The sequence below is a fragment of the Numenius arquata genome, chromosome 26 (genome assembly GCF_964106895.1).
Source record: "Numenius arquata chromosome 26, bNumArq3.hap1.1, whole genome shotgun sequence".
Taxonomy (NCBI): Eukaryota; Metazoa; Chordata; class Aves; order Charadriiformes; family Scolopacidae; genus Numenius; species Numenius arquata.
Window position 1 is genome coordinate 99,902 of NC_133601.1, and position 69,219 is coordinate 169,120.

A 69,219-nucleotide genomic window follows, 5' to 3' on the forward strand; every position below is an offset into this window, starting at 1 on the left:
GTGCTCTGCTACGTCGCCCCGCACAGCTTGTCCCTCTGCATCTGAAACAACAATATCAATCAAATCCCATGGATACAGAGTAATAGCTTCATCATTCCAAAGATCTTGTTCCCATTTACAAGCATCACCTAGAGTCCAACTGCAGCCTGCCATTCAGAAAGCCTGCATGAATCAGAGCCCCACATAAAGCAGCCACAACATCTTGGAGATGCAGTCTGCTTCACTACTGCTGAACAGCCCCTCGTGCATAGCTCTGATCTTCCCCATCACACATTACTGGAAGAGCTGCCCCCACAACCCCCTCACAGCTACTCCATCTGAGATGACGGTACCACCTTTGCCTCCACAGTCTGGGCAGATCCACGTATTAACCGCAGACTCTTACCGCTGTTCCACCGACCCCTGACTCTGCACCCCTGGTCAGGGCAGCTCCAAGCCAAACACACACAAGGACAGACCGACACTACACACCACACAACAAACAACACGCCTCAAAGGTGAGAGAAAACTCTTGGCAAGAATAATGACACCTGGTTGGAAGATGCCATCGGGCAAGAAGACCTGCTGGACCACAATGATGACATGAGGATGTTCTAGTGAGACCCGAGAAACTGAGTAAAACATCATGGCCCATGACAAGAGGTGACTCTCGGATCTGAGATCATGTACACGCAGGAAGTGTACCTTCAAGACTTAAGAATGTAGGGATGCGGGAAGAAGTTCCATTCCCTAGAAATGGATGGCTGGAGAGCAGAGCTGCTCAGGCAGACAGGAACAATGCTGCAAAAGAGGACCATCCAGAAGCTTCTGTGACTCAAGATTGATCCATGCTTTAAGCTTGTAACCCAAGAAAGGCAGCATCCGACTGGCATTATGCCGATGAGAACAGCCTTTCAAGACTCTAGAGATGGTGCCCAAGGTGCATGCTGTGGTCCTCAAGCGTAAAGAAGACACCAAGACCTGAGAAAGGTCTAAGACACAGAAGACAGACCACACAAACAACACTACAGATGCAGGCTGGAACTGCCCTGCCCGACACATGCTAGCATTGTACTGAAGAGTAACCCACTTCCTTTACCTGCCTAAAGGGGGCTGCGCCTGAACAGCCCTCTGCCTTTCTTTAACTTAACCCACCCCCAAAAACTGTCAACCTCGGCCCCTCGACTTAGCTTTCAGAGAGCCAGGGGTCTGAATACATCCTTGACAAAAACAGCAACAAACAGCTAACTCATGTTCCTGCAGTCACTTCGTTCATCTTCATCTGCAAAACAAAGATTAAATCACAGCCCCAGCAGTGAGCATCCCGACCACCAAGTAAATGCCAACTTATTCCACGACACCCTCATCCGCAGAAGCGCCATGGCGTTCCGCTCACCTGCTCCATGCCAATCCCAGAATCGGAGGCTGCAGCGACAACTAATTATGGCACCTAAGACGCCAAGAAAAACAAAGTTACCCTTGTGCTTGTGCAAAATCACCAATCCTGTGCTCCTCGATACTACCCGGCTCACCTCAAAGGCAAGAGGCTAGAACACACCAGACCTCATTGACACCAAACTGAAATGCAAAACCGACATGAGAAAGACTGACGAACCTGCCTCCCTTTCCTAGCCATCCCCCAGTCTCAAAGCTTTAGAAACCTATTCTCTTCTCCTGAACTCTCAGGGAAGGAACCCCACTTCTTCCTGACAGCTCCCATTCTCTATTTGAACCCTGAACCCCCTGCATCAGGTGCTCCTTGGGAGCTGCTCTTCCAAGCCGTGTCCTGTGTTCTGCTGGCATTTCCTGTTTTCTGTCTTCCCACAGACTCTGGGCTCCGGTACAGACCCACAAAATAAGAGATGCCCTGACACAATCCATGAGAGGCCCGCCACAAGCTGCAAAAGCTCTAGAGACACTATGGTACTTTGTGGGCAACGGGGGAAGGTGATGCCTTGCATCTCTGCTGCTTTATGGAGAAATGCTAGAACTCCATATACAGATGCATATGAGATGCTCACAATGACCCCTGCTAGATAATCTCACTATCAGCCTTTTTAAGAGAAATGATATCAGCAACTTACACAGGATACAGCAAAACCAGGAAAAAAGCCACCCACAATTCCATCCTCAATAAAGTCAGGAATTCCAAGAAAGCACAGTGCCCCCAGAATAAATAAAAGCATCCTATTAAACTATCTTGTCACCCCTGAATGCTCATTAGATAATTACTAACATACCCCACCCCAAAAACCCCCACAACACTACAGCATAGAAGTCTACTTTCTCCTATACATACTGTTGAACTTTGACTAATCCAGAAGGTCTAACCTCAGGCTTCTCACCTCTGCTCCTCTAAACGCCCAAACAGCTGAGCCAGCCCCAAAGCCACAGTTACCTGAAGGCACAGCAGACCTCTGACCCCAGTGAATCCCCAAGGCACAATGAGCTCCTGGAGCAGGGACCCCGCTCATATACCCTGGGCCCCGACCACCGCCCTTCCCACAATCCCCTGGGGAAGGGGCAAGGCCAACCCCAGAACCCATAAAGGCGGCCGGAGGAGCGGCAGCTCCTTCTCGTCTGCTTTAGCTTTATAGCCTGTAAAGCATCACACGAGGAAGGCGGCCCTTACTGTAGATGACGATACAGGCTCTGTGACTGCAGCTACATCTATTGCATCAGCAATGTGACCGGGTAGGTAATTAACCGTCATTTTTCTGGGGTGTAGATAGAAAGAGATAGATACCATAGTAAGCTATGTATAGTAGTTTATTAAATGCAATAACTGTTATTATCAAATAATCATCTCAGTCTACCTTTAACTGATTTTCTTAACAGAACTAGATCAGTCCCAAAAAACAGAAAACACCAAAAACCATAGAAATACAAGAAACTCATCAGAAACTGTCGTGGTTTTGGCTGAATTTACCAAAACCGGACCGGCAGATGGCCCTTCTGTGGTAGGATTGCTGAAGGTTGAAGAACAGCAGGTACCACTTGCTACTTCCACGGTGCATCGACGACAGTATCGCACTAACTGTGATTCTTTGATTCCCATTCAGAACCTGATTCGTCGGCTGGAGACTCAAGGAGTGATCAGCAAGACTCGCTCACCCTTTAACAGCCCGATATGGCCAGTGCGCAAGTCTGATGGTGACTGACGTCTAACAGTAGACTATCGTAGCCTGAATGAAGTCACACCACCACTGAGTGCTGCTGTGCCAGACATGCTAGAACTGCAATATGAACTAGAGTCGAAGGCAGCCAAGTGGTATGCTACAATTGACATTGCTAATGCCTTTTTCTCTATTCCTTTAGCAGCAGAGTGCAGGCCACAGTTTGCTTTCACCTGGAGGGGTGTCCAGTACACCTGGAATCGACTGCCCCAGGGGTGGAAACACAGCCCTACTATTTGCCATGGACTGATCCAGACTGCACTGGAGAAGGGTGGAGCTCCAGAACACCTGCAATACATTGATGACATCATTGTGTGGGGTAATACAGCAAGAGAAGTTTTCAAGAAAGGTAAGAAAGTAATTGAGATTCTTCTGAAAGAAGGTTTTGCTGTGAAAAGAGGTAAGGTCAAGGGACCTGCACGAAACATCCAATTCTTGGGAATTAAATGGCAAGATGGTCGTCGCCAGATCCCAATGGAGGTGATTAACAAAATAACAGCTATGTCCTTACCTACTAACAAAAAGGAAACACAAGCCTTCTTAGGCGTTGTGGGATTCTGGAGAATGCATATTCCAGGTTATAGTCAGATTTTGAAACCTCTCTATGAAGTGACTCGAAAGAAAAATGAGTTTGTGTGGGGTCCTGAGCAACGACAAGCCTTTGAACAAATTAAACAGGAGATTGTGCGTGCAGTAGCACTTGGACCAGTCCGAAGAGGACAGGACATTAAAAATGTGCTGTATACTGCAGCTGGAGATAATGGCCCTACCTGGAGCCTATGGCAGAAAGGACCAGGGGAGACTCGAGGTCGACCCCTGGGATTTTGGAGTCGAGGCTATAAAGGCTCCGAGGCCAACTATACTCCGACTGAGAAAGAAATCTTGGCAGCGTATGAAGGAGTTAGAGCTGCTTCAGAAGTAATTGGTACTGAAGTACAGCTCCTCCTGGCGCCCCGATTGCCAGTGTTAGGTTGGATGTTCAAAGGTAAAGTTCCTTCTACTCATCATGCCACCGATGCTACCTGGAGTAAGTGGATTGCCTTAATCACAGAGCGAGCTCGAATAGGAAATCCAAATCGTCCAGGAATTGTAGAAGTGATCACAAACTGGCCCGAAGGCGGAGATTTCACAATGCCACCAAAGGAGGTGGTAACACGTGCTGAGGAAGCCCCGCCATATAATGAACTCTCAGATAATGAGAAACAGTATGTTTTGTTCACTGATGGATCTTGTCGTATTGTAGGAAAGCATCGAAGATGGAAAGCTGCTGTATGGAGTCCTACAAGACGAGTTGCAGAAGCTACTGAAGGAGAAGGTGAATCAAGTCAATTTGCAGAGGTAAAAGCTATCCAGTTGGCCCTAGATATTGCTGAACGAGAAAAGTGGCCAATACTCTATCTCTATACTGACTCATGGATGGTGGCAAATGCTCTGTGGGGATGGTTAAAACAATGGAAGCAGAGCAACTGGCAGCGCAAGGGTAAACCCGTTTGGGCTGCTGAATTATGGCAAGATATTGCTGATCGGCTAGAGAAACTAGTCGTGAAAGTACGCCATGTAGATGCCCACGTACCTATGAGTCGAGCCACTGAGGAACATCGAAACAATCAGCAAGTGGACCGAGCAGCTAAGATTTTCCAGACAGATTTAGACTGGGAACATAAAGGTGAATTGTTCTTAGCTCGATGGGCCCATGACACTTCAGGTCATCAAGGAAGAGATGCAACGTACAAATGGGCTCGTGACCGAGGGGTGGATTTAACCATGGACGCTATTGCGCAGGTTATCCACGATTGTGAAACATGCGCCGAAATCAAGCAAGCTAAAAGGTTAAAACCTTTGTGGCATGGAGGTCGGTGGTTGAAATACAAGTATGGGGAGGCTTGGCAAATCGACTATATCACACTCCCTCAAACCCGCCAGGGTAAGCGTTACGTGCTTACAATGGTGGAAGGAAGCACCGGATGGTTGGAAACCTATGCTGTGCCCCATGCCACGGCCCGGAATACCATCCTGGGCCTTGAAAAGCAAGTCTTGTGGCAACATGGTACTCCAGAAAGAATTGAGTCTGACAATGGAACTCATTTCAAAAACAATCTTATAAGTAGCTGGGCAAAATAACATGGTATTGAGTGGATATATCATATTCCCTATCATGCACCAGCTTCTGGAAAAATTGAACGATACAATGGATTGTTAAAAACTACCCTAAAAGCGATGGGTGGTGGATCCTTTAAAAATTGGGACAAGCATTTAGCTCATGCTACTTGGTTAGTTAATACCAGGGGATCCATCAATCGAGGTGGTCCTGCTCAATCAGACCTTTTACATATTGTAGAAGGGGATAAAGTCCCTGTGGTGCATGAAAGGAATATACTAGGGAAAACTGTATGGGTTTTTCCTGCCTCGGGCAAAGGCAAACCCATTCGTGGGACTGTTTTTGCTCAAGGACCTGGATGTACTTGGTGGGTGATGCTGAAGAATGGAGAAGTTCAATGTGTACCTCAAGGGAATTTGACCCTGGGTGAGAATACTTAATTCCGAGTATGATGTTAATTGTTTACAATACTAACAGTGTTCTATAAGTGTTTTTCAGGATGAAACCTAGCCGGATTGATCAAGTGGCGTCTAGTAAAACTTCTCTGAGATGGACATGTTACCCATGGGCACGAACCACAATGAATTTCACACTGTCTTTCCTACCCTGAGAACCTGATCTGCTGTGAAATGGACTTAAGCTTTTGTATATAGAGATAAATTATAACTGAGTGATTTACATATATCTATCTATATATGTATGTATGTATAGATTTTAGAGATGATAGTAGTTGTAATCTAAGCATGATGCAAATGGTATGGAATAAGGGGTGGAATGTCCCGGTTTGAAGTAAAACCGAACCAATTTTCTGTTCTGTAACTTTACATCCTAGCTAGGCCTCCTCTAACTCTCTGAAATTAACGGCATATTGTGGAGAAAACTGCTCGTTCTCAGAATGATAAGCCCAATGTTTGTGCTCCATGCCAAGGAATGGTATGCAGGGAGGCCCTTGCTTATACTTATTGCTATAACAACCAAGGTCAGCCAATTTTGTTATTTGCCCCCTTAGAGGGTCAGAAACGGAAAAAACGTAGAGGGGTAGAGGACCACATCGGTGGGGAGGAGTGGACAGGACAGGTGACCCAAACCTGACCAACTGGGGTATTCCATCCCATCTGCCCCATGCTCAGTATAAAGGCTGAGGGATCAAAGGGTCAGCCCCTTCCTGCGATGGCCAACGTCCAGAGAGGACTCTGTCTGTTCATCTGCCTTTGATCCCGATCCGTGTGTTCCTGACTCCAGAGCTGGAATCCAGTTCCCCTTCGTCACTGAGTCCAGTTTGGGACTTCCCCAGTGCCTGCCGGTGATGTGACTCTCATCCTGGGAACTTGATACGGTTTTGTATATATTGTATCTATTTCATTATTTTTCTTCTTTATTTTTATTTTAATATTAATTTTTCATTAAAGTAGTTTAGTTCATTCTAAACTTCTGAATCTCCTTATCTCTTTCTCCTCCTCTCTCCTCTTTTAGGGGGGGGAAGGGGGGGGGGGGGGAAGGGCCATCTGCCGGTCCGGTTTTGGTAAATTCAGCCAAAACCACGACAATGAAGCAGTCTAAGTAACACCTAAGTAGCTAAAATAAAAGTAAATGGTAATAGAGAACAAAAATCCCTGTGGGAGATGCGTCAATACCAATAGAGGAAAGCTATCTGAGAGGAAGTCTGAGCTGACGATAGACATCTTCGGGGTACCCCATTTGAAATAAAGAAATGCCATGAGACAGAATGGAAACAGAGCACTCTGGAGCGCACAGGTAGCTCTGAGAAAAAACTCCGACAAAATAAGAGGCTTCGTCAGAGAGGGCCCAAAGGGGCTAGAGGGACCAAAGGAGTCTCGGGGGTGCAATGACCTCAAAAGAGAATTGAGCAAAGTACTGGTGTGTCACAGGGTGGAGTGATTAACTTCACTAGTTAGAGTGAAGTATTTATTAAGGTGAAACAGTGATTTAACAAAATCAGTAGTAAGTGCGATAAAACAAGTAGTAAATGCGATAGTGTTTTACGAGATTCGATGTCCAGGTACACTCTCTTATTTCCTGCCTAGAGGACAGGCTCAGACAAGCTGTCAGGGAGGCCCTCCCATTGAATCACAAGGTTCAGAAAGGACCCCCTTGCTTTCTAAACTCCATCTCAGAGAGGAGTCTAGGTGCGGCTGGATCCAATCCTAGTCCCAGTCTCGGTCAATGGTTTATGTCTAAAGGATTATATATGCGCAATCAACCCTTTATATTACTTAGCTAAGATTTCAAAGTTTAGCATGCTATTAGTCACTTACCGAGAATCTGTTGCGGCAAGGAGTCTCTCAACCTCGAGGAGTAGATGCTTAAGCGAGCGTCCTCACAAAAGGGAAGATCCTGGCTTGCAGCCTGCTGCCATGTGGGAGAGCTCAAAGGGCTCTTGGGCTGTCCACTATTTACAGAGTGAGATAATTGACCTATGGTCATATTCTCATGGGAACAAAATATCTAGGTCCCCACTCCAGACAGTGTTTTGACTATGTTACCAGCCATCCCCTGAAGTCCAGGTGCGAGTTATCACAACTGGTGTTGTGATGGCCGTGGTGGTCATGGCCCGAGCAGAAGCCAGGGAGGCAAAACAGGGAGAGTACACAGCCACACTCCACCCTGTGACTATAGTCAATTCATCTTACCTTCACAGAGTGGTGGTGAGGTCACCTCTTGCCTCTGTGCCATAAATAGTATATCGATGGTTGTTTGCGCTGAGAGAGTCACAGTAAGTAGACAGTAAAGCACTGCTATTTGTTATTTGCTAATTTGTATGTTTTGGGTGGTTGAAGTTGGGTTATTTGTTTGGGCAAGTACCGGATCTTTATATACAGCATAACTATAAGTAACAAACATTAAAATTAGAATCAACAAAATTACAACTGGGTGAAGCATACGATTAAACAGTCCCGTCCCTGTCGGTGACCATCCAAGAAGAATTTCCGACCAATAGTGTTCTCCATCCTTCCTCATTCTTTCGAAGACACGGTGTATCTCTTCTGTATCATGCTGAACAGTGATTAGAGTTTCGTGTCCATTGTTTCGGATTCGTTCTAGCGGCTGGCAGGTCATCGTGTTGTAGAAGTTTCTTCACCAACGTAGGATTCATTCCAATGGGGGCAGGCAACAAATCTCAAATCAACGTATAATTAGGTTGTAGCCATTGATAAGACATAGCAGGAGCTGAGTAATTAAAGTCACATCCTATAATTTTAGTAAAGTTACAAACACAAACATTTGAATGATTACTTCTATCTATAGTAACATTATCTACGAATATAGTACTACAAAGGGTTCTCATACAAACATCCTTTTCCAACATATACAAGTACAGTTTCAGGATTTTCATCGAGATGTATTTCAAAATGACAAACATTCTGTTCAGTATCAAGACAAACGTCTTGGGCTTTGATGGTGTTACTCTCACAAATAAATCCTTGTTTTTCCCGTACAACACGTGCATTAACATCAACGTTCTGCCATTTGTTCCCATTCCATTGGGTCCACACTCTATGTTCTAATGGATATAGTTCCATTGTGATTTAATCCTACTGCAATGATTGGGTATATGGTGCGTACCGAAGCATCGTGTATTGTTAGGACAAAAGCTGTAGCTTTACGGTTGATGGAGGCATAAGTAAAATGGACTAAATGCCACCAGGATTGGTATTTCCTTTCAAATTCAGATGCGTTATCCCAGATTACCTTTTGAATTTCAGCGAGTAAGGTACCTTCCGCACCCTCTCGTATAATTGCTGCTACCGTAGATTGCATCCACAGCTGAGCTTGGATACAACTAAGAGCTAGAGAAACATTGGTTTGGGCTGCGACAAGTGCGTCCACAATCGATTGGTGATCCCTCTTATTAATTCTTTCCCACTGAGGCAATACATCAGATCAGAGACATTGGTTAGTTCCCAGTGCTAATAGACTAGATCACAATGGGTATTCCAATCCGTTTAAATCATTTGTTATTGTGCTCCATTTATTTGCAAGTACTTCGTCATCTATACTATTTAAGACTCCTAGTCCTGTCCCTATAAGACCGGTCGCATCCCTCTTTGTTTGTCTTGGAGACGTGAGTGTTCGCCCATGTAACCATGCTAACCGTCCTGCATAGGATGTACTCAAGAATGATGAACAGGCTGGTTTCATGGTAGAGATGTTAATTTGCATTAGTAACTCTACTCGTTTCAGAGACCATGACTGATTGAATAACACTCGTTGTTGGCCTGTATTTTTGATCACGTATGGTCCAATTTTGGAAATTTGTGGTGATAGAGTTTTCTCATTCTTTACAATTGGTGTGGGTGTTTTTGTATGAGGCTTGGTAATGTCAATTTTGAATTCAAATGATAGTCCCACGCTATGGTTAGCCCAGAGACAGACTACAAAAACAGGTTGTACTAAGGTAAAATTGTATCAAGGGTCCAATTTTTCAGAGACGCAATGTTTCGTACCTTTGATTGTTGTGTTTGATCTTGTGTTGTACACTGAAATCTGAGATGCTTTCTCATGGGTAGACCCATTGATCATCCGGCACCCTATTTGAATTCTTTTCCCGGTCATTCCCTGAAGTCGGAGAATTCTTATCATCTCTGTATCCCAGCTCCATTCATTTTCTGAGTATACTTTGCCTCCACGCATGACTACAGTGGAAAGATTGAAATCTCCCTTACTAGAGTGTATTTCCATACTCCCGGTGTACTTAACGTGAGCTAGAGACCGTGGCCATTCTGGAGTTCGCTGACCACAGGTTAGGAGCAACATTGTTGAGGTTTGGAGTATTAACACGAACACAGCATTTCTATTTGGCATCCTGTAGTGCTGTAAGGAAAAAAACAAAGGCTTGTTTCAGTGGGGAGAGTCCAAACAGGTTACCCCGTTAAAAAGAAGGAAAAATCCATCACGTGCTAATTCTGTGTTTTGTACCACTGCTATCGGTAGCTTCCCAGGCACGTGGGCCACGAGGTTTAAAGTCATAGGCACAATACCTATGGCTGATAAATTGGCCATCACAGGCTGTCCTGGCTCTAATGTTGTCAGATATTCTCTTTCAGCAGTGGATGGAACACTGAGCTCAGTTTTTACAAAGAATGCTCAGCTTATAGGGCTTCCAGTGGGCTCGTATCGATTATTTAGTTGATGGACTACTTTAGGAAGTCTTCTATCCCATTGAGCCTCATATGGTTTGAGATTCTTTTTTGATAAGCCATTAGCTCTTTCTACCATCCCATTTGATTGTGGTTAGTATCAGGTTTGGAATACCCATTTAATTCCCTGTTGTTTTGCCCAATTTTGTACTTCCTTACATGAAAAATGTGAGCCGTTATCGCTTTGGGTAACATCCGGAGTAGGTAGATTTGAGAACCACGATGATAGTCCCTGCACTGTATTTTTTCCATCGTCTCTCTGACGTTTATTGACCACAAGCAAGCTGGAAACTACCTCCGCTCCCATGAGGATATATCGGTATCTTGCAGAGGATTTGAATGGTCCAATATAATCAATTTGCCATGTAGACCGTAAAGTTTTCCCTTTGTTGATACGTAGAGGTGGTGCTTTAGCAGGATGATCTGTCTGCAATCTCAGTCTACGCTGAGGACACACCGTAAGAATAGTTTCACAAGTTTTCCTGTTTATAGGCCAGCCTTTACTCTCTGCAGCAAAGTGCTTCTTTACCTGTGTGGCCTAAGTTTTGATGTAGCCATTCTCCCAATTGATACCATTCTGAATCTAAGGTGACTTTCCTAATTCTAGTTAGCTCATCTACCTTCCGATTCCACTTTGTGGCTGGCTGACTATCCTTAGCATGAGCTTTAACCCATCCAGTCTTAGAAGGTGTCTTCCTGGCTATAGTAATAATTGCCAGTCTTTGCTTCTCCAAACTGGGGATCCGTTTACTTCCCAGTTTAAGGTTTCCCACTGACAGAGCCACTATGTGGCACCGGTCCATACAGTTTAAGAGTCTACATATATAATTTTTGCTCCATTCTGTGCTGCAAAAATGACCGCTCTTACTTCTCCTACTTGTGCACTGCCTTCACCTTCCTCTATTACTTGTTTGCCAGAGGTAGTATCTAACGCAACAGCATTATATTGCCATTTACCATTTACTCTTTTTGCAGAAGCATCTGGAAACGAAATGTTTTCTGTTGGGGTATTCTCAGTAAGGGGTGGTGCATCCAGAATGGGTGAAGGTTTAAAAGGTTGCTGTAATACTAAAGGGTCTGTGTTTGTGGGCATCTGCAATTTGGAAACCTTAGTGTCCCCTTCAGTTAACTGCATATTTTCTGCAACTCCTGTTAGATAAGCATGCCATTTTCTGGTAGGTAGGTTTCTCTGCGACTCCTTCTGGGGGAGCAGTTCCCTTTAGGATTGCTTCTAGTAAATTAAAGGGTCCTCTAGTTTGCAGAGGTTGTCCCTGATTATTTTCTCAACTCATCTGACTGCTCGGACTAAAGACAAAAGTCCTTTTTCCCATTCAGAGTACCGGTGTTCTGTCTCTTTAAGTGCAGTTGAGCTAAACAATAGAGGTCTTTTCGGCCCCTTGGGGCCAGCTCAGAACAGATTACATTAAGTAGGTGTTCCGAAAAACCCCATTTGGCTATGATAGGGTTGCGGGGGTGTACCAGTCCCAGTGACTGGTATGTTTTTAATTCCTCAGAGTTTTTACTGCCTCGTTATGTTCTGATCTCCACTTCCAAGATTTACCTTTCCGTAAAAGGGAACATAATGGACAAGAAATTACAGAAAATCCAGGCACAGGCTTCCTCCAATATCCTAAAGTTCCCATTAATTGTTGTAATTCCTTCTTTGACTGGGGCACTTGCAGTTCTTCAATTTTCCTTAAAGTATCTGGAGGAATCGCAGCACTGCCAGATATCCAGCAGGTACCTAAAAATTTCACTTCTTTACTCGGTCCCTGGCATTTTCCAGGTGGAACCTCAATTTCTGCTTTATTAGTGCTTGCTGCAGTGCCGCTGCCGCTTCCCCCAGTGTCTCAGGAGAAGTTCCTCCAATCAGAATATCGTCTATATATTGGTACAGTTTCATATCTTGGGGGAGTGAGACTGACTGTAAAAGTTCAGCAAGTGCAGCGTGAGCAATTGTGGGTGAATGTTTATACCCCTGTGGGAGCCCTGTTAAAGGTATATTGTATTCCCTCCCAAGTGAAAGCAAACTTTTCTTTATCCTCCTCCCTCAAGGAAACCATAAAGAACATATCTTTTACATCTAGTGCTGCCATCCACAGATGTGCAGCTGCATGCAGAGTAGCTGTTAAGGTTGCAATGTTTGCTATAGTGGCCATTAGAGGGGCTGTATTAGCATTCAGACAGCGGTAATCGACTGTTAAACGCCACCTCCCATCTGGTTTCCGAACTGGCCAGACAGGTGAGTTATATGGGGAGTGGGTTCTGGAGATAATTTGTCTTTTGTCTAAATCAGCTATGACTTCAGAAACGCCCTCTTGTTCCACAGCAGAGATCAGATACTGTGGTACGTTAGTGATCTTTGACTCGGGGAGTGCAGGGGCTGCGTGGAGCACCCGCACTGCCGCTTCCCGGTTTCTGCATGGGGTAAGGTCTGTGTTTGAGCCAAAGGACCACACGCTGCCATCCGACAGGCACCAGGTTCGGTCATTTAAAATATCAAAACCTAAAATATTTTCATGATGAACTTGAATTGCAAAGTGAGTGGATGACATCCTTTTCTCACTCGGGAGCCATAAACTAACCTTAGCAGTTTGACATAGATCAGTTCCCCCGTTCACACCTGTGATTCTAACTCTTTGCCGTCTGGATCGCACACCCAGCTTCTCGGCATCTTGTTGTGTTAATATCGAAATTTGTGCTCCCGTATCTATTGAAAACTTTACTAATTGTCTTCGAGGACCAACTGGAATTAATATGTATGGGCCATCATCATTTGTCCACTGATAAGCCTCTACTTTCTGGACAGGCAGGCCCAACCGCCTTCCGGACATCACTCATTTTTTGACTTTGTGTCCCCCAAGTCCTCCTTAAGAGGAAGAAAGAGATTATTCCCCTTCAACCAAGTTGAAATACGGTCTCTGGTTTCACCATTTTCTCGTTTCTGGAATGCTTCAATTAGCCACAAGATATTGCCAGGAGGCTGACCTTGATTCACGGCTCTGGGAATGCCTAGTGCTAATGCTTTCCTCCACGCTTCGTTCCTTGTCTGTGTTTGCAAGTTTTTATTTCCCTTTGATTTAATCTCTGTTCCCTGTTTTGTGGGCCTTACTTTCTGATCTCCTCCCTGGAATTTCTGTCTTTGTTTATCAAGTGCTGCAGCATCCCAGCCTGTTTCACAGCTGTAGTTAATGTCATGCATTAATTCTGCCCAAGTGGGAAGTCATCTGGGGGGTTGATTGCCCTGTGCATTAAATTCGGTATCTCTCCTAATCTCATCCCATTTTCCAACTAGTCAGGATTTAAGAACTGCTGGGGCTCCTCTGATTAATAGTTTTAACATTTCAAAATTTACTTTAGCAGAGAGTGGAATATCATATTGTCCTTTTTCATGCATGGCTTGTATGCAAGCAGCTTTTGTGATAGCTGTGGGTAACTCACTTAGAGATTCAAGGGGGATTAGGGAGGGCTCACCCCATTCCAGAATGTCAACTCCTCCAGCCCAATAAGCTACTTGGCTCGTGATAGAATGGGGTGTATCTGCCAGGTTGGGTCCTAGATTTAAGATAACTCCTGGACCCCAGTAACTGCTGGCTTCATCCTGGTTTAACATCATTTGGTTGCCGCCAGTTAAGCATACTCGCCACAAATACTGAGTTTCAGTTTCACCAGCATTTCTACTATATTTCTCTTGCAAATTTGACAGTTGCAACGGATTCCAGGGGCTGGTTTGCATAGTATTCCGTGGATTACCACCCTGAGGTCCCGTAGTTATTTATGTTTTGATAACAGGTCTGGCTTCATATTCGGAAGGAGCTGTGGGGAATGAAGGAACGTCGTCTTCTAACTCACTATCATCAGGACCACCCCAAATGTCTCCATCCCAATCTTCAGGGGATACTATTAGTTTCCTAATCTGTAGGATGTCAGGGGGGTGGGGAGCCTGTATAAGCATCATTTCAACCTTTTGTTCCAATTTTTGCATTTTCTCCTTTTGTTCCTGCAGTTATTCTCGCAGCTGTTTATTTTCAACATACAGCAGTGACTTGTTTGCCTTCCTGCTCTCTATTTCTCTCTTTAGGTCCTCCCTGTCTCTATACGCAGCTTCAAAACAAGTGCCTAACATTTTGCAGATAACTCCCTTATCTTTTCCATCCTTTGTGTGGCACCTAATTTCTTTTAAGTGTTCTTCAACAGCTTTCCAATTGTACCAATTATTACAAGCCCATTCCTCTGAGAATTTGGGACTCAGGTTCACTCCATGCCTCCGTAAATAGTCAGTGATAACGCCTGACATGCTGCCAACTATGCCAAGTGCCACCATCCAGTGATTAACTTCACTAGTTAGAGTGAAGTAGTGAAGTATTTATTAAGGTGAAACAGTGATTTAACAAAATCAGTAGTAAGTGCGATAAAACAAGTAGTAAATGCGATAGTGTTTTACGAGATTCGATGTCCAGGTACACTCTCTTATTTCCTGCCTAGAGGACAGGCTCAGACAAGCTGTCAGGGAGGCCCTCCCATTGAATCACAAGGTTCAGAAAGGACCCCCTTGCTTTCTAAACTCCATCTCAGAGAGGAGTCTAGGTGCGGCTGGATCCAATCCTAGTCCCAGTCTCGGTCAATGGTTTATGTCTAAAGGATTATATATGCGCAATCAACCCTTTATATTACTTAGCTAAGATTTCAAAGTTTAGCATGCTATTAGTCACTTACCGAGAATCTGTTGCGGCAAGGAGTCTCTCAACCTCGAGGAGTAGATGCTTAAGCGAGCGTCCTCACAAAAGGGAAGATCCTGGCTTGCAGCCTGCTGCCATGTGGGAGAGCTCAAAGGGCTCTTGGGCTGTCCACTATTTACAGAGTGAGATAATTGACCTATGGTCATATTCTCATGGGAACAAAATATCTAGGTCCCCACTCCAGACAGTGTTTTGACTATGTTACCAGCCATCCCCTGAAGTCCAGGTGCGAGTTATCACAACTGATGTTGTGATGGCCGTGGTGGCCAGGGCCCAAGAAGGAGCCGGGGGGGTGTGTGCATATGTGGAAGCAAAACAGGGAGAACACACCACAACAACTGCTTAAAACCAAAACTCTACACTAAAACAACAACTCATGGAAACTAAAAAGAAAATACTACTTAAAACCAAAGATTTGGGTCACCTGTCCTGTCTGTTCCTCCCCACAGGTGCGACCCCTTTATGCTTTTCTGCTTCTGACCCTCCAGTGGGGCAACTAACAAGTTGACCTGACCTTGGTTGTTATAGCAATAAGTATAAGCAAGGGCCTCTCTGCATATCATTCCTTGGTATAATCAGGTCTTATCACTGTGAGAGTGAACAGTTACTGAACAATATGCTGTGAGGTTCAGAGTTTAGTTAGAAGAGGCCCGGCTAAAAAAGTAAAATTGCTGAACAAAAAATTAGTTGTTTTACCTCAAACCAGGACAAAAAGTCACAGAAGCAAAACATAAAAGTGCTACTTAAAACCAAAACTCTACCCTAAAACAAGAAGTCACAGAAACAAAAACAAAAAGAGTACTTAAAACCAAAACTCTACCCCAAAACAAGTCACAGAAACAAAAATAAAAACACTACTTAAAACCAAAACTCTGCCCTAAAACAACAAGTCACAGAAACAAAAATGAAAGTACTGCTTAAAACCAAAAGTCTACCCCAAAACATTAAGTCACAGAAACAAGGTGTTAACGTTCCCAGAATCAGAGAATCTTCTTGGTTCGAAGGGACCTTTGAGATCATCGAGGCTAACCACAAAAAAAAAAAGGGGCTCGTAGCGGGCGTAGGGGTCTGTAGGGGCCTGTATGGAGCATAGGGGTCCGTAGGGCCCCGTATGGGTCTGTAGGGGCTTGTAGGGGCCCATAGGGGCCGGTAGGCGCCCATCAAGGCTCATAGGGGCACGTAGGGGCCTGTAGGGGCCTGTGAAGGCTTGTATGGGCCTGTAGCAGCCCCTAGGGGTCTGTAGCGGTCCGTAGGGCATCGTAGGGGCTCATAGGGGCCTGTAAGGGTCCGTAGGGGCACATATGGGCCTGTAGAGGCTTGTAGGGGCTCGTAGGGGCCAGTAGTAGCCTGTACATGCTCGTAGGGGCCCATAGAGGCTCATAGAGAACCATAGGGTTCTGTAGGGGCTCGTAGGGCCTCGTAGGGGTCCGTAAGGGCCCCTAGGGCCTAGTAGTAACTCGTAGGGACCCATAGGGGCCTGTAGGTGCCCATAGGGGCTCGTAGGTGTCCGTCGAGGCTCTGAGGGGCTTGCAGGAGCTCGTAAAGGTCTGTAAGGGCCCATAGGTGCCCGTAGGGGCTCGCAAGGGTCTGTAGGGGTCAGTAGGTGCCTGTAGAGGCTCATAGGGTCTCATAGAGGCTGATAGGGACCTGTAGGAGCTCCTAGGGGCACACAGGGGCTCGTAAAGGGTCCTAGGGGCCTTTAGGGGGCCATAAGGCTCTGTAGCGCCTCATAGGGGCTCGTAAGGGCCTGTAGGGGACAGTAGGGGCCCGTAGGGGCTAGTAGAGCCTCGTAGGGGTCCGTAGGGGCTAGTAGGGAGTCGTAGGGAGTGTAGGGGCCCATAGGGCCTAGTAGTAGCTTGTAGGGGCCAGTAGGGGCTCGTAGGGACCTGTAGAGGCCTGTCGAGGCTCGTAGGGGCCTGTATTGGTCTGTAGTGGCCCGTAGGGGCCCGTAAGGGTCCGCAGGGGGCCGTACAGACCCACAGAGGCTCGTAGGGGCTCATAGGGGCCTGTAGGGGCTCGTAGGGGCCTCGTACGGGCTCATAAGGGCCTGTAGGGGCTCGTAGGAGCCCATCAGGGCTCGTAGGGGCTCTTAGGGGGCTGTAGGGGCCCATCAGGGCTCATCGGGGTTCGTAGGGGCCCGCAGAGGACCCTAGGGGATAGTAGGGGCTCGAAAGGGTCCGTAGGGGCCCTTAGAGGCTCATAGGGGCTCATAGGGGCCTGTATGGGTCTGTAGGGGCCCATAGTAGCCTGTAGGGGCACATAAGGGCTTGTAGGGGTCTGTAGGGGCTCATAGGGCCTCGTAGGGGTCTGTAGGGGCTCATAGGGCCTCGTAGGGGTCTGTAGGGGCCCATATGGGCCTCGTAGGGGTCTGTAGGGACTTGTAGGGGCCCGTAGGGCCTAGTATTAACTCATAGGGGCCCGTATGGTGCTCGTAGGGACCTGTAGGGGCCCGTCGAAGCTCATAGGGGCCTATATGGGTCTGTAGTGGCCCGTAGGGGCCCCTAAGGGTCCGTAAGGGCCCGTATGGACCCGTAGAGGCTTGTAGGGGCTCGTAAAGGCTCATAGGGGTCTGTAGGGGCTCGTAGGGGGTCATAGGGGTTTGTAGAGTCTTGTAGGGGCCCGTAGGGGCTCGTAGGGCCTTGTAGGGGTCCATAGGGGCCCGTAGGGGCTCCTAGGGCCTCGTAGTGGCTCATGGGTACCCATTGGGGACCGTAGGGGCCTTCTAGGGGCCCATAGGTTCTAGTAGGGGCTTGTAGGGGCCTGTAGGGGCTCGTAGGGGCCTGTAGGGGTCCGCAAGGCCTTGTAGTGGCTTGTAGGGGGCCATATAGGCCTGTAGGGGCTCATAGGGGCCCGCAGGGGCTCGTAGGTGCCCGTAGCAGCTTTTAGGGTCTTGTAGAGGCACGTAGGGGTCCGTAGGGGCACATAGAGGCTCGTAGGGGACCGTAGGGGCTCGTAAGGGCTCGTAGGGTCCCATAGGTGCCCATCGTGGCTCGTAGGGGCCTGTAGGGGGCTGTAGGGGCCCGTCAAGGTTCATAGGGACTCCTAGGGGCCAGTAGGGGGCCCGTCATGGCTCACAGGGGGCTTTGGGGGCCCATTGGGGCTCATAGGGGTTCACAGGGGCCCGCAGGGGACCCTAGGGGATCATAGGGGCTCAAAGGGGTCTGCAGGGGCCCGTAGGGGCACGTAGGGGCTCGTAGATCGCCGTAGGGGCCCGTAGGGCCTTGCAGGGGCTTGTTGGAGCCTGTAGGAGTCTGTAGGGGCCCGTAGGGGCCAGTAAGGGCTCGTAGGGGCCTGTCGTGGCTTGTATAGGCTCATAGGGGCCTATAGGTGCCTGTAGAGGCTCGCAGGGTCTCGTAGAGGCCGGTAGGGACCTGTAGGAGCTTGTAGGTGTATGCAGGGGCTCGTAAAGGGTCTTAGGGGCCCATAGGAGCCCATAAGGGTTCGTAGGGGCCCGTAGAGGCTCATAGGGTCTCGCAGGGCATTGTAGGGGCTTGTAGGGGACGGTAGGGGCCCGTCGTGGCTCGTAGGGGCCCATAGGGGCTTGTAGGGGCCTGTCGCGGATTGTAGGGGCTTGTATGTGGGTTCAGTTAAAGTTCACTCACACAGCTAAGACTTACGTGCATCTGGAGCAACAGTGTGTGCCAGTAGCGACCTTGAGAGCAGGGGAGGATGAGAAACCTAAGTTACACATCCTGAAGCTCATTCTGACAAAAACAGAACACAGTCTGGGAACTGAAACTTGTCCTGGTAGCAGAGTACCTGTTATTGTGATAAGCTCAGTAGAAGGTAGAAAATATTTTTGTAAGTCCATGATTGGGCATTACGAGGGGAGTGGGTTTGTGTCTTAGTGTATATAAGTTTCTCTGTGTAGCAATAAAGGATGGGATTTTGGATTCGCTTACTGCATGACCTACGAGTCCATGATTTCTTCATATGCCACACTTGTAGGGGCTCGTCGGGGCTTGTAGGGGTCTGTAGGGGCCCATCGGGGCTCGTAGGAGTATGTAGGAGCCCGCAGGGGACCCTGGGGGATCGTAGGGGCCCGTAGGAGCCTGTAGGGCCTTGTAGGGGCTCATAGGGGCCCATAGGGGCTTGTAGATGGTCGTAGAGGCCTGTAGGAGCCCGTATGAATCTGTAGGGGCCCGTAGAGGCTCGTAGGGGCTCATAGGGGCCAGTAGGGGCCCATCGTGGCTTGCAGGATCTCATAGGGGCCCATAGGGGCCCATCGGAGTCTGCAGGGGCTCGTAGAGGGTGGTAGGGACCCGTAGAGGATCGTAGGGGCACGTAAGGGCTCGCAAAGTGTCGTAGGGACGTATAGGGGTCTGTAGAGGCCGGTAAGGGCTCGTAGGGGACTGTAGGGGACTGCAGTAGCCCGCAGGGGCCCATAGGGGCTCGTAAGGGCCTGTAGGGGTCTGTAGAGGCTCGCAGGGGTCCGTAGAGAGTCACAGGGGCTTGTAGGGGCTCATAGGGTAGCCCCCTGCTGCAACTTTACACCATTTCCTCTGGTCCTGTCATTATTCACTTAGAAGAGGCCAACACCCACCTCTCTACAACCTCCTTTCAGGTAGTTGTAAGAGGGCAATGAGGTCCCCCCTCAGCCTCCTCTTCTGCAAACTAAACATGCCTAGTTCCCTCAGCCTCTCCTCATATGACTTGTTCTCTAGACCCCTCACCAGCTTGGTGGCTCTCCTCTGGACACGCTCCAGCAGCTCAATGTTCTTCCTGTAGTGAGGGGCCCAGAACTGAACAAAGTACTCGAGGTGAGGCCTCACCAGTGACAAGTACAGAGGCACGATCATCACAGAACCAGCTAACAGCCTTCACAACAGGGCTTGGGGGTGCCTGGGGCTACAGGACAGGCTTCAGGGGAGGTGCTGGAGCTGGGGACAGCCACACAGGGCAAGCGAGGCTGGGGGAGACTCCAGGGGAGCTCTGGCGACTTAGCGAGGCACCCAGCGTCTGCGCCTGGGCAGTGTCTGCCTTATATTTTTTGTATTTCCTTGGTATTTTCAGTGCTTTCTGTCCTTGAGGACTTGTCTAGTAATGCTAAGGAAAAAAGTTGGAGAGATCATCAGTGTGACTCTAAATTGTCAGTAGCTTACAGTAAATAATTTACTTTGCAAATGGGGCTATTTTTGAGCAGGTTTTCTCATGGGATCTGATCATGCTTTGTCGCACAGTCCTATCCAGAACGCAGTTCTGGCAGAAGGTCGGTAGTGTGCACGGTCTTGCTAGAAATGAAGTACGACCCCCATGGCATCGTGTTTGGGTTTTTTTAAAGGAAACTAAAACACATACATTTTGATAATAATATTGTTATTGCATTTAATGAAGTACTTTCCTACATAGCTTACTGTGACATCTATCTCTGTCTATGACCCTGAAAAATTAAGTTTAATTCCCTACCCGGTCACGTTGCTAACGCAATCGATGTAGTTGCAATAAAAGAACAGGTATCACCGTTTCCAGGAAGCGCCGCTTTCTCTGCTCGGTGCTTTGCAGACCGTGAACTCGGGGCAGGTGAGAAAAGGAGCGCCGCACCTCCGGCCGCCTTCCGGTAGTTGGCCCCGCCCCTTTCCCAGGGGATTGTGGGAAGGGACGGGCGGTGGGCGCGGCCAGGGTAGATGAGCCACGCGTGCGTGTAGTCGGCTACGCTCTGTGACATCATCGCCGGAAGCGGCTGCTTGCGATCTCGGGCCTGTGTCGCCGCCGCCGCCCGGTGCTGGCCATGAGCAAGCGGAAGGCTCCCCAGGAGAGTCCCAACGAGGGCATCACCGACTTCCTCACGGGTAGGCGGGAGGGGGGAGGGGGTGAGGGTGAGAGCCAGGGCCAGGGCAAGCGCCGCGAGCCGGCTGCTCTCACCGTGCTTCTCCCCGCAGAGCTGGCCAATTACGAGCGCAATGTGAACCGGGCCGTTCACAAGTACAACGCGTACAGGTACAGTCTCCCCCTTCCCCGCCCCGGGGCCCAGCCCGTCGCTGCGGGAGCCGGGCCGGCATCGCCTTCGGGTGCTGACCGGCCCCGATCTGCAGGAAAGCAGCCTCAGTTATTTCCCGGTACCCCAGCAAGATACGGAGCGGGGCTGAAGCCAAGAAGCTGGTAGGTGCGCCCGCCCGGGTGCCGGTGGGGTCCTTGGGGCAACTGAAGTGGGGCTGGGGCTCCCGGGGGCTCGGGGCAGCGTGGGGCCTGGTGTAGCTGCCGAGGGGTGCCGTGGCCAGAGCAGGGGACCCCGGCTGAGTCTCTGCCTGCGAGGGTTCTGCTGTGGCAGGCTTCCCCTTCGCTCTGTCGATGTTTCATGGAATTCAGGGAAGTTGAGCAGTGGTAAACAGAGCCTTGTTCAAAATTATTGCTTTGGGGGAACTTTTAATATAGCCCTTGTTTGTGCTGCTTGTGTTGTACCCGTGAATTCTTGTGCTCCCTGACAGTCCCGCATTTTATTGAGGTCTCCGTGGCATCATAGTTCTTTCTGGACTCTAAATTCTGGGGAGCTTTCCTTTTTTTCTAGATATAATGGCTTTAAGTGATCTTGAAGTTAATTGGTCTCTTGCCTATGTCCCCAATATTTAGGATGGAGTAGGTGCTAAAATAGCTGAGAAGATAGACGAGTTCTTATCCACTGGAAAACTACGCAAATTGGAAAAGGTGGGTTTCTTTCCCTTGTGCTCTATCTCTCAATAGTTGTTTTTCTTTGTAACTTGCAAAGTAGCCTGCTTGCTTTCTGCAATTTCTGTTGTCCTTGGAGAGACTGGTGGTGGGCATGGAGGAGTCTATGGCGAGTAGAAAGCAGGGAATGAGAAGCTCAGCCAAAGCCTCAAAACAGTCTATTTATGAAAATATTTTAGGTTATATAATCAGCATGTGAATATCTTCTGTGGGAAGTAGAGTTTTGATTCTGGAAGGCTATGGAGTTTTGTGGTTTAACCATGCTGTTCACCTTAGCGTGGGTAGTTAGGCAGTTTTCAGGCTCGGTACATATGGCGTTATTGTGATACAGAGTATTACCCCGGTACTGTTTTGCACTGATTTATAGTGACCCTCTAAAGCAGAGTCTGACTAAGCTGTTTCATCTTCTCAAGTTTTCTTTGTTTATTGCAAGTGGAGTAAAGAAGAGTTTGTTGTTTTGTTTTTGCAGATTCGACAAGATGATACAAGTGCATCTATCAATCTACTGACACGAGTTACTGGCATTGGGTAAAGTTGGTTGGTTGGTTTTGGTTTTGGTCCCTCTCCTGTTTATTTAGTGGACTTATGAACAGAATTTGAGTGATTGCAAATAATGAAGAGAATGAGTTTGAGCTGATGCTGCTGTGCCTACAGTGAGACACCATAGTTGCAATGACATGATTGGCTGAGAAGAAAGGCATAGAATTGTCGGTTACAGACTTTGAGGTAGAGGAGTAGAAGTGGGAAGCTTCTTTGTGCAAGCTGAGGGGGGAAGGAGAGAGGAACCGGTGAAGAACACAACTATGAAAGACTGAGAAGAGTGGAAGTGAGAAGTCCCTTTACGACTGTTGTTGGGAAACTGGGTCCGGGGACAATGGTGCTCTGTTGTGTGTTTGTAAAAGGAGTAGTAAAGCCCTGAAATAGGCAACGAACTGCAAAAAAACCATCGGGGCAGTTGTGCAACATTTGAAACCCTTGAGGTTGAGGGTAGGGAATATGATCATTCTCAAGTAATTCTGAGGGAAAACACGCTCGGAGTTTGAGGATATACTGGGATTTCAGAATGCCTTTGACAAATTGGGATGGGATGCAGAAGGAGAAGCTTGGGTGCTGTCTTGTCTCAGAACAGTGGAAGTTGCCCCTCTTGGTCTGGAATCCGGCAAGACATGCAGGCAAAGGTAAGAAAGGAAGTAAATGGCAGGTCAAGATCTGACATTTCTATTGTAATGTAAGAGTTTTATTGAGGAAATGAATTCAAAACCTTCAAAGGGGGGTGGAGCTGTAACCGTGGGATTCCAGAGGAGTTCCCCCAGAAGGGACTGTGCTTCCAGGCTGGTGTTCCTCAGCACTTCGAGGTATTGGAAAGGTATCTGGGTATAACATTACTTGAATGCCTCTCTCACAGTTGAAATGTTGTTCTTTTCCCACAGAGTCATGCGACAAACACTTAAAGGGGAAAAAGGTTCAGCCATTCCCTTGAGTGTTGTGCTTAAGGCAAAGTCTCCAGCCAACCTGGAGATGGGATTGCTTTGCTGTACTCTTGGTTGCAAACTGGAGCCTTACTGGGTTTTTTTGAAGTGCTAGCCTAAAGACACTGTGTAGCTGTTGCCTTAAGCTAAAGTAGTTCTTATCATGCAGCCAGTGGTGTTGTCTAAAGCAATATTGACAATTTGGTGAGATTTTGTTTAATTTTTAAAATACACATCACTATATAGTTATATCAGTGCTAAAATATGTGCTGGCCAAGCTTTGGATACCCTTCTCTGCTGACTGAAAGGGTAAGCATCAGAAGCGACTTCAGTCTTGGTCTTGAAGAACCACGGTAGTTACAGTGAATTGCAATGTCTTTGTCGGTGTTGTAAGATTCTTGCTGTTCCTGATAGCAAATTGCCTTGTCTCTTTGCAGTCCTGCTGCTGCTAGGAAGCTTGTTGAGGAAGGTATTAAGACGTTAGAAGGTAAGCGTAACTTTGGTTCCTCAATTCACACTCTGATAATGTGCTTTTTTTCTGTCAAGCTGCCTGTTCTGTAGGGGTACTGCAATGGTAGATATGCCCTGGGCTTTGACAAAAGTGTGTAAGACGCTAAAGTTAGCGCACAGACTAAAGGCGTTACATACATATCCAAAGTACTTGCAGGTTACGTGAAAAATAACAAGGATTTTGGCTTTGAGGTGAATCGTCTATTGAATCTTTATTGGGAAGTGCCCTGTGCGTTTGTACTCGTCCTATTGGCTGTTGAGTAGTCAGTTTAAAATCTCTTCCTTTGTGTTTGAGGTTGCTGTTACCCTGTTACATATTCTTTGTGTGCATTTTCTTTGCATTGGTGGAAACTTACTGTAAGATTTTTAGCCGTCAAGTAACATTTTTGTTTTTCTTCATTCTTCCAGATCTAAGAAAAAATGAGCACAAGCTGACTCATCACCAGCGAATTGGGTTGAAGTAAGATTTCTTGGGTGCAAGTGCTTGGCTTTTCTAATGTTTCCTTCAGACACCAGGATGTAATGTAAGGTTACACAGGTCAAGTAAAGTTCTGTTCTCGCTGTGTGCTCTAAATGCTTTGCAGCCGTTATTCAGACTGAATTAACTCTTTCCAGCGTAGATCACCTCTGACCGTGGGCACGGGACTGGTTCCTCCTGCTTGGTGCTGGGCTGAGTTTTGTCAGGAACCTTTTGTATTTTCGGAGAGCTACATAAATATCATAGAATGGTTTGGATTGGAAGTGACCTTCAAAGTCCATCTAGTCCACCACCCCTGCCTTGAGCAGGGACGTCTTTGACTTGATCAGGTTGCTAAGAGCCCTGTCTGACCTGACCTGGAATGTTTCCAGGGTTGGGGCATTTCCTACCTCTCTGGGAAACCTGGACTGGTGTCTCACCACCGTTACTGTAAAAAAACGTCTTCCTTATATCTAGTCTAAATCTACCCTCTTTTAGGTTAAAACCATTACCCCTTGTCCTGTCGCAAGAGGGTCTGGTAAGAACTTTTTCCCATCTGTCTTGTAATCCCCCTTTAAGTACTGAAAGGCTGTAATAAAGTCTCACTGGAGCCTTCTCTTCTCCGGGCTAAACAACCCCGACTCTCTCAGCCTGTCCTCACAGCAGAGGGACTCCAGCCCTCTGCCCTCAGATCATTTTTATGGCCTCTTCTAGACCCCCTCCAACAGGTCCAAATATAAACCAATTGGTTATAGAGTAATATTATTCCCACCTCATAGCAGCTCTTCATATACAGTGGAAATAATGGCGATTTGGTGAGAATGGGAAGCTTTTTGTGACGCGACAGTAATATAAGTTATATTCTTTCCTCCAATACACGTGTAATTGACTAAAATTTTAAGATGCTACCCTTGCTGCTCTTTCAGATGCTTTTATTTTTATGTACGCAGATATTTTGAAGATTTTGAGAAACGAATCCCAAGGGAAGAAATGCTGCAAATGCAGGTAAGAATGTCTTTATTGAAGATCTGAGGCATTGATGGCCAATGAATGACTGACACCTCTAAACACACATCTTTCCTTTTACGTAGGAAATTGTTCTAGAAGAGGTAAAGAAGCTGGACCCAAACTATATTGCTACAGTCTGTGGCAGTTTTAGACGAGGTTGGTACTCTGTGATCTTATGTTTATTTTGGGCTAATAAGCAAGACTCGTTACAATATATGTTGTTCTTCTAGAAAGTCTATGCTGGAACCTGGCTTTTTCCTGTTAGTGTTGCCTTGACTGGTTAGTTCAATGACAAAATACCTGCATAAACCCTTGGTTCTCTGCTGCACCCCCATAAAGAGTAGTCTAATGTAACGTGTGAATTGTTTGCTTTGTTTTTAGATTAACAACACTCATGCTTCATTGCTATAGAGTACAGCAGGAAATTCTTGGGTATTTTCTGATACATGAGGCAATATAAACTTTTAGATGGAAGAACAAGATTTTCTTAAGATTTTTTTCCCCCCCTGCAAATATCTTGAATAGTGACTATTTTCTACCAGAAAAACATGTTTGTAGGATGAGGTTAGATGGATGTTTACCAATGTTAGTATACTCTGTCATATGCAGACGGATTTTTCTTCGCTTCTTGCTTGCCTAGGCGCAGAGTCAAGTGGCGATATGGACGTTCTCCTAACCCATCCGAGTTTCACATCTGAATCATCCAAACAGGTGTGTCTTTGTGCTGCTGTGGATCAGTACTGTGCATTACTTCCACATGGGTATGTCTAAATTTAGAAGATGTGTAGTCTCAGATTTGTATTGCAGCTTCTTGCATCTTTCTTGTTACTGTAATGGTAAACTCTTCTCTTGGATCACAATGTTTATTTTAAGGAGTTATAATCCCTTCTCAGGTTCACATATTACGCTGTGTTCCTCTTGCAGAACTACTCACTGTGTTTTCTCTCATCCTTCTGTCCCTCCTTTTCCCTTCACAACTCCCTCCCCTCGAATACATGTGCTTTTACAAGGTAGAACTGTAACAGCTAGCTGGATAAATTAGATAAAGTATCTCATTTTGTAGCTATAATCTTTTGGACAAGAAGTAAATGTCCTCCTGCCCTTATAATGTTTTGGGACTAAATCTGGAGGAGTCCTAATGACAGTTTGTATTTCTTGCGTTGCTTCTATAGATACGTTGCTTAAAAGTAGAAAACTCAAACCAAGAAATGAGTTTTGTCACTTCAACGAAAGCAACCTGATACGGGAATTTCAGTGAAAATTTTTTTATGTTGTGCAACTGTAATTTTATTAGCTTTTTTCTCATTTTTATTGTTATCTTTTTTTCTCTCTTCTGGGTCAAATTTCATGTACGCTAATACATGTAATTATAGTGATGTCCTGTGCTTATGTGGGCCATTGTCTGGTAAATGGGTAAGATATTCTTGTTATTTGTGAAATCATTTCTTCTTCTGTGTTGTTACTGTTCCTAGTCAAAACTTCTGCATCAAGTTGTAGAACAACTGGAAAAAGTCCACTTTGTCACAGATATGCTGTCTAAAGGTGACACCAAATTCATGGTAAGGCTTTTTTGGTGGTAAGGGATGTCATGTGAATTGCGTGAAGATTACAAAGCAGTTTGAAGTGAAAAGTGGCAGAGGATTTCTTGAGGAAGAAGCTTTTTTTTAATTTTTATGGCTATTAGCTTGAGCTTTGTCTGCATTTTCTTTAACCTGCTGATGTTTGTGCATACTGAAAAACCTGATAATAATTAGCGCAGAAGAATGGGGAATACGAAGTCCTGTGATCCTTCCTGCTGTAATAAAAACTTAAGAAGCAGTTATATGCTATGGTCCTCTTAGCAGTGTGAAATAGTGATTTACGGTACTCTGATGTGCAGCTGTTCTAGTAAAATATTTAATCGGTTCAATGGGGACTTGACTTTGCTCTCCAGGATGACTGAGGATTGTTTAGAGGTTGTTTAGGGGTGGGGAGGTGAATATTGATAGCAAATCTGTTTAATTCTGAAGTTCTTGCTTTCCTTGCTTCCTCATAGGGTGTCTGTCAGCTGCCAAATAAAGAAGATGGAACAGCATATCCACACAGGAGAATTGATATCCGGTACACACACCAAAAAAACCCCCAACTTTAGCTGTCAGCTGCATAGTAGGCTCCTGCATCGAGTTCTGCATTCAAATCTCTAATTGCATGTTCAGAACATGGCATTTACTAGACTTCTAATTTCTTTGCGGTATGGAAGCCACTGTACAACTGCCAGTATCTACAACAGGTTATTAGCAAGAATGCTGTATTTTAAATCATGACTTCATATCCAATTTCACAATTGTGACCTACATTATCATACTGCTTTGACATTAATTCTTGGCAGGAGTGCAAGCACCATAACCATGTAGTCGGGGTGGATGTGCTGGACCTTTCTTTGATAAACCGTTTGTTTCGTTCTTGCATCTGGCTTGTGGGAAAATAAAAAGTACAGAGTTGCAGAATATGTGCATGTAAATAGGAAGTAAACATAGAACAGTCTCTGAATGGGTGAATTCCAAGTGGCTTGTAACTTTTTTTGTCACCTATTTTTTTTTCTTAATCTAAATTCCTTTCTTCTGCTTTTATTCTAGGCTTATCCCCAAAGATCAGTATTACTGTGGTGTATTGTATTTCACAGGAAGTGATATATTCAATAAGAACATGAGAGCTCATGCTTTGGAAATGGGCTTCACGATCAATGAGTATACAATCCGTCCCTTGGGTGTCACTGGTCAGTCTGGGCCTTTCCACAGAGTATTTTTTCTTGTTACGTGCTTTGTGTAATCTTCTCCTTAAATTGGTTTCTTGGTGTACTGGAAATACTTGTGATAAATAGTGTAGGTCATGAAATTTTTCAGTGTCTCCTTTCTGTTGTTCAACACCATTAGAGCAGGAAGAGGTAGCCCCCTTATGTATGGGCAGCAGTGTGGCACAAAGTTACCTCTTTGGGCCACCTAATCTACTCAAAGTATCACTGACTTAAAGATTGTTTTTTCAGTGTCACGCATGGCACATACGTGGTTTCCCATTCTTAACAGGGTATGTCATGTCCTTCAGTTGTTTTGGTTTTGGAGGGGGGCTGACTATATACACACACATATATGAATATAAATATATTTAACTGCATAACCACATGGCCTCAAAGTTAATTTGAGGCCAACTTATTTCCTTTGACACTAATGAGAATCAGTACTGAAACACTCTATGAAAAGATGGGGGGCAGGGAGGATGTTTTGGGTTTTTTTTTTTAAGTCTGTTTTACTTACAGCAGTTTTGCTTAATCTGGCAATGTTTGGCATTTCAGGATTGTATAGACCTTCCGCTTTTCAAATACCATCTGTAACTTGCTTGCAGGAGTTGCTGGGGAGGCCCTACCAGTAGAATGTGAAAAAGACATCTTTGACTATATCCAGTGGAAATACCGAGAGCCGAAGGATCGCAGTGAATAACTGCTTGTCTAGGTTTGTAACCTAGGGATGTTTTCTTAGCATCTTATGAACATACAAAGTGCACTTTCTTTCTTTGGATGTTATTGCGAAAAGTGTACATTACTTGAATGTTTAAAGCAAGTCCATGGCACTAGCACAGAATCTGTAGTGAAGGTTAAATCCTGTAAGATCTCATTTGGATTTCTCTTGCCCTCAGTCCCTCCCCATTAAAGCTGATTAAAACGCTTACTGTGTTTAACTGAATGGGCTGTGATACTAGAAAAACCTGTGAGGAAGGTGGTGTGGCAGTCAGACCCTTTAGAGAATGCATATTGTCTTTAGAGAATGCATATTGTCTTTTGCTTTGGGATTTTGTAAAAAACTATCAGATGGTAAATCACAGGTTTCTATTTAATGCCTGAGGAGCAGAAAGTTCTGACGTAAAGGTAAAACGTTTCTTCTTAATAAATTTCTTGTGGCTTGGTTTGAAGATGGTGGCTGTCAATCAAAATTAATGCTGGCTCATTGGAGTCACTGGAAAGTCTTACAAAACGATATTAGCCTTTTATAAAAGGCTATGTGCTTTAGTTTGATAATACTTGTGGTGATCAAGCTATTAGTTTTTTACTAATAAATTTAGTAGCCCCTGGGCTGTGGTCATTGTTAGAAAAGTCTGGGTATCACACTGAACAAGCCACCTTAGCTTGTTTCTTGCAGTTTTGCAAAAAACGGTCAGAGTTCTGATATTTCTATGTGTTAATATTATATTATATATAATATTATTATATAATATTATATACTCCATGCAAACATCAGTAACTGTTTAATATCTAAAAGCTGGGCAGTTCTTAGAGAAAATATCGTAACTTTTTTTTTTGCTATTGACTTTGTTGAGGTTGAAAGACTTGGAAAGTAACCATTGCTTTTGTGTAGTTGTTGCAAATTGTCTCATTAAGTGATATGTAGGACTTTTAAAGTTGTTTGGTTTGTTGTTGTTTTTTTTTTTTTTTAAAGCAGTTTGAGTAATTAAGTCTGTAAAGCATCTTGGAATGCTCAGATGAATGTTTTGCTAATAGAAGCTGCTGGCATAAATTGCTTGAGAAGATAACCTACAGCATCTGTTTGTAGCAGCAGGCGCTTTATAAATAACCATAGATCAGATTTGTCCCTGGCAGTGAATGGGAACAAATGGAGCAAATGGGAAAAGGAAATGGGATACGTGTCTTTGGAAGACCCTTTCCGGTCTTGAAGTGGAATTTTAAGCCATTATTCACATCTCTGTTGGCTGCTGTCACAAACCTCCAGAAATGGAGAACTTGAAATCTGCTGGGCCAGTTGCTTTCTTTGCAGCATAGTTAAACATTACAGGTCACTTTGACACCAGGTGGAAATGTTTGAGGCATCTACACTTTAAAATATCCTTTTGAGCTTTTAAAGAAACTAATCTTCACTTAACTTGCTTGCCAAGAGAGAAGGGAAAGGAATCTCCTAGCACTGGGTCAGCCTACTGGACACACTAATGCTTATCACTCAGGGTTATGGACTGAAATAAATGTAAGGTGTTTTGGCGCTCATGTGTTGCGGGCTAATGCTTCCTTAGTTGCTGGTGTTACCTCATGGAACAGGAGACACAAGTTTGTGGCACAGTGTACAAACACCTCTAGATTAAAATATACATTCCTTTGTACTTCTTTGCATTACTAATTTATATTAGTCTTTTGGCAGGTGCTTAGGAGTGACCATAGTGCTGCTCTGCTGACTAGTGTTTGACAAGATGAACTGAAGCCATGGTCACAGTGCTGAAAAAGATCTGGATATTGAGCAACGTCACTGAGAACTAACTGGCTTGCAGATTTTGGTTTGGAAATGATGTGTGCGGTGTAGCCCAGAAGCACAGACAGAGGTGCAAAAGGCAGCTTTCTTCCTCTTGACCAGCATGTGATCTGCCCTTCTCTCCTTTCTTCATCTACTTTGTTGTCAACAGGTTCCTCCTAGCTTCTCTCCCTGTGATAAATCCATGTTCAACATGCCCTGGCCGTGTATTAGTGACCTTCTTCCCCAACCTCATTCAGGATTTCTCCTTTTATTCAGCCCCAAATGCCCTACTGAAATGATTTAAGAGATCCAGAGCAAATCCTAAGGTTTCCATGGTTTTCCCCTGTAAGGAACACAGAATTCTATGCAGTCATGCCTGCTGAAGCGTGATTTCTTTTAGCCAAGAGCTCTCCCTTGCCAGTTCTGAACAAATTTCTATCTTTGTGGATGTTTCTCTTATCCAGAAGCTAATCCTTGTTTACTGGCTAAGCGTCTATTACAGGTTTGGCGAGGTATGCATAGATTTTGTAAATGTGGAAATTCTCGATGTACATAAAAGGATTATTTTCTGTCTCCTCTGCACTAGCTCTGCTGTTGAGGTTGCTGTTCTAAAACAGCAGGTGTGCTTTTCTTCTACTAGATAATGTCTTCCCTGTAGAGTTTGTCCAGCTGAAACTGGCTGCAAGAACTGCTCTTGTGACTTTTAAAACCACAAGGATGTGTGCCTGTGTAGAGATTGTTCTTACACAGTTGCCTCTGTTCTCTATGTCTTTGATTAGAGTGCAGTTGCATATTCTGGAGAACTCCTTGGAAGTTCTCCAGAACAGTTTTTCTGTGTCCATTTCTCCAGTTGGGTAAGTGGGTGGGTGAGGGCTTGCAGTTCTTGTCTTATGCGCTTGGCTCTTGGTGTAATGGGCCCTAAAGCGGTACAGTAATGCAGATGACCATTTGTAATTGTCATGAGCTCCTGAGAGCTTTGTGTTGCCCAAAGAAATGAAAGCAGAAAGCATTATATTTATTTCTTTCTATCTAAGAGCATCACTATGCACATTTACTAGATAACTGCCAAATTCTTGTAACAGTAATCCCATTTGTCATAATTGAGTCTAAAAGAAAATAATGTTGTCATTGCATGTGACAGAACATGGGGGTTATTTTGGAGACATAGCCTTTTGCCAGGATGGACCTAGCTTTTATTTACAAAGTAAAGGGAATGCCAATACACAACAGCACTGTGGGTGTACCTCTGATGCCAATTTAGTGTCAGAGGAGGCATCTGAGAGTAAATAGCAACATCTTTCAGATATGCGGTAAAAGGAAGAGGAGAAATGGCACTGAGTTTCCCTAGAAAGCAGAGAAAGGTGATGAGAAATCTAGTAAGAGACTGTACAGGCTCTGAATAACGTTGATGCTTCCCCTTGTGGCGCATTTGTCCTGGTACCTTGAGAGAAAAATCAAGCACCTTTTTCTCCTGATATTCTTAAACGTTCAGAGATTTATACTTGCACAACTTTTTAAAGACACACAGATCCATTCTCAATGAAGGTCACAGATCCTATTTTTTAATGTAAATGTTACTTTTTTCTTCTTTTTTTTTTTGACATCAAACCTTAATCCAAAAATGTCACGTGATGAGGAGTAAGTGAAGTCTGGTTTTTAGCATTTTTTTTTTTTTTTCAAAAAAACTCCCAACAACCAACCACACACAAAACCCACCCACCCAATTTAAATAATATATAAAATTGTCTAACATATGCTTTTAGCAGACAACTGTTTAATCTAGCAGCAACAATCCAGCTTCTGAAGACAGAAGCCTCTTCTCTTGGTTAACCGGCCCTCTCCTCGTTAAGAGATTGAAATTTTGAACTGGTGTATGCATTTCCCCACTCAGAACCGCATATTGGTCTGCTAGATCTTTCTTCTGATCTCTTTCTAGTTCTTTGTATCTTATGTATGTGTAGACACCAGAATAAGAAAGCTGGCTGTGTCCTTGAAGTACTTCTAAAGAATACCATTTTCAACTACTATCTGTATCTCATTATCTCTGTTAAGTGTCCTGGTGCGGTGCTGAAGCTTGTGCTAAGCTGTTTCTGTGTCCTTACTTCTTAAAGCTTTCGATACAGCCATATGCTAGTGTCACCATTCTCCTGTTGCATGTGATCAGTGTTATTTGTTCCTAGATACGTTATTGTACTGTTGATTGCAGCTCACTATATTTTGTTCAACTTGGCATTACCCAGAAGATTGGTCCGATTAATTGATGCACTCCTACCACTCCTATAGAGTCAATTTGCCTTTTTTTTATATGCAAACCTGTCAGCTCTGATTTTATAGCTCCTCTTAAATCATTGTATAAGGTAATGATTATTTTGGATGTGAGAGGAGGTCCCATCAAGATTGTATTACTAGTTGTATTCGGGACAGGGATTCTGTTGGTTAACTTAAAACTTAACTAATTTTAAGTAGTAAACTACTAACTTTTATGTACTATAGAGCATCAGCATGGAATGTATTGCTGTTACTGTATTTTAATACCCTGTAGGAGTATAAGGCAAATATATTACAGAATTGCAAGCTTGTCAAGGCGAGACTATTTTATACATAGTCAAATTGACTATTGCTAATTATATAATATTTGTCTTGATTTGTTAGTGATTAGGTCCTCTGTCTGCCTTTATTGGGGGCAGATAGGAGTTTGCATCTGTATTGTCAGACTACTTAACCTGACTTGAATCATAAAATGAACATGGATGTAATGCTGTTTCTTTTATTTTTATTTTTTTTTTCTGACTTAAGCCTATGGAACAGTTACATTTTATATAATTAGCGTTGATCAGTCTTAGTGATGGAGATTATAGATTGATACTCTTTCTTATCCCTTTATTTTCTTCTGTTTTTCCTAGTGGGAGTTTAGTTATTTTCTGGGAATGTTCCCCAGCCCTAATGCATGCACTGGTATGTAAGGTGACAAGAAGTTAACTTGGTACTATGTGAAGTTTTCTGATACCTCATAGTAAAAATATATATAGCTGATGTATTCAGTGTTTTCTTCAATAATCAGTGGGAATAAATGAAGTGAGAATTCCATCATAAATGTGTAACTCTGTTTGGTTTGGGGTTTTCTAGCTGTAATTTTAAGAGCATCAAAAAGCAGTAACACAAGCTTACCATGTTTACAAATGCATTGCACCGCTGCATTCTCCATCATCCTCAGCAGGCAGCCCAGGTGGCTACTTTTGTCTTGGCAGAAATGGCTGGCCTTGTAATCTCTCTGTAACGCTGAATTCTAGGTGGAAGAAGAAATGGCTTGTTCAGCATGTCTCTTTTTCTTAAACCATAACCTATACCATGTGTGTCTCTCTTTTTTTTTTTTTTTTTTCTTCCCTCCCCCGCCCACCCCCAGTTAACCGGCCCTTGCTCTGACTTGCTTACACTTCATTCTTTTCTCCTCCTGCAAAACTGGACTGCAAGGTATCTGGCAATCACGGGAGGCAATGGCTGCGAACCTTGGGCTTATCCTAGGGACTCTGCGTAACTGGGCATGTACTATTGTTGTTTGTACAAGCCCAGCACTTGGGGTTGGTCAGGGATAGAGGCTGCACCCTTCTTGTCAGTGTTTGCTCTCGTCCCGGTTGCCAGGGCTGCCTCTCCTTCCTTGGCCCCAGGGCTACAGCGGCCCTGCCCGGGGGCCGTGTTCGAGCAGTAGTTCGAGACCGGGCTGGCGTCGTTAGGGTACCCGAGGAGTGACGGGCCGGGTGAAGCGCCGCTGCTCCGCCGCGGGGGAGGCGGGGGCCGTTAGGGCCGGGCCCGCTCACCGCTTTCCCCCCTCGCGCACCTCGAGCGGGTGTTACAGCTTCCCGCGGGCCGCCGAGACCGGAGTTGGCTCCGTCCGCTCCGCCGCCGTTTCTCGCAGCGGCGAGGGGGCCGGGCGCTGAGGAGCCTTCCCGCAGGCGGGTACGGCGTCCTGCCCGGCGCCCGGGGCCTCAGCCGCGGCCCCGAGGCGGGGCCGGAGCAGCGGTAGGCGTCCGGCGCGCAGGCGCGGCGGGGGCGCGGCGCGGCGCATGCGGCCTTGGGGACGCCGAGACCTCTACCCGCAGGCAGCGCGGCCGGCAGGTAGCGGCGGGCCGTGGCGGGGTGGGCGGCTGCCCCCACCGGGGTCCGCGGCGCTCCCCGGGCAGAGCCGGGTCTAGGCGGGCGTCCCTCGAGTCACCTTGCCGCGGGCGGCGCTGGGCCAGAGCCCCGAGGGAAGGCCGGGCGCTCGCTCCGCCCGACGCTTCGGCGTCCTCGGGCCCGGCGCGGCCGCGGGATGCTGAGGCGATGGCTCCGGGGCGCGGGCCGGCTCTCGCTCGGCGGACGGCCGTCTTGGCAGCGCTTCGGTTCCTCGGCCGGGGGGCACGAACGGCTGGGGTCGGCAGCGATCGAGTGCTCCCGCGGCGCCGGCGTTTGGCTGGGGACGGGGGGGCGGGGGTCCGGCGGGGCCGCGGTCCGTTACCCGTTGCGTAACGCGCGTCAGTAACGGCGGGGGAGGAGGGCACCGCGCCTGTGCCCGCCCCACCGGGAGCGTGACACGGGCCTGGGCCTCGGTGGGAACGGAGGGGGCGTCTGCAGCGTGGTGCTTCTCGGTTTTCTTTCCTGTGTATGATTTTTGTCCGCTCCCCCCCGCCCTCCTCCGGTTACTCACGGGGCGGCGCGGCTATTCCTGCGATTATTTCTTCTTTGACATTTCCAATGCGGTGTGATTTTTCCGCAGTCTGCACGCAGGCGGTGGCTCACTGCGCGTTGTAGAGCTGCCCCCAACCTACTCCTTGATATATTTTCTCCAGTGTTTGTTGTGCTCGTGTAATTGCTGTAGGAGGGAAAATCAAAGCACAACATTAAGGAAGCTTTGTTTAAAATCAAGGTGCTCAAAATGAGTACTGTGGCTTAGCTCTAGATCTCTGGCTTATTGTTTCGTTTCCCGCTTTACATTGCGTTTTGTTGGCTGTTGTCGCAGCTGGTTGGAGACCAAGTCACATTTAGTATTATTAGCTGTGGGACTGTGAGCTCAGGTCCTGTCAGCGGTTCCAGCTTGCAAGTAGAGCCGCTTGTTATTAGTGAAGAATGAGCTAAGCTAAAGAATCTTTTTAAATAGAATACTGTTTAAATACTCGCATCGTATTTAAACATACATTAAAACATGTAGAATACAGAAAATACAGCTGTATAGTGTGAAGAGAAGAGACGTGTTAGGAGAATGAACAGGTTCACGATATTCAAGATGTCACAACTGACAGCCTTATGAAAATGAGGTATAAACAGAACAGGGTCAGCCAAAAATGGGAGATACGGGCTGAGGAGGTGCTGAACAGGGTGGTAAAGCCCTCCTTTACTTGAAGCGTTCCAGTGGAGCTGGTGAGGAGAGCCTCAGGACGACTTAGTGGTCAACTCTGTTGTTGTCTTTCTAAAGCCCATGCCCTTCTGCGCAGGGAGGTAGAGAGATCTGAGAGGCAACGGGCAAAGCAGGGGGGAGGTGGGGCTGTGGAATGTTTTCAGAAACTCGGGGAGGGCGGGGAGGTGTCTAAGCTCTTGATTTTGTTCCGTACAACATCATGCAATTTGGAAGTTAGAGAAGACTGATGTCTTCTAAACTCTGGATAGGTCACTCTCAACTCCCCAAATGTGTTGCGGCTCACTGCCAATCATTGTAAAACTTCTAATTGAAAATAGGTTATGTGGCTTGGAGGCCAGCCACAAATCCGTATGATTATGGAGTGTTCCTGTCGTGTTTTCAACAGCTGGACAGTTCTGAGAGCCAGCTGTGACTGAAGAGCATTTTTTTTTAAAAATCTGTTTGCGTGTTGTATGAATTCGTATGCAGGGAGTTATCTTCCCTATTGGTTTTTGCTGGCAAAAGAACATTTGAGGCTTAAGAGCATGTTAGGTAGTTACTGTATATTTAGGGTTATCGCTATGTTAAAATATCCAAGCATCAGCCTTGCTCCAAAAACTTGAGCTTTTGAAGTCAGCAAGTTGAACTATTTTGACAAACCTATTAAAACAAACCCCAAACCCAACCAACCAAGAAACAACCCCAAGCAAAACAAAAAAAAACCCAAAAAAACAAACCCCAAATTTAAAGCATGAGTTGACACTTCTAATTTGAGAGGTTTGTGTGGAAAAAACAGTGTTTTAAAAGAAGGATGCGCTCTGTTCCATGGCTGTGTTACGAAAATAATTGTAATAATTTAAACTGTGCTGTCATAAAAGTGCACATTCTGTATCTCTTTTGTCAATTTAATAATTCACTGATTGTAATTTTCCCTCCATGTTTGACAGGTAAAAAGGCCTTTTACATAGTAATTCTGAGAAGTACCTGTTTTATGTACTAATCTTCAGATAAGGAGCCTGCAGTCATGTCCTGCTTTTTTAGATCCTCTAAACCTACAGGTATCGTAGAATATCTCAAGTTGGAAGGGACCCGTAAGGGTCATGGAGTCCCTGTATTGATAGATACGTAGTGCAGGTTAGTTACTAAATCGCTGAACACAAGAGTGTTTGTCTGTTATGGGATGTAAATTGCTCGAGTGCTTAATTTTAGGAAATGGCTAATTATCTGAAAACAGGAATTAATTGCTTAATACAGATACTGTTGCATTTGTGACAGAGGGACCGAGTACGTCAGTAAGCAACTAAAATGGTGGAAGAGAAGGGATGACTTTAGGAATTTTTATGTGGTTTTGCTTGCATTATTACTTTTTAGATTAGTCTTCCAGTGTGGTATAACTAAGAAATGGGGGATCAGGGTTTCTGGTGTCGGGTGTTGCAGAGAAGAATGTCAACAAATGCATCAGCTGTGGGAAGGATTAGGGGCAAAGGGCTACGCTTAAAATCAAACAAAAGCATCATCTTTGATAGCTTTTCTTTTCTGGAGCAGGTGTGACTTTACATTTATGCAAACTTATTCTAAAAGGGGAAGACTAATTTTCCATTGGGGAAGAGTTTTCCTACTTCTTTTAATGTGGACTTTCTGATGCAAAATGCCTAAATTGTGGTAACTAACACTAAATAGTTACCTCTTACAGTCACGTGAGCTGTAATATTACATGCCTGCCCTTTTGAGTTTTGTCCTCCTAAGCGGATGTAACAGTTACCTGTATTAGAAAATGTAGTTGAATGTAATACTGTTCCTGGGGTTCAGTGATTCCACATAGTGGATCAGCTTTCATAACTTGTTTGAACTGAAGATTGTTTGTTTCTGACAAAGCAACAACGATACAAGGATGACTTTCATGAATGTTCTTCAAAGGTCTTGCAGTTCTGTATTGCTGAAGTATGCGGAGGGTACTGGTCATAGACACTTATAAATGATTTAGATAGTTTAGATTTTATGCTTTTAAACCTAAGATTCTTACAGCTTCCAATATGTTTCAGACCCAATGGCTGTCCCACCATCATACAGTGACTTGGGAAAGTCTGCCAGGGACATATTCAACAAGGGATATGGTAAGTAACGTGATGGTGGTTTGATAACCTTTCATATTTTTTCTAAGGCATCTTGAAAATGACAATAAAAACATTAGTACCCCGGAGATCCCCTAAATACCTTGTGGTAGGTATTCAGCACAGGCCTGGAGCATCCAGGCCCTTCTGAATTTGAACTTTACAAATGTATCATGAAAATGCTGCAGTAGGTAAAGAGTTAGAGGGGAAAGTTACCAGTTTGACCTTAAGATGCACTCCAGAACAGTCTCTGAAGAATACTTCGTTTTTTAACCTTGCAATTTTTGTATTTAGAGGCATTAAATCAGTCCAACTCACGTAGATTGACATAGACCATATGTGGCACAAACAGGTTCCTGAGGTAGAATGATCTTTATGTTAATCAGAGTAGCCTATTGTCATAGCTATAACATAAGTCATTTCACAGTATTTGCATTCCTCTTCAAAGAATTTAAATGGAGAAATTCTGATATTAGTCCCTTTTCCTGGAGCAATACTAAATGTGTTGACGTTTTTTATCTGGTTTTGTGAGTGCATGATACAGATTGCATCTGTATCCCACATCCATATGCTACATAAAATTAAAAAGCACTCTGGTCTGGTCTCTGCCACCCTGGATTTCAGGCTTTGCTAAAATTCAGCTCAGGTTCTCGGCTTTAGCGTCAGTTGTTTCAGGCTTTTCTACTCTCTGCAAGGGCTGGGTATTTTCCTGCCCAAACCATGACAAAGAGGAAGAAAGCAATAGTATCTCTGTATACGGCACTGGTTGAAGTAAGTTGAAACATATTTTTCTTGGAGAAGGGGAAAAGAAAAATTCCTGCCCTGCAATCAGAAATACAAAAGTAAATTGAGTAAATCGGAAGAAATGGTAACTGTATTGATTGGTCCCAGGCTGCAGGTAGCTGCAGAAGGGGGAGATACTTGACGATGAGTGACTGTAATCGCTATAAATTATGATGCCACCCACTTTGAATTGGCAAAATTCCTTCAATTGTTCCTCAGCAAGATCAACATCTGCTGAAATATGAAAACGGGACTGTTTCAAGTCAGTTTAGTCTACCTGCTGTTCTTTGAGTGTGTTGGCAATAAACCTTGCTTGTCTATTGCGGTGAAGCAGATGTCTCGTACTCTTCTATTTTCAGGATTTGGAATGGTCAAGTTAGAGGTGAAGACCAAGTCTTCCAGTGGGGTGGTAAGTACTGTGAGCTTCCAACATCACCAGCGCTGCACTTCCCAAAGTGGTTGTTGGTGGGAACTTGTTAGCGGGTGTTGCTTCTCTCTTTCAGTTCTCATTTTAAAACCTGTAGCTGAGTGAGGTATTGCAATAATGGTGTGTGGAACTGACACAGCGGTACTTCTTTTCCTGCGGCGTGCAAGAATTTTCACGCATTTTGTTGTGGACGTGTGGCTTTCTTCCCTGTTCCCATGGTCACATCCCAAGCATAAAAGAGTTTCTTCACCCTAAATAGCTCTCATTTCTGTTTATGAGTGCAATTGAGTTTCTCTGCTGTTGTTGGTTTTTATAGAATTTTGGGTCCAGACTGACTTTTTATCCAAAAGGCCAAGGGGCACATAAGAACCACAGTTTAACTTAACTTTGTTTTCACTCATGTCCACTGTGCTTATAATGCCAGACTTAATTAAAACAAAATAGTCCTCCTGCAGTACCCTTTATGTAGAATTTGAGAGCATTTTATAGACATCAATTAAGCTTCAGCACTTCAGGTAACTAGAAAATACTACGTTCCCCCCACTTTAATGACGGAGAAGTGGAGCTTCCTTATGATTTCACAGGTGGGCTGGCAAAACCAGGAATGGATTTCATGATTTTGGTCTTTAACCGCAGGCATATATTGTTTACTAGATAAGCTTATTCTTACGCCGAGTCTCAGTTCTGTGTCTGCTACCACTTGATGCTATTCTCGTTGATAAGCTGTGCTGCTCTTCAGCCTGCTTCATAACTAAATTTGCCTTAGCTCCCTCCTTCTCTTGCATTCTTATCGCGTGTAAGTAATTCCTTTTGTATTACTGTATTCTGTCTCAGTGGAGCTTTTGATGGATTATTCGCAGCGTGCACCAGGAACGCGTAGGCACGAGGAACCATGTGGTCTCTATATGCTATGGCTGCTACCAGTTCTTTACAGCTCATGATATGCATAGTTTTCCTGGCTAGAAGTTTTGATACTCAGATAATATGCTAATGGTTAATTATGCTGTCTTCTGAATGTGATGGAACATGAACAACTGTATTAAGTTCTAAAATGCGCTTTTCCTTTTCCATGCAACTTCTGTGTTGGATATTTATCCAGCTGGTAAGAATAGCGATTGTTTTGGCATGTTGGCTCTTTATTGCTTTGTCTTACAAGGTTTTCTGTGGTGCATCCTGTCATTCATAAACTGTTCCATTGTTTTTAGTCATGTTATCATCCACGTCATGAAGTTTGACTGTGTCCATAGCTCTTAATCTGCTGTATGATCCATGTATGTAAAGCCATTTGCAATCTTTGTCCAACGATCCACAATAAGAACACTGTAAAAACAGCAGGAGGGAAAACAAGATAAGTACAGTATTGCTACCGTTGTCTGTTGCTTTAGGTTTTGTGCTTGTTAGTGTTTCTAATGAGCATTCTGCTGCAACAGAATGGGGTTTTGGCGATGGAGATGAGGTTAGAAACAAAGCTTGAGATCTGATTCATATTTAGATACTAATAGTGCTTCTCATTATAATACAGAAACGTTTTGGGTGTTTTTCCTGTGGACTTAGAAAACAGCAGTGGTAGAGTCTATTGGTTATAATTGTCTCATAGATTGCAAGTGGTTTGGCCTAGTAACTGCATGGCATTGCTGAGGATGGGTAGCCACCATCAGCTGGGTCAGTGAGAAGCTGAACTTTACTGGTGGTTCAGAGTGCAGTGTGACATGGAGCCAGAATGAGTTTGATTTTCACTTACAAAAAATTCAATAAATGCTTCTACACAAGATGGTTTGATGAGACGCCTCTGGTTTAGACAGTTAAAGATTGACGGCAGCAGATGCTGACTCTGTGCCTTCTGCTTCCAGAAGCAGATCCAGTTCTCATCAAGGCAAAATCCTTTGGCTTTTGATCATATGACAGCGTGGTTTGTTTTTTTTTCCTTTGGCTGTGAGAAAAGTGTTTTACAGTCTTTCCTCTGCTTGGTCTGAGAAACAAATTAAGCCTCTTTAATCAGTTACCTGCCCTCAGGTCAGAAGAAAGTTACTTCTGAATTCTGATGTGGGTTTGAGATGTCTTTATACCGAATTTGTGGAAGGGACACTAGAGCAGTGTGTAGCAATTATGTCTTCAGGTATAGTCTAGCACATTATGACCTGCATCCCCTATATTTGTTAGCTGGATGGATGTGTTATAAAACTGCTGTGCTGTTGTAGTAGTGCATTAGCTTGAGTAAATGCCTTCCCCACCCCCTGGTGTGTAAGGAATGTTACCTGCAATGTACCTGTCCCTGGCACTTCAGAACCATTTAAAGACAGTGTTTGTACACTCTGCAAAGTCCAGAATTATGAAAGTAACGAATGCAGCATTCAGGATATACTGTCCTGGAATGAGACGGATCTGGAAAGTCAGGGTTCCAAAGCTTGGATGTGTTGGCAGTGGATACTGCCATCTGTTAAGCACTGTATCTTTCAATATTTAAACTTCAAAAGAGGCTTAACTTGGAAATGTAATGGCAGATTAATTGTCTTCCCTCAAGGAAAATATTTGAGAGGTGAATGTAATTAAATATCGGAGTGCTGAAACTCGTATTGTGCTCTTGACAGGAATTCACTGCAACTGGTTCTTCCAACACAGACACGGGCAAGGCTTCAGGCAGTCTAGAGACCAAATACAAGATCAAAGACTATGGGCTTACATTCACTCAGAAGTGGAACACAGACAACACACTGGGAACAGAAGTTTCTGTGGAGGATCAGGTAAGAGGAAGAAGATACTCTGAAAATGCCCCACCCCCAAAATTCATGATGCTTCATTATCCATTCCAAATAGGAGACTTTGTTTAAAGATGTAGAACTGTCACTGCTGCAGTCGTGCAGGGAAAACAAAAGAGGGGTCTCATAGTTTTAAATGCTCTAATACATAAGGACTTAAGTTTGGCTGCGTTGAGACTGCGTATATTTTGTAAGGTTGAAGAGAAATATTAGTGTGTGCAGCCTGGCACTGCTTACACAAAGGGTTGCTAGCATACAGCACTCTCAAAACACGCTGTTCTTTTTCAAAGTAATAGCTTTACGTTTTTCACTTAATGCCTGAAGCGTAGGGTAACGCTGCCAAAGGCAGTAGAAATTCTGTGGTGCCCTCTGCCGTGTCTGGCCATCAACCTTTGTAGTTAGGGTTTTGCACTTTTACCCGTGCTTTAAAGTGTCCAGCTCAAAAAAAAAAAAACGGGTGGGAAAGCTAAGGCAGGTACACGGTTTGGCCTGTGAAGTAGTACTGTGTCTTAAAAGAACACCGGTAGATTCTGAGATTCTTGAGCTACCATATGGATTGTTGGAACTATAGGGAATAAGCAAACATGAACTAAACAGTTTTCTTCCTTTAACACAGTTTCTCAATTTTCTGGTCAACGCTAGACTTGAAATCTCCCTGTAATAACGTATCTACAAAGCGTGTGCTGTTACAGGGCCTCGTTGTGGGGCGAAAAAGTCCAACTTTTAATCCCTCATCATACAGCATCTTATTTTGTTGTGAAGCACGTGGGAGACACGATGGTCATGTTTTGTCTTCTCTTTAGACAGGAAGTAGAGCTATGGTAGTTTCAGCAGATGTCTCTGTTTTTCTTTGCAGTTGGCTGAAGGATTGAAGGTGGCTCTTGACACCTCATTTGTACCAAACACGGGGTAAATATTTTCTGTTGCCTTTTTCTAAGGAGTGCTTGAATTTCCCATAACTTTTAATTAGAAATGCTTATTCTGGTCATTGTGTAAAAGCTCAAAATTTATTGTAAAATATTCTGCAGGCTCTGTGGAATATTTTTAAGGCAATGGATAATGCTGGGCTCAGAAGGATGAGGTCTGCTAACAATGATTCTTTAGCTTTCTGGCCATTGGCAAATGTGTTATATTGCAGTAGGTATTATATTTTTGTAACTCTTCCCTTAAACAGCTTAGTCTTTCGTGGACCACTTAAGTTGTACCGTCTTTGTGATGGTGTTGACAGTCCTACCGCTGTCAACTCAGTGCCTTAAGAGCACAAAGCAGAATATTTTTTTTCATGATGTTTTTTGGACAGATGTCTATGTACAACTGAATGAGGAGGTAGAACCATATAGTTATTACGATAGGCAGTAGAATAGCACTTTTTCATCTTTCTCAATTATCATGTATTTATTTTTGGTAGGCGGTAGAGCAAAGGAGGGGTGTTTATGTCTGGATAATGCACAAAGATTGAGACTGCTTTGTAAACAATTACTGGTATTTATTTATTGGTGGGGAGAGCCTATCAAAAAAATCAAGCAGTGTTTTCAAACTCTGGATGTAAGGAATTAGAAGAGACCCTGGGCCTGAGTATGAGTGACAGGTAGCATGGTGTTCTGCTGTGTCTTCAGTGGGACAGGATTAAGGAAGTGATAAAATTTTGCTCGGTTACGTTAAGTTTGAATTGATAGCAAAATGAGGCTTCTCCAGGGGACAGAAAAAGGCTGAGTATGTGGATGATGTGTGGAGGAGGAGGAAGTTTTTGTTTTTGGTAGAGGAGACTGGCATCCAGCAGTGAAGAAGGAATGAAAGCAAGCACTGCACAGGAAGGAACAGTGGAGAAAACGGAGCAGGCAAAAAGTCCCTGAGCGATGGAAAGGACACCTATTGTTGCAGGATGTCATGAATGCTCCTGAAAGAAACTGATGATGCCATAACGCAGTGCACTCTCTTGTGGAAAACAAAATTTGAAGCCTGCTGTTTTTAAGAGCATTAAGCAGAAATGCTTTTGTCTTTTTTGCTTCTTGAGGATTTTAAGGAATTTGAGAAGGTGGAGGGATAAGTGGCACCATGTAAAGATACGTAATACCCATATTGCCCTTATCCCATGCCCTCTTCAGCAGCTGTTAAGTTTTGAGTAGGCATTACAGTCATTTAATTAACTGGCTTTAAGGGACATACATACTTGTATATTACCAAGGATAAAATGGCATTTTTCTCTCTGCAGGAAGAAGAGTGGAAAGTTGAAGACCTCCTACAAAAGAGAATATGTAAATCTAGGCTGCAACATAGACATTGATCTCTCTGGACCAACCATCTATGGTTGGGCAGTGCTGGGCTATGAAGGCTGGCTCGCTGGCTACCAGATGGCTTTTGATACAGCCAAATCTAAGCTTTCGCAAAATAACTTTGCCTTGGGATATAAAGCACGGGACTTTCAACTGCACACTAACGTGTAAGTATTATCTGAGCCTAGAAAAACATTATCAGAGGAGCCAAACTAAATTAATAGCATTCACGGAGTTGGGTGAAAGGTGGGTGGATGGAAGGGGATGCTGATTTGTTTTGAAATAATTTGTATTTGGTGTTTTCATGTTCAGTACAACTAAAACAGGCAACTTTCCAACTCTTGGCTGTCTTTTGAGACCTTGTTTCAGGGTAATTTTGAGGTTTGTGTATATAAGATAGTGGCGTAAAGGCACTTTATAATGTTAATTTGGAATTAAAATCTGTAAGCTTTAACTTCTATTTTGGTGCTAGATAAAAGGGCCTTCATTTAAGCTACGGTGACTGCCCCCCCTCCATTCTCTCCAAACAGAAAGTTTCTGGCTCAGAAAAGGCCGAGCTGGGAGAGATGCATGTTGCATTGAGCTGTCATCACAGCGGAGCTCTAGTCTCGGCATTCAGATGCTGAGTATCTTTGAAGATGGTGTATTTAAAGAACTGCAATGCAATAACTTTGTTTTCAGTCTCATCATTCCCATAACTGACTGAAGTCTCCTTCTGGATTTGTCCCTTTGAGCGTTATTGCAGGCTTGCTGTCTTAAGACAAGCAGGCGAGTTATCTGGGTTGGTTGAGGGTTTTTTGTCAGAACCTCAAACCACAGGTCTCAGCTGTTGGGAAGTCTTGTTCCGTTCTGCAAGCAAAATACGCCTTGGGTAAAAAAACGCGAGCAGGAGTTGGCCAGCTCTGTAGTAGCTGAGCATGGGTCCAGGGAAGTACTGGAGCTCTTGGTTCATTCTAAGAGATAACAATCAAGTGATTGTGGAAAAGGGTTAATCTAAAGAGTTACTGTTTACTAAACAAGGCAAGGCTTAATACACTTGCATCTATTACAAACAGGAATGATGGCACTGAGTTTGGTGGGTCTATTTATCAGAAGGTGAACGATAAGGTTGAGACATCGGTCAATCTTGCATGGACTGCTGGCAGTAACAACACACGTTTTGGTATTGCTGCCAAGTACCAACCGGATGACAAGACTTCCATTGTGGTAAGAATTTTGTTACAAGGACAAGTATTTCAAGCTCCCTTAAATACTGACAATTTGTGGTACGAAGTAGCTGCTTTAAATTGTTACTGAGAAAGCAAGGTAGATGACAAACTGTGGCTTCTGTTGTGGTTCAAATTTAAATTGGGACCTCACAGGTCGTATTTGTGAAACAATGAAGCAAAAAAAAATCTAAAGCACTGTTTTGCCCATGCTGAGTAGCGTGCTTGGAGCCTAAGCAAAACGTGTTTTCAAAAGGTAAAGAGAGGATGCAGGGTCCTCTTAATTCTCTAATTCTTATCTAATGCAGACTGTAAAAATGTACTACAGTCAAAGTATGGAAGTTCAGCTGAGTTTACAGCCTTCTCCTAACAATCGGTTAACCCTTGAAAGTCAGCTGAGGTCTTTAGATAAGTGTTGTTTCTGACACTTGCAAATTCTTGCAGAAATACTAGGGCCAAAAGAAACCAAAATGAGGTTCAGGATACAAAAACATGTCCACGGAGAAGTGACAGTGAATAAAAGTAATTATGTGTACATTCTGACACTAAGAACTGAAGTAGCAAGCATTTGTTGCACCTTATAACAAGAATTAGTTCCAGGACAATTCAGCCAAAATTAAAGATTGGAAATACTATCGTAAACAGCTCAAAACTCACTAATGCAAAAATGAGTTTACACATTCATATATTTATTGCTCATTTTAAAAAAAAAAATCACTACCAAGCAATTTGTGAACAGGGGTCTGTGAACAAGACAGACGTCATTGGCTACTAGGGGACTGTAGTAGCTAGCCCTTTAAAGGACATAAAGAGACATCGCTGGGGGCAGTGAAGGACAGCGTGGCATTTTATGTAGCCATAATGGTCAGAATTTGAGGGAAAGACTAGAACTATTATTTAAGCCTGTTAGAGCTTAAGCTGCAATCGCTTGAGGAGAAAAGGAAGATTGGAATATGTCTCTGCCAGAAGCTAGTCAACAAGTAGCTGGAAGAGTTAATGCACAAGCCACCTTCTCAGGGCACTGGTACAATTCTGGCTGAGCATTTATACACAGCATATAAATACCGTGATTTCTTTTTTTTTTCCTGTAGGCTAAAGTGAATAATGCCAGCCTGATTGGAGTTGGTTACACTCATGCCCTACGACCCGGTAAGTCCAACAGGTAGCAGCAAATAGTACTGCGCTATGGATTATTTTACTGTCATCTCTAGAACAGAGCAGATTAATTTTCTAGGAAATTACACAGGCTCATAGATGGGTGCGAACGTACAGAAGTTCCTATAGCAGCCAAGACACAATGAGTGAGGCTCAACTACTTGAAGGGAGAGCATCGTCCAGGGATATCAGTGTATAAAGGGTCTCGTTACTTGTTTTCATAGGTGTAAAGCTGACCCTCTCGGGCTTGATTGATGGCAAGAATTTCAGTGCTGGAGGCCACAAAGTTGGGCTGGGATTCGAGCTGGAAGCTTAATGCAGCTTTAAGTAAAACAACAGGCGGTGCTCTGGAAGATGAAGGAAAAGTGTACCCAGTGTGTTTCGGCCTTAATCTTACTCTGAAATTTTAAGAAGTGTGAACTTTCTACTCTTCCAAAGAATCATTTTAACCCAACACTGAAGTCCAGAGAGTGCCAGCACATCCAAGGAAGATACTTGAAGGCATGCATGGAAGTTGTGATGTTTGTGCCACATTTCACTTCAGTTTCCTGTACTTTATTCTGTTCCTAAAAACAGACAAAAATCCCACCTCTCCCCATTATTGTGTTCCATCCTGCATGTCCTGTACTTCACAACCTTCTATAAAAGGTGGTCTCTGTGCTGTAGTGAAAACTTGGGTTTACATCAGAATGAAATAAATTGGTCACAGCTGGAACATAATGTGGATGTGTCTTGTCTCTCAAGGAGGTTCAGAAAAGCTATGCCCAATGCAGCAGGTTTTTGGGTTGTTTTTTTTTTTTGGCTGAAACTGTAAGCACGTTTAATAGATAATCTGCAAATGCTTTGTTAAACTGTATGTGCACACTGAAGATTTCCTTCTCTGTGGTGTCTAGGATAACAGCCTTATACCGCTCATGTTTTAGAGACCTGCACAGTAAAAGCAGCTTCATTAAAATGCTATTGAGGGTATCAAAAAGAGCAAACCAGAAGTTTACATGTTTTAGATAATTTCGTTCACATACAGGAAACAAGTATTAGGTAAGTACAACCGTTACATTTAAGGAAAAAAGTGCAAATCAGCAAATTTAAGAAGCTAAGTTAAGTTCACAGTTCAAGTATATTAGGAAGGTGACATCTACCCATGACTGTGCAAGCTGATTGCATGCGTTGTCCATTGTTCATCAGAAAGCCTAAAAGGCACCAAAACAACCACATGTGATGCCTAAGGGAAGATACATCAGGACAGAGAATATCTGCTGTCTTAAGGCACGATTAAGAACTTTTCCCAGGCAGTTAGAACAGGCATTTCCTACTGTATCTTTGTGAAAAAAAAAAGCGTTTGAGAGGTGGATGCTTAAAGCTAGGCCAAGTGCATCACATAAGCAGTAGGTGACAGTAGAAGGAGGCACTTGAACTTCCCTTCTCAGAGGCAGCAGCTTTTCACAGTTGGCTTCCTGAAGCAGCACATCTTCAGAGGCAACTGAAGTGATTTTACATCTGGGTCTGTTCCGGACTGTTTGTTTCTTCTTCCTGAAGCCAGCTCCAATCGAGAGCCTAACAAATAAACAAAACAGCAGCTCAAGTGGGGGAACGGGTGCTTTCTGTCTCCCACTCTCTCCTTGTCCAAAAGAGTAACATCCACATTTCTATTAGCCGTATTATTTATTTGTGGCAAAGTTACACATGTAGAAGTTAGAAACATATCAAATATGTTACCATTAAGCTCTGCTCCTGATCCTTCATTGTGTCATGCATCACATTTTCTAGTTGGCTATAGAGTTTCTGTGATTCCAGCAGTAGCTCCTCACTGAAAGGGATAATTATTACACAATTATTTTCCATGGCAGTTTGTTTAAAGAGATGCTGCTTCTACCTTTAAGAAATATTTCTGGCAGGTATGCTGCAGAGCACTGAAGAATATTAACGTATACCACTCAGCTCATAAGCTAGGAATTAATTTTGCAACTGGGAAAGTCGGTAGCACCCCCGGATTTACTGGCTCAGGCGAAAGGAAGCGTGTTGCATGTTGGAGTTAGGTTCCTAATACCTGAAGTCACTGTTGCTGGAGAAAAAGTTGTAGAACAGCCTATAAACTAAAGGACTGAGCAACATACAAATAAACAAACCAAGGTCTGTCATTCCAGCTGGTGACCCAGTTCATTTCAGCCAGCCAGAACTACATATGCTCGGTTTGTAGCACTGCTCAGCTACTATCACCTTACATGACAATGCTCCAGCAATTCCTGTTGGCAGCATACCTCAAGTGAGCCCAACCCTTCCAGATAACACAAACCCTTTGCTATCGAGGCAGGGGAAAGTGAAGCCGCACATTATTCCCCATTTTTCATAAGGAAGATTCACAACCCCCAAGAAAGTCCAGCTACTAGGTAGAAAAGACTGCTGGCAACGGAAGCTGAACACGAAGCGTAAAATGTGAGAAAGCCTGTGCGTCATTATTTCACAAAGCAGGAGCCCCAGTTTTGTAGCATCAGCAGCTACAGAACTCCAGACTTTGCCTCACCTTTTTCTGACAGATTCTGATAAATTGTACGTTCCAGAAGGGACCTGCAGGAGCAGCTGACCAGGGCTACCGAGACGTGATGTGTTCATGCTCTCTGGGCTGCCAGTAACAGGACCGCGTACTTTACTCTGAAGAAAAAAACCAGAAGATTCAGATTGCAGTTATACTCCTGGCTGCTGGAAATTAGCGGAAATGAGGCAGCCTGGAACTTTGCTTTAATACTAATTCAAAATAACAGAGAAAAGAACCATAGGACATACTAAATTTAGTAATTATTATTTCAGTAACCTGTGCTACAAACCATACTTCCAGGTTAAACTGAAGTTTTTTTACTTACACAAGCGATTTTCAGCAGGTTCCACAGTTCTTTCTGTCGTTTCTCCTGAAGCCTAACAACTGTTTCCTCATCTTCATTCATCAGATTCATCACTTTCTCCACTCTGGGGAACAATTCCAGTGCCTTCTGCTTGCAAACTACAGTTTTACTATTAAAAAAAATAATCAGATCACACATAGGCAACTGCAGTAGGGGAGCATTTCTGAAGCTTCTCATTTCCCGTAACGCTCTGAGATCTCATTAGCTGCATGTGCTGATTTTTAAACCTCCAGAGCAAAATGTTTTGCTGAAAGAGAAAATGCTTTCTCTCAACCCTGCAATAAAAGCTGATTCTACAAAGCTCACCTGAGCTGAGCATAAATGACTCGGACTTTTTTTTCAAAGGTCTGGATTGCCTGTAGGAGCAGTCGTACTATTTCTTGGCTGTCACCGCTTGTCCTCTGATCTGGAATGAGAGTCACAGTATTACACAGAAAGGCAGAATTACAGGACAGAGTGAGATTTTTAGTGGCTTGTTTCTTCTACTTCTTCAATCCTGAAATATCCAAAGTTCAGGGCATGCAAGTTTGAGTGGGATGAATTGCATTGGTTTATAGACACCTTCTTCAAAATGATGAGAGCTGGAAAGCAGTGGTGGTAGGATGGGTCTCGGGGCTGTACAGCTGCTCAAAGGAGCAGCTCTGTCTTTCATCCTTCCTACACAGAAGCAGCAGCATATGCTTGCAGCAACAGCCCACTCTGAGAAAAGCTCCGGGGGAGTTTCAAGAAGAGCTCAGAAGGCACCAAGAAAGCAATGCTCGCCTAGTTTAAAATTGACTCCCTGAGTCCCCTCTCAAAAAAGGACAAGTCCAGTAGAGTCCGTGTACAGCTAGAGTATGGGCAGGCCTAGAATGCAGAGAAAGTTCTCTCAGTGCTCATTATTGCATCTCCGAAGTTACTATCCACACAAAGCAGGCTTGAGCTAAAATGTCTTTTACCTCTTGGCTTCTCTCTCAATCTCCGATACAGCTCTCTGGCTTGTTCTTCTCTAGAAGACAAAGGAACAGAACATAAAAGACTCCTCTAGAACCTAAATTACGAACAAGTAGTTCAAGAACGCAAGTCTTTTATATACCAGTCTGCCATTTCAGACTGATTGACAGGTAAGGAGTCAAAAACTGTCTTTCAGTGTCAAAGTCCTCCTGGTCCCCCATAATTTGAGCTGAAGAGATAGCACTGTCATTGTCCTGCAGTAAGAATAAGCTTAGCTAGCAATACTGCAACTGAAGTTCAAGGTAGTTCAACTCACAAATCCTCCAGTGTTCCTCCTTGTTTACGACCTAGTGGGCTTCTCTGCAAGTCCACAATGTCTGTCTGCAGGGCCATCATCCTCTTCACTAGCTGATCCACATCATCTTCCTGAAAGCAGGGCAGAACATAAGCAATGGGGCGGTTTCATACTAAGAGACACTACCACTCACACTGGTTCTTCCTTTCTCATTTGCGTTTCTAAACACTCGCATCAACAGGATGCAAACAGCAGCCTTGGACAAAGACAAATGAGAACATAAGTAATTTCAATTCAAGGAAATTAGCTTGGTGCTCTGGGATAAAACAACTTCCAAGAATTTTTTGATAAAAAAAAATGACATGCCACAAAAAGCCATTAAAGTGCCAGATTTTGTAGTAAATTTACTGCTAGTTCCCAGGCCATCATGCTTCCTTTTCCTTGGCTATTCCAGATCTCTTCTCCCATCCTATCCATCACCGCTTTTCCCCTTTTCCCTCAGCACACCACCACATCCACTCCTGGCACCCCAAATTCTGCTTTTCACTTGGACTCATTCATATGGAGAAGCTGTCACTTGTTAGACAACCATTCTGCCCTCTGCCCCTCCTAACAGAGGAGAGCCAAGTGTTGGAAAAGAATAAGGTATTGACTAGTGACCTTTCACTTCTCATCTGGGAGCAACAGTCCTTCACCCTCCTTACTGGGGTTACTGCCTCGTGTCAAAAGGCCAAATGCCTTCCTGGGAGCAGGTGCGGAATGTGCACCACGAATGCGAAATTGTTGCCTTTTCAAAATTCAAGACTGATGCTTAAAATGCTTGTGTTCAGTCACCTAACCGTTCACTTTCCCATTCAGTTTAACCTATGTTCCATATCCTCTTTTCAGCTATCCTGGCTCCAGGATTGGGCTAGCAGGACATCTGAGTGTAACCACTGCAAAATCTCCTCTCGCATTCCCCAAGATCTCCCTTTTCCCCCTAAGCCTTACACACGCGGTAAGCGTCATGAAGTCCTGGCAATGGACAAAAACGGTGCCACCCAAACCAAGGCAATGTGACATCTGGAATCAGCCTAGACACAAAAAGCTGCTATTTAAGGCAGGACAATGCAGAAAAAAAAAAAAGGGGGGGGGGGAAGAAAGGAAAGAAAAACAAGCCTCTTTTTCTTCAGGATAAGCAGTTAGATTTAGAACATACCCGCCCACAAAGTTCCACAGCTTGCTCCATCTCTTTCCAGGCAAACAGCAGCTTCTCAGAAGCTACAGGAATTAAAGAAGAGTGATTGCTTTTCTCAGGTTCATACGGGAAAAGGTAGATACTTTGTGGGAATAAGAGGCATAAAAAGATCTCAGTTTGCCAGATGCTATACTCACTAATTCCAAATTCAATCTGCTCTTTATACTTTTCCAGATCAATTTGGATACTTGTTTTAAAGAAGTCCAGCTTTGCTTTCAGCTGCTGGGAAAGGGAGGCCATAGAATTCTTCATCTTTGAGAGGGTACTATTGTAACGCAATAGATTCATCCTGCACGAACAAGAAAAAGGTCCTATTAGCCTCACAACTAAAAATGCAGACTTCCACTTTTATCAAAAGTAGATACTTCAGAGTGTAGCAGTGAGCACAAAAGCAGTTGTGTTAGAGGATGGAACACTCAGCTTTTCATTAATCGTTAATGGCTCCACTCATGGGCTTCCCCATTCCAACAGGGTCCCATTCCTGTCCTTTCCCTTAGCAAAGGCAGAAATAAGTATTCCAGAGAAACCGCCACCGTACATGGCTGCTCGCTGCCCCTGCTGAAGCCGGTTACAGTCCTCTTTCAGCATCCGGATTGTGTGCCAGATCTGACCCCACACTTTCCGCAACTGGAAAAAGTGGAGATTCCTCTTTGGATCCTGAACTGGAAAAAGAGGGGAGGGGGGAAGGGAGGGAGGGAAACATACGTATCAGCGTGAAGCCTAAAAAGTGTTATCACATGACAAACCAGACCAAAGCATCACTCCTTTGAGGGGCACATTACCTCTTGCAAAGCCTATAGTTGGCTAACCCCTATGCAGCTTCCCCAGTATATCAAAATGAAACACTTCCTTTCCTCAGTTATTTTGTCAAATTGAATGAATGCTACACCAGTCTGTTTTATTGCTTCTTCAGCCCCAATATGCCAAAGCTCTCTATACTCTTTGGACAGAACACAGGCAGCCCTCTCAACACAGACAACCTCTCACATTCATGCTAGAGAATGTCCTTACGGATGCAGTCAACACTTTCTGGATGAGGACGCAAGGCAACCTGAGCCTCGTAGGCAACTTTCTGGTTATCGAAGAGGAAGAGAAGGTCTGCGTCTGCAGCTGTAGTATCATTCCCCTGCAGAAGACAAAAAGACCCAACTAGGTTCTCTCAGATAGAGCAAGCCTCGGTAACACCATACACAGAATGTTCCTCCTCAGCCAAAGACTGAATGCCAAAGGCAAGAGGGTGCCTGTTCTGCAAGGGCTGTAGGTCTGTGTGGTCACTATGGCAAAAGACTGCCAGAACAGCAGGGAGCACTCAGTGAGAGCGGTGCCTGCTGGTTCACTCAGCAGCAAAGAAGGGAGTATCCAGGCTCACCTTGCTGTCAGCTATATGTTTAGTGGCCAACTTCTGAGAAAACAATGCAAGTCCAGCTTCTTGCAGAAGCTCCTGGTCCTGTTCTGGAATTCCCGTATCTGCCTGGATCCTGGCCTTCACCGTCTGCAGAGTGTCCTCCTCTGTCACGGGGTAGGTGTGTACCGTTCCAGTAACCATGTTCAAAACATGAAGCAACTACAAGAGTAATGGGACATGAGAAGGGCTGAATATACATTGGTCATGTTTGAGCAGAGATACCGGAACTGAGACACTGGCCACCGACAAACTGTTCAAAGCGCTTGCAGGGCTCAAGAAGTCACTTCGCAGCTACTTCATAACGTTATGCCAAAGTCCTTGTCTTCCCTCAATTGGAAACAAGGCCACATAGCAATTAAACAGCTTCAGCCATAGAATCCTCTACCAGCATATGAAACCAGGCACACACAGAAGCTGTTTGCTACTCCCAACAAGCTCAGGTAGTATTTGACCTCAAATAAGCATGAGGAAAGCACCTGTCATTGTCAGAAGACAGATAAATGAGATTCTGTGCTGCTCCTCCTAGGTCAATGATTCAAGTCTCTTCTCTCATGGGCTATAAACAACTGCTCTCTGGAAAACTTTTCAGGGTATAGACCCATCGCTCACCTTCAAGTTCAAAATGTCATCTAAAGCTTTGAAACACCCATTGGGTCCATAAGTAGGATCTGTACCCCTCTGCCGTGGGTGCCACATTAACATGAGCTGCAGCCATTTCTCCAGTCTCCCAGCCAAAACACTGAAGGACAAAAGCAAGAAAGAGATCAGAAGAGGTAAAAGTGCATTTGCAGTCACCATATGGCCTGGTCTCTGCAGGAGGACTGACAAACAACTTCCCCACCCCGAACACAAATGTAGTGTTTAGAAGGCAGAAATGGAGACTCACAGCTACACAACTCTAACAAGGGACCCAAGCATTGTTTGTGTCATGCACTCAATTTATTCACAGATTAACATATTAAGGCATATAATATAAACCTGGTCCTTCTGCAGAAGAAACAGTTTATCCCAGTGTGGCATAGCAGATTTCTAGTCCTCACCTGTTTAGATTGTTCGGGCAGGGTAAACTGCTAGAAAATTTGACTTCTCCAGATAAGTCTTCTGAAACAACAATATCCAGCTCACTCTTCTGTCGCACTTTTGTATGCCTAATGAATTCAAGCAAGTACAATGGTGAAATAACCACCTGCCTTTCCCAGCCTGCATGTTAGTAGGCTCTTAAAGCTATTCTTGATGGATGTAATACAGATGCCGCTTTGGTTCCAGCTACTTGTCCTGCAGGAGTCAGTCCTGACCCCAAAGAGCAAGTATCAGGAATGCTGAACTTGCTCAGGTAGGTCAAACTCCTGTGAAGGGAGTCAGTGTCCACAAGGGCAAGGAACATAGGGATATTGCCCTAAGAATCAAGGGACCACACTTCCGCTTCCTGTCAACAGGACAGTAGCATTGCATGCGCTCTTGTCATCATGTGGCCCCATCTCACTCACCACTGCACTGGCTGCCAGTTGGGCAGGAATGGTCGGAAGCCTGTGATGCACTCAAAGGCCAGCGTGCCGAAGCTCCAGTAATCCACTGTCACCGTATACTTCTGCTGTTCCAGCAGCTCTGGAGCCTGAGACCGTTTACACATACATGAGTCAAAGCTGCCCATCTCTTAACTCTCTCTATCCCTTATGAACTCATTAACATTTGTACAACAGATTAAAGACAGTGCTGAACACTCTGCCTCTCTTGAGCTTTGAGATCCTCTCAGAGTGAACAGCAGAGGTTATTGGCACTCCTGCTTCTTATTTATAACAGACAGAGCTAGCAAACACTGTGAAAACCCAGCGTCACCAAAAAAGCCACCTTTGCTAGCTGCAGCATCCCAAACGCACCCCATAACAGGACAAGTACTTCTTCCCAGCCCAAAGCCTGACAGCGGTTACCCCTATCCCACTGCAAAGTGGGAGCTGCTCTTCCAGCTGAATTCCTTCCTTACCAAGTACTGTAGAGTCCCAACAAAGGACGTGCAGAGGCTACCTTGATCCAACTCCTTAGCATAACCAAGGTCAATGATTTTGTGTATTAACTGAAACACACAACAGAGAATAAGAACGCTGGAAAGAAGTCCTGTTAAAATCACACCATACAGCAGAGAAAGAAAAGGTTCAGCTCTTCAAAGGTATGCAGGAAACGTGTCTATGAAGAGATGGAAGTGGAAATGGGTGGCTCCTGTAGATTCCTAGAACCACTAAGTATGTAAAGTTGTTATTGGCTTGATACACACAGAGCTGGAGACATTACTGCTAGTTGAGATCTTTGGTCAATCGGTGCAGTCTGGTTATTTCCTTAATAGTTGGAAGTCAAAATGTCAGGTGCTACCAGAAGGCTAATACAACCTTTCACCTCAGCAGCACACAGAATACGGTTCGTCTGATACGCAGATCTGAGCTGGCTGTTACCCTGCATTGAGTGCTCTTGCAGAGGGACCACTGTAACTGCATGAAGCACATACATGTTCCTCTTACACTGACTCGTCTGTGCAGGCAGGGACACCTGGTTCCCGCTTACCCTTTGCTCTCCTTGCTGCAGCACAATGTTCTCTGGTTTCAAGTCTCTGTGGATGATCCTGTTCTCATGAAGGTACCTGAGAGCAGAAGCTGAGAGACAGAAAATGCCACTTGTAAGAGTGCAACTAACAGTACCCAGCATGAGCTACGTAAGGATTAATTTCTACCTCATATAAACATAGCTTTTGGGTCAAATCCCATACAAACATACAATGAAACATCAAGTGCAAGAGGAAAAGTCAGTGTCAAACACTTTTGGACACTAACAGTTTTTTCTCTTGGTCTTCCCTCACGCCCTTCCTGTAAAGTGGAGTAACGTTTGCGGGCTTCCAGTCAGCAGGGACCTCCCCAGACCTTTGGTAAATGATCAAGAGGGGTCCTGCCATAACATCCGCCAGCTCCTTCAGTACTCTGGGGTGAATCTCATCAGGCCCCATGGACTTGTGAACACTCAGCTGATCCCTTACAATTTCAGTGTCCACAAATGGAAAATCACTGTTCCTGCACTCGATGTCCTCCAACTCAGGGCACCAGGCAGCCCAAGCTCTATCACTATTATTAAAGACTAAGGCAAAAAAAGCATTGAATGCCTGCACTTTTTCTTCATCCCAATTAGTCAGGAGACCATCTTCAACAAGTATTGGTCCAATGTTTTCTTTAGACCTCCTCTTGCTATTAATGGACTTTAAAAAGCCTTTCTTGTTGTCTGACACAACACTAGCCAGTTTCAACTCTAATTGAGCTTTGGTTTTTCATGTATTCTCCCTGCATTTATGAACCACAGCTCTAATCTTCCTGCAAAGCCTGACTTTGTTTCCAGAGATCATGCAATTTCTTTTTCCTCTTGAGTTCCATGAGGAGTTCCATGTTCAGCCAAGCCACTCGCTTGACTTATGACACACTGGAATTGCCTGCTCCTGTACTTCTAAAAGCCAGTTCTTAAAAACTAACCAGCACTGGCAGACTAAGCTCTCAAAAGCGGATTCCCAAGGTACTCCCCTAAATAGCTCCCTGAATAGTTTGAAGTTTGCTCTCTTGAAGTCCAGGGTAGCAACTCTGCTGTCCTTTTTTCTCATTACATTGAAAATACATTTAAATTTTAAACTCAGCCATTGCATGATCACTGTGGCCAAACAGCCACATCTCCCACAAGTCCTTCTCTATTCACAAACGGCAAGTCTAGCAGCGCATCACTCCTGGCTGAGTACTTGTGACAGGAAGTTATCTCCCACAAACTTCAAGAATTTCCAAGACCTGGTCATCACAGCAGGGAGGGTTTGCAGAGCAAGACAGGAAACAAGCACGCTCTGCAAAGGTGAGTTTAAGATGGAGTCATTAAGGTCACTGCTGCGTATCCTTAGAGTGGATTCGGCACTGAAAGGGCTTCCATAGTTCAGACAACTGAAGGCACTGCTACCGCTTACCAATATCAGATAACAAGATGAGAATAGCTTCTTCCCGCAAGCCACAGCAATTCTCCAGCTGATTCAAGTACTGCAAGAAAACAACACAGAATATAGTCTTTCCCTCTTGTGTACTGAGTGAGGCACACAGTCCCACAAACACTCACGGATACAAGAAGTTGCAGTAACAGCAAGCCAATTTCTAGAAGCACAAAACTCTATGGGATTGTGACCTCTGGTAAGAGCAATTACAGCTTCAGGCCTTGGTCTAACCGCACGGGAGGAGAAAAGCGTGGGTGAAAGAAGTCAGTGTCACCCCCATTCTCTTCCTTCTACTTGCTCCACCTTTCATATCCATTTCCCCTGTGCCTGGCCATATCAGCTCAAATCTCAACTCTAAGCTCTAGGTTTTATGTAACGCAGATTATAGCAAAGGTTAGAAAAACAGTAAGATTAGAATTAACGTGTTATTTTTTCCTATGACAGATCAGAGTTAATCACTTTCAGGAAGGGTACAGCCCACAGATGTGCACTGTCCTATGATGGTCTTAGCCAGACTCACATCCTGTTGCACATCCCTCACATATGCCTTCACCCTCTACATGCAAACTCCTCACAGTGTCACTTGCAGCCAAACATCAAAAATTTCAGAAAGTACTTAAGTCTTCAAAAGCTGAACCAAACCACCAAAACCTGTTGGTGCCATGACAAGAATTAGGAAGCATCAGGATATGAAAACACAGGTTTTACATGGTAACTTCAAAAGAAACCCTAGGATCAGCTGAGAAGCTGATCCAGCCCTTGGTCACCACCCCAGGGACCTCACCTTGCGGAGGTCTCCACCTTGGCAATACTCCATAGCCAGCAATGGCAAGTCATTTGGTGCAAGTTTCTGCATCCCTTCGGGGACATCACGGGCAGCCACCACATTGGGATGGTTCAGCCTAAGGAATGGAAATGAGGCAAGTACACATGATAAGCAGAACCAGGGTGACACCTGAAAGATGATTGTTCTGCAACAGCTATGCAGTTTCACGTGCTTGTTGTCATCATGTAAAGTCCTACACGGACATCAATCCTTTTAGAAACTCTAAAGGCCTGAAATTCATCCATGCTTCATGGACCTTACCTCATCCCGACTTTTTGCATTTCACTTACAGTCAGTGCATTCATAGACTCACAGAAATATCGAATGGTTTGGGTTGGAAAGGACCTTAAAGATCATCCAGTTCCAATCCCCTGCCCTGAGCAGGGACACATCCCACCAGACCAGGTTGCATTCCCTCAGCCCACATGGACAAGACCTTCCCAGGTGCTGCTACCAGACCAGGCCTTGCCAAGGTATGACCGAGTCTGCTGCCACCCTCCAGAAAAGACCCAAACTGCGGTCAGACCATGGCATCCTATAAAGCCAACCCAGCACAGATATTAGGCTGGGCAGAGGGGCAGCTACGCCTCAGCACCGTTCCAACGGGCCGGAGGTCTGAGACCCGAGACTGATGAAACACGACACCAGGTTTTCCTCAGCGTGTGCTTCCACGCAGCTGACCCCGCAGCTGACCCCGCGGCGGGCCGGGCGCCCACAGCCTTTCCCGCCATTTCTCTCAGCGCAGCCGTTAGACCCGCGCTCGATGCCGCCCCCGCTGACGCGACCCCGCCCGGCGCCCGCCCTGCCCTGCCCCGCCCCGGCGACACCGGCTACTCGCGGCCCGGCCGGCAGCGCCGGAGCCGGCCGCCGCCCCCCTACCGCTTCATGATCTGGATCTCCAGCGCCCAGCGGTCGCGGTTGCGCGGGCTCAGCTCCTGCCGACATTGCTTGATGGCCACCTGCTCGCCGGTCTCCTGCGGACACAGCACGGGCCGGGCTGAGCGCGGGCCCCGCCGGGCCGGGCCGGGCCGGGCCGCGCCGGGGGGGGGGGCGGCCGCCGCCTACCTTGTTGTGCCAGCGAATGACGTTGCCGAAGCCGCCCGTGCCGAGGCGCTCCTTCATCTCCCAGGGGCCGCAGGTCTGCGCCTGCAGGGCCGGCGGCCGGCTCATGGCGGGGCCGCCGCGCTCCGGCTGCACAGGGCCCCGGCCGCCTCCGCTGACGCTTCCGGCTCCGGCGGCGCCCGCCCGCCCTTAAAGGAGCCGCGCGGGGCGGGGGCAACACCGCCGCTGCCGCCATCCTCCCCGATGTCAGGGGCTGGCGGAGGGAGGAGAGCTCGTGCGCTGTTGAAGTGAAATGGCAGAGCTGCGTCTCCTTCCTTTAAAGCTCCTTTCCACGGCTTCTTTAAAATCTGCTAAACGTACCGAAATGCACTATTTCTCTCAGCTCACACCTCAGCACCCAATGCCAAAACACTGTTCCGTGCGTTATGTCGGGTTGAGATACTGCGTCCCCACACCTAGGAGGTTAAGCACCGCGCTGCCAGGGCGCAGTGCGCACAGCCCGAGGGCAGCAGGGCCAGTGGCGTGCGCTGGGCCAGGCACGGGGGTGTCCATGCCATAGGGTGTCGTGATGACACACTTCACAGAATCATGGAGCAGTTTGGGTTGGAAGGGACCTTAAAGCCCCCGCAGCGTCCCCCCCTGCCCTGGGCAGGGACACCTCCCACCAGACCAGGTGGCTCAAAGCCCCGTCCAACCTGCCCTTGAACGCCTCCAGGGACAGGGCAGCCACAGCTTCTCTGGGCAACCTGGGCCAGCGTCTCACCACCCTCACAGCAAAGAATTTCTTCCTTATATCTAATGTAACTCTCCCCTCTTTCAGTTTAAAACCATTCTCCCTTGTCCTGTCGCTCCACTCCCTGATCAAGAGTCGCTCCCAAGCTTTCCTGGAGCCCCTTTAGGGACTGGAAGGGGCTATAACTTCTGAAATCTTCCCTCACTTTGTGGGGGCCATTACTTTGCTAGCATCTTTAGTCTAGGACTCTAGTAGCAAATAGCTGTTATCATTCAAAAAGAATATAAATTCACCCCTGCTCACTCATCAGCATCCAATCTTTTTCCCAACAACTGAGAGTCCCTTCTGGAAACAAATGCAGCTGCCCTTAAATCAGATTTGTGGCAGTAATGTTACCACTAGCACCGTGACTCTCCGAGAAACGCATGTCATAATCTTCACATAGAGTTCCAGACAGAGAAGAGCTAAACATTCAGAGTAACCAGTGTTTCATCTTTGCCAATATGCAAAATAACTGTTGCCATGATTCCCGACTGAGGACTCTATGCAGCTGCTTCCTGAAGATGGAGATCCCTCACACACCATTCCTTATGTCTGTGCTGACGCTAAATTGTATCAGAAAACCTCATTTCTAGTGAATCAGTTCCTAAAAGTTAGGACACATCCATTACTGTAACAATTGCATCACTGACAGTTTTCATAACCCAGCCCTAAGTTCTAAAACCAATCATTCAGATTTGTCTGCCACACTTTGATAACTTAGTACCTCATGACCGCACCCTGGTGAGTCAGGTTCATTTTCTAGGATGGACAGTATCAGCAAACATTTAACTCTTCCGTCCTAAACATACTATTCCTTATTTCTATCTAAGGATCCTTGGAAGTTTTGTTCATTGTCCCCGCTTAACTGGAGAGCTCCTCTAACCATTCTTCTCCCAGTGGCACTGCTTCTCCCATGCTTTGCTCCACACATGGGTTGGGTCTCTCTGCCAAAGATTCTCAATAGATGCCATTCAGAGCGGGGCACACTACGCTCTTGCTTCAAACAGGAATTTCTAAGGACTAAGTCTACAGGTTGCAGACCTTGGGTCATGTTAGAAAGAACACACCTGTGCCTGCACTGGGGCGCTGCCTGGGCAGGGCCCCCCGCATTCCCAGAAGCACGATGGGACACTTCGTGATAAGGGATACGTACTATTGTCACTGAAGCTTAAGGCGGTCAAGGGGAAAATCGTTTAGAACACTGAATCTGCTCTGTGACTGGAAGAGAGAAAGAACAAAGCAAACCGTCTGTAACTCCAGCCCTCCCCGCAGCTCCATCGGCGGGCTCCCCTCTCCCGCATCCGCTCCTCCCGCAACCCGGCCCGCGAGGAGCCCGCCCGCCACCGCCGCAGTCTCCTCCCCCTCCAGCCGGGTTTTAAGGCCAGGAGCTGTTCAGAGAGAGCGGAGACGGAGAAAACACAAAACCAGGCTGGTGTGGAAAAGAAAGCAGCAGCAGAAAACAGACGAGAAAAAGCAAAAAGGTAGGTACTACTCTGCACCAGTTTCAAAAAGTGCATTTCCCGTTTTCAACATCAATGGCATTTTCATTAAATACTATTAAATATTATTATTTAATAAATCTCACTGAAGCACCATGGTAGTTAACTAACCGAGCTATTGCCTTTCAGCTTCTGGAGAGATTCACAGCACCGGGTAAAGCCGCCAGCTTTCAGTCGTTTCAAGAAAGCTTTAGCTATTCCAGGGAAAGGGCTGATAGCCCCAGGCTCTGAGCAGTTAGCAGGGAGGAATCTCCTGCTAAAGAACATTAGCAAAAGAACTTAAAACAAAGGAAGAGTTACGGACAAATATCTTCATGGCAAGGAGAGACCCGGAGAGCTAGCTGTGAAAGGATAATTTATCGTCTTCCTGGTAGGAGGTTGGACCGTGCCTTTCACCCCAGGCTCCCAACCAGGATCATGGAGGGACAAAGAGGAGGAGGGTGGGTCATCTGCAGTTCTCCCTAAACATGCTTCTTTTCAAATGCTGCCAAAACCACAGGAAATATTGAGAATGATTCCCAAAATGAAGCCAGAGTCTGAAACACCAATTTCCTGCGATCCCTTCAAAGACTACAGAATCTTACTTTTTTTTGTTTTGGTTGTTTGGGTTTTTATTTTTATTTCTTTTCCCAAAAAGCAGAGGTCTGTCCCCTGTTCTATTTTAAAGAGAAATAGTACAAGTCTAATATTCATCTGCTCAGCTTAGAAAAGGGATACCGAAGCACTTTCTCCAGAAGGCAGGAAAAGGCAGTGAAGATCTGCAGTCTTTTGCTTGAATTTGATCAAGATAGCTGTTCATCAGCAAGAAAGCTATTAGTACTATATCAAAGTATTCTGGAATGGACATTCTAGGTTATTGGGAGGCATGGGGGTGGGAGGAGCTACTTTTAATTTCTGTTAATGACTTTTTGTTCTACCTTGATAAGATACATCTCTTTTTTAGCTCTTATTCCACATTGATAATAGTCACACTCTTACTGCTTAGAAGGACTGTTAATAATAATAAATTAATATGTGAAATTTAAAGTATTCCTGCTGGTGATGATTCAGCAAAAAGAGATAAATTTAGGGTATTGTATATCTCTATGCCCTAATGTACCTGAAAGTGTAGAATCAAAATGTCAACACGCCACATCGAGGCCTCTGGCTTATTGCTAAGAGTATTTTTGATGAGAGAGGAAGCAAAAGGTGAGAGCAGAAGGCACAAACCGTTCAGCAGAGCCCTACCAGAAAGCACATTGCTTGCTGGATTCTGCTTGGAGTCTTGTAAACATGGTATGTTTCAAACAGCCATATGCTTTCAGTTTGATAGGGCTTATCATGTGGAATGTTCCAATGTACTGGCCCAAGTTGTACCTTTCCTGAAACTGAAAATAAACATCTGGCAACATCTGTTACCAGTTTTCCATGCATTTGGACAGCAGCCACCAGTGGATGGACAGGAGAGGGGGAAATGTTATTGTACATGTTATGCAGCATCTAACACAGGGCTACAGCAGCAACTGAACAGCTCTGGGCAACAGTTCAGATCATCCATTTCAGCTTTGGGAACGCTGCTGATTTAGTTCAGATGCAATTGAAGTTGATGCCTATTTGGAAATCGCTCTTTCAGCTTTTAAAAAGGCCTGCTATACAATGCAAAATGCTTCCTAAGATGTGAGAAAGGGCTTGAAACTATTATATGTAAAGTATACTGCAAAATCTGCATACTAATACAAATCCCTGAGAAATTCTCTGTATTACAAGGATCTCATCATCAAGACGTGACCTAAAGACAAGACTTGGAGTAACTAGGGTTTGTGGAAGCTGTTCCTGTGAATCTTCTCAGTCTGACTTGCAACTTAAGTTTCCTCTTTGTGCGGGTTACTGATGAGAAACCATAGCCTAAACTATCCTGCTGTACTCCAGTTCTGCTTCAGAGATGAGTATTTATGCCTCTTGCTTTTTCTTTGAACCAATCTTTAAAACAAACTCTCTCCCTTTTTTAGCCTTGAATCCCAGTTTATGACTCATTCATCTGTCATACTCCAATTTCACCAGCTATTATCCAGCTGCCTTCTCTGGTTTTATATAAACAGAGTCTGAGCTTCTAATTTCTGGAAGTAGTAGTAACTATTACTTTTAGGAAGAAAATTATAGGTTCAAGTCAGGAAACCTGTGATAAAGTTATTTGCCTTACTGTGAGAGTTCAGATTTCATAATAATGACAACTCCAGTCCTTAGTCACTGTGAAAATCAATAATACCTCCCCAGTTTGTAATAGATGCATTGGACCTTGCTATTTAATGCCATATTTCAAAAAAGTCCCATAGGCATTAAGTTTCTAAGCTTCTGACACTGTGTAATCATTTGTATCCACCTTACTAATTTAAGTTTTGCCATGAACAGCCTCCCCCCCTCCATCAGAGGGTCCTGTTATACCAATAAATCCTCATTTAAAGTCCTCAAGTTCAGCAGTGCTTCTAAATATAAAATAGAACTTTTCTAGTTACCAGACTCATGCTGCTAAGGTCAGGCTTCAATGGAGTTCTTGGACATAAATACATTTGCCTGATCTTTTCCTGTTACTACGAGGTCACTGAGATAAAAGAATGGGCAAAATACATCTTCTCGGGGATTTTTCCTACACGGATTAATGGAGGACCCAGAAGCCCACAGTAAAGCATATTGCCTTCATACGAGCAAACCATCTCAGGAAGCCCTTCGCTGCCTTTGTATGTCACATCCAGTGTATTTTTCTGCTATGAGGATGAGATTAGAAATGGTACAGCGAGGGAAAAAACCCTGTGTCGCTAAATTTTAGCGCTAAAATTTTCTACACACTCGAGACTATGCTGTGCTATGAGTGTGCTCCCCGCTACTCTCCTCCCAGCAGCTGCCCTAAACCAGGCAGCGCTTACACAAGGTGCTTGGCTTTGGTGAAAGAAATCATTTTTCCTCCTTTGTCAGGAAAAAAAACTGGAGGAGAGGAAACCAGGGCACAAGATGGTAGCACATCTCACTGCAGTCAGTGACTAGAGAAATCTAAATTCATGCTTCTGCCAAGAAACTTGCCTGCTCAAGGCCAGACAGAAATAAATTTTGCTATAGTAGGAAGGAAAACAGATGGATCACAATGCCCAAATGTCCTTCCTGGAGCTGTTTGTGGCCAGGTCAGAGCAGCAATTTCACCAGCTAGGAAATTAACCTCTGATGACCGAAGAGAGAGGTAGATTTTCAAAGCAAATGAGATGAATGGAGGCAGAAATTCAGATTCATCCTTAATCCCAGCCATACGATACCAGCCGGCCATCTCCCATAAGAGATCATTGGAGGTTCTCTCCCAAGACTCCTGCCTTAGGAGACAGACTGTGTAAATCAGTCTGGAAGAAGCTGAAACTCTTCGTGCGGTATGGAAGAGGGCTTTGTCTGAAGTGTAAAGCCACTGAAGAGATTAGAGGGAATAAGGCGTAGTTGTGACTGCACAGAAGTGACACACGGAAAGAAATGCTGCAACGAATAAATGAGAACAGCAGACCAAAAGCTACCCTGCCAGCCAATTGCCTTACTCACCCTTTTTAGGAAAAGCATATGACAATAGTAGAAACTAAAAGCTCAGCTGGGGAGAAGCTGTAGAAATACTGAAAATAAAAGATATAGCAGTGCGGCCCCCACTTATTGTTGACCAAAGTCTCCTTGCTGACACAAGAGAGAAGCCCTCACTCTCACTCAAAGCAGCAGTCTGTGCAGAAAATGTAAATCTTCTTAAAGCACAGATTGACCCTTCAGCATATTTTTGTGCCTCTGCAAGAGATCTCTTAGGTAGGCCTCAATCTCAATTAACACTTTCCAATCAGTATTACACTCCTTCATTCAACAAGTCCGTCTCTCTAATAAAGCACATGATTCTGTTGGCTTCCAGCAACCTTGGGAAAAAGGACTTGGAATTTACTTCTACCAGTATTACTCCCCAGGAAACGCTCTCTGAGTTTCCTCTGGACCTAAAAGGGTGTGCTTTAGCTTGTCAGGTTTCTAAGGTTTTCAAGAAAAAGCACATCCAGGTCCAGCCTGGCAGTTTCCCCTGTCCAGCGACACCAGGACAGTTAGACCAGGTGGCTGAGAAATGCAGAGTAGAAAGTGTGTTTTAATTTTAAAAGAATTTTCATAATTTAAAACCCATATTTAAACTTATGACCTTGAACTCCACACTGCAAAAACGCCTTTGTTCAACATCTCATTTTTTTCTTTTGTCTCTATAGATAGCTTGAGATTTGGAGGTGATGTGGAAAACACTCAGAATGGCAGGCAGACTCCCATGTCTCCTCCTGCTGGTGGGAGCAATCACGACTGTTCAATGCCAGGTAAGTTCAATGCATCAAATAATGCTCTTGCCATCCTCTTGCGTGTTCAGCCTTACCATTGACTCCAGCTGTCTGCATCAGATAGAAGCAGAATCTGGTTATATCGCTAGAAATCTGAGGAAGGAAAATCTTACAAAGTAGTCTACCTCTAAGCTGGGATTACCAGTAGTGTGTTATCCTGGCTGGTCTTCATTTCACTAAGCAAACCTCCAAATCTCCTTGGTGTATCTGTTCACTGTCACCTTTCATTGTTAGTAAGAGTTCCATTGTGGTCACCCTTTAATTTTCTTTTTGTTGGCATCACTTTCATCATTACTCTTACTTACAACTGGACATTGATGGTTCCCATGTCCCTTCACTTTAAGCCTCACGTTGCACAGCTTAAGTAAACCCTACACAATTCTAAAATGTTTAGTCTCTTTCTCAAAAAATTGCTATCCCGGCCTTCCTCTTTCTTTTTATGTTATTCTTTCTCTTGTGGCTGCCTGATAAGAGCAGCTTTCTAAATCGTTTTCTTGCTTAAAACTTTATCCAAAATATTTTATTTAATTGGCTGCAGGAGACTTATATCTCAAAGGTAATCAAGCTACAGAGGCTTATGGGGAAACTGCATCTCAATGAGCAAAAATAACTGCTTGTTCACATTTACTTCTTTGGAAATTATTTGCTTGAACCTCCTTCAAATAGCAGAAAGCTGACAAGCTTTATTTAGCACTTGCAATGCTCCAAGAGCACATAATCACTTCACGCATGATGTGAGCACAGCACATCCCAAATTCACATCAAACGGATGACAAGCAACTACACGGTACCCTGTGGCAACTTGATTATTAAAATTCTTGGCTCCTAGGCTGAGATACTAAAGGCACCTTTCACTGTCTGATGAAGAGGGCAGACAGTTGCTCAGAGCTCCCCTGATTTACAAGACCTCAAGAAAAGGACTGGCTCTTTGGAGGCGCTTGTTCTCCCAGTTTTCTCAAGAGAACAGTTACTCACAGAATTAACCTTCTTTGTTTGCAGGGCTTACGCACGCGTTTCAAACGGGGAGCCAGGTCCAGAGGTAAGTCAGGCAAACTACAACCATGTTGCCTGTGGCTTTATGAACACAGGAGGTGATGGTGAGGGAACGGAATCTGAAAGCTGTTTGTCACAGTTATTTGGATGAGAGATTTAGAAGGCAAAATACCAGACCATTAATACCATCCACAACTCAAAGAACAAAGTTTTCCCCTCACTCTACTCTTCTTCAAAGAAAAAGAGGCCAGTCAATAGCGGAACAGTACATCCAACAACACAACAGTAAGACAGATGGGACAATTGTGGTCTGAGAAGGAAAAAGGGCAGCTCATTAGACCAATGCTTCCATCACAGATACTTTTCTCCCAGAAAGAGAAGGGATTTCTTTTGCTCAGCCAGGTCTTTTCCCTGAATCTCTAAAAGAGGATTTCCTTTCTCCAATTACAGCCATTTGCACAGACAATTCATCTGGAGAAATTTACCAGCACAGGGGTACCTGGCTGAGGCTCTCAGGGAGCAGAATAGAATACTGTAGGTGCGACAGTGGTCGGAGTCGCTGCCACACTGTGCCTATCAGAGGTGAGTATGAAGAAGAAAAAAAGATAAAGGAGATGGTGGGCGGTGAGAGATTGTCCATCTAATCATCCTAAATAAGATCTCACTATCAGGGAAGGCATTACCACCCAGAAAATTTGGCTTGAAATAGAATAGGATAGAAATGAAAATACTGACTCAGGCCAGGCTAAGTGGGAGTAGGCAAGGGGCTGGTGAAGGCTCCTAATAGTGTATGTGGAGAGAACAGAGCAGAGGAGGAACGTAAGCACTACACAAAATGTTTGTAAGCACGTGACAATAACAGGTAGGCAGGGAAAACCAGAACAGGCTAAAGGAGACTGACAGGAGAAGAAAGATGTGTATACGCTGCCAGCTTCTAACTTCTGTGAAATCTAACACTATTTCCTGGCTTTTGCTTATTCCATAGCCTGCACTAGAAATAAATGCTACAATGGGGGCCGGTGTTCACAGGCATATTACTCCCCACAGCTCTTCATCTGCCAGTGCCACCAAGGTTTCTCTGGGAAGCAGTGTGAAATAGGTGAGTAAACCATGTCCATTACTGTGAACAATGCTACTGGTTTTAGCAGTGCAGAAGGATGAGTACCCAGAAGCTGCTGCTGTATACTAGGCTCTCTGTTCAGCTGCCTCTTTTTATTCTAAAGCTAATACTACAAAGAACTTTTAAGAAGGACACCTGGCTGTTCTCAGCGTCTCTTGATAAAACGCTGAATTTTGGAGCTGAAGACCTTCGTGGATACTTACAGTCTGCCTGGCAAGGCATTTTCACCGACTTACTAGAAAAGACATCCGGGAGCCAAGTTTAAACAGAACAGAGACTGGGGAAGCAGAGTTTCGGATGCTGCTGTTATAGTAATATTTTCTTCACTTTTGTTCAGATACTGAAGTTAAGTGCTACAAAGATGCTGGAGTATCATACAGGGGTACATGGAGCATGACAGAGAGTGGAACTGAGTGTTTAAATTGGAATAGCAACGGCTTGATGGACCGGACGTACAGTGGCCAAAGAGAGGATGCTACTGAGCTGGGACTGGGCAATCACAACTATTGCAGGTGAGGGGCTGCTGGCACCAGTCAGAGCCACAGGAATCAGTGCATTCTAAGAGCCTGGAGCAAAGGGACAGCTGTTTTCAGCATCTTATACCAAGCAGAGAGCACTCTGCACAGGTGCAAATACAGCACAGCCCTTGAGCAGCAATTGCAACTTCTGTAGACATATATGAGCTTCAGCTCTATCTAGACTGGATGCTTATGACAGACTACAAAACATATACATCTCTCACCCCATAGTCTTTCCCTTGTCCCTTCTCAGTGCCTAAAACACCCTTTGTAAACCAGTTTCCTGCAGCTCAAAACTCTAAAAATATAGTGCTTCTGGCACATAAACCAAACTGCACAAACAAGCTGCCCACTCCCGCTAGCTGCTGGCTGTCTCATCCTCACCTCCACGTACTCCAATATTTTATAATTAAAATAGGAATCCAAATGACTTCTGATGGTTCAGTCCATGTCTTCACTGTGGAGCAGGATTAACTTACTGAACTAGATGGCAGACGTGGAGCTAATAACAGTAGCTTTATAATGATGCATAATATCATAACTCTTTCAGAAACCCAGATGAGGATTCCAGACCTTGGTGCTATATCTATAAAGGGGGAAAGTACATCTGGGAACACTGCAGTGTGCCCTCCTGTTCAAAAGGTACATGCAGGGGAACAGGGAATGGACTTTAGAGCTTCCACGATTCACTGCATATA

The 69,219-nt window shown here is 44.9% G+C and overlaps 4 protein-coding genes and 1 pseudogene across 6 annotated transcripts in view; 3 read left to right on the forward strand and 2 right to left on the reverse strand.

The window, feature by feature from the left end:
* Nucleotides 1-8,016: 8,016 nt before the first annotated feature.
* On the reverse strand, nt 8,017-20,819 carry LOC141475755 (uncharacterized; annotated as a pseudogene).
* On the forward strand, nt 20,818-33,614 carry POLB (DNA polymerase beta). The gene is made up of 15 exons (XM_074164077.1): nt 20,818-20,940; nt 21,031-21,088; nt 21,184-21,250; nt 21,719-21,793; nt 22,284-22,342; nt 23,721-23,770; nt 24,202-24,253; nt 25,201-25,255; nt 25,342-25,414; nt 25,899-25,969; nt 26,731-26,817; nt 27,294-27,358; nt 27,874-28,013; nt 28,637-28,743; nt 30,436-33,614. The coding sequence occupies exons 1-14, from the start codon at nt 20,880-20,882 to the stop codon at nt 28,729-28,731; spliced, it is 1,008 nt and encodes a 335-aa protein (XP_074020178.1). The 5' UTR covers nt 20,818-20,879; the 3' UTR covers nt 28,732-28,743; nt 30,436-33,614.
* A 963-nt stretch (nt 33,615-34,577) lies between these two features.
* VDAC3 (voltage dependent anion channel 3) lies at nt 34,578-47,316 on the forward strand. 2 transcript variants are annotated; one of them, XM_074164082.1, is made up of 10 exons: nt 34,597-34,638; nt 36,841-36,951; nt 37,936-38,007; nt 39,147-39,196; nt 41,803-41,955; nt 42,827-42,879; nt 44,183-44,410; nt 45,299-45,449; nt 46,540-46,597; nt 46,828-47,316. In XM_074164082.1, exons 2-10 carry the CDS (start codon nt 36,918-36,920, stop codon nt 46,917-46,919), a joined length of 891 nt encoding a protein of 296 aa, XP_074020183.1. In that variant the 5' UTR covers nt 34,597-34,638; nt 36,841-36,917; the 3' UTR covers nt 46,920-47,316. The 2 variants fall into 2 exon arrangements, with proteins under 2 accessions (XP_074020182.1, XP_074020183.1); XM_074164081.1 differs by lacking the exon at nt 36,841-36,951 and having other exon boundaries at nt 34,578-34,638.
* On the reverse strand, nt 47,315-59,411 carry IKBKB (inhibitor of nuclear factor kappa B kinase subunit beta). Its single transcript, XM_074164080.1, has 21 exons — nt 59,259-59,411; nt 59,073-59,167; nt 58,152-58,269; nt 57,347-57,416; nt 55,924-56,012; nt 55,352-55,441; nt 54,858-54,982; nt 54,411-54,518; nt 53,980-54,109; nt 53,335-53,529; nt 52,977-53,091; nt 52,504-52,627; nt 52,103-52,254; nt 51,927-51,988; nt 50,750-50,859; nt 50,439-50,488; nt 49,807-49,906; nt 49,462-49,609; nt 49,125-49,252; nt 48,320-48,410; nt 47,315-48,157 (listed from the first exon to the last, which is right to left on the reverse strand). The coding sequence occupies exons 1-21, from the start codon at nt 59,361-59,363 to the stop codon at nt 48,095-48,097; spliced, it is 2,268 nt and encodes a 755-aa protein (XP_074020181.1). The 5' UTR covers nt 59,364-59,411; the 3' UTR covers nt 47,315-48,094.
* Nucleotides 59,412-61,433: 2,022 nt separating this feature from the next.
* Nucleotides 61,434-69,219, forward strand: part of PLAT (plasminogen activator, tissue type) — a 14,170-nt gene continuing 6,384 nt past the window's right edge. The window contains exons 1-7 of one of the 2 annotated variants that reach the window (XM_074164130.1): nt 61,434-61,511; nt 65,768-65,869; nt 66,890-66,929; nt 67,334-67,465; nt 67,869-67,982; nt 68,341-68,515; nt 69,072-69,163. In XM_074164130.1, coding sequence (XP_074020231.1) covers nt 65,789-65,869; nt 66,890-66,929; nt 67,334-67,465; nt 67,869-67,982; nt 68,341-68,515; nt 69,072-69,163 — 634 coding nt within the window. In that variant the 5' untranslated portion in view covers nt 61,434-61,511; nt 65,768-65,788. The remainder of the gene's footprint in view (nt 61,512-65,767; nt 65,870-66,889; nt 66,930-67,333; nt 67,466-67,868; nt 67,983-68,340; nt 68,516-69,071; nt 69,164-69,219) is intronic. The other variant, XM_074164131.1, reaches the window with a different exon arrangement.

Excerpts from the sequence above, each read along its gene's own strand:
- IKBKB (XM_074164080.1), bottom strand. The coding sequence starts at position 59,363 with ATGAGCCGGCCGCCGGCCCTGCAGGCGCAGACCTGCGGCCCCTGGGAG. Across the intron at positions 54,110-54,410 it reads TGCCCGAACAATCTAAACAG|TGTTTTGGCTGGGAGACTGG; the intron begins GTGAGGACTAGA and ends TTTGTCCTTCAG. Across the intron at positions 48,158-48,319 it reads ATCAGGAGCAGAGCTTAATG|GCTCTCGATTGGAGCTGGCT; the intron begins GTAACATATTTG and ends TTTATTTGTTAG.
- VDAC3 (XM_074164081.1), top strand. The coding sequence starts at position 34,587 with ATGCGGCCTTGGGGACGCCGAGACCTCTACCCGCAGGCAGCGCGGCCG. Across the intron at positions 34,639-37,935 it reads GCAGGCAGCGCGGCCGGCAG|ACCCAATGGCTGTCCCACCA; the intron begins GTAGCGGCGGGC and ends AATATGTTTCAG. Across the intron at positions 46,598-46,827 it reads CACTCATGCCCTACGACCCG|GTGTAAAGCTGACCCTCTCG; the intron begins GTAAGTCCAACA and ends TTGTTTTCATAG.
- POLB (XM_074164077.1), top strand. The coding sequence starts at position 20,880 with ATGAGCAAGCGGAAGGCTCCCCAGGAGAGTCCCAACGAGGGCATCACC. Across the intron at positions 22,343-23,720 it reads ACACGAGTTACTGGCATTGG|TCCTGCTGCTGCTAGGAAGC; the intron begins GTAAAGTTGGTT and ends GTCTCTTTGCAG. Across the intron at positions 25,256-25,341 it reads AAGAAATGCTGCAAATGCAG|GAAATTGTTCTAGAAGAGGT; the intron begins GTAAGAATGTCT and ends CCTTTTACGTAG.